This window comes from Glycine max, chromosome 7 (assembly GCF_000004515.6).
Source record: "Glycine max cultivar Williams 82 chromosome 7, Glycine_max_v4.0, whole genome shotgun sequence".
Lineage (NCBI taxonomy): Eukaryota > Viridiplantae > Streptophyta > Magnoliopsida > Fabales > Fabaceae > Glycine > Glycine max.
The window spans coordinates 15,140,750-15,209,817 of NC_038243.2; the positions used below are offsets into that span (position 1 = coordinate 15,140,750).

The window sequence follows — 69,068 nt, forward strand, 5'->3', positions numbered from 1 at the left end:
GCCTTGCTATCAAGTTTTTATTGTTGTTTGAAGGTCAGTTTTTGCTCCTCAGTGGCATTCTTGTTTGGTTCTATAAAACCAATTGTCACTACTTCTGCCACATCTTGGAAGCAAAAAATCGCCAACATTTTGATCCGCCAGCTATCAAATAACTTGTCATCAAAGACTGGAAGAGACCCTTGAACAATACTGTTGGAACTTGCCATGTCTCCTCTTGCTCCTTTCTTCAATTACAATGCTGGTACACAATTGATTATCCCTCAATTGTTCTTCTAATCAAGGACTCTCACTCAGCCGCAGCACCTCACGAAAAGAATGGTGAAGAAGGAGATTCAATGCATAGAACTTGCAAGAGAAACAAAAAGAATCTCTCAAGAAGAAGACACACTTTGTTGAAAGCAATCCAGACTCTTTAACTAACATTTCTCAAAGGTGTAGAATCTCATATACAATATTATGAATCTTACTTATATAATAGGTAACAAACATTGGTTAAGAGTAACTAACTCCCTTAATAGGTAACTAACTGAATATTGTTATTTATGTAACTTTTAATCTTTGAATTATTCCTAACATGATCATATCAATACCCATCCATTTGAATATACCGTACCAGATAAGTAAAGTTTCCGGACATACTAAAAAGAGGTGAAGGGCAATTTCCTATTGTGCTTGATATCTCGGCTTGTGAAGCTGTTCACATGTTGGGAGTCCATCCAAAATCAATCTCCACGAAAAAAACTCCTCAAAGTCTTTTGAAAATAATTTTATTTGACACATGATTAAACATTAAATATAAATGTTTTTTTTTATTTCTTTCACTATGCTCTACCAAGTAGATATGATCCTCTCTCCGGTGAGAAAACAAAACAAACAAGCGTTTTTAACAAGAAATTATATCGTAACTAATCACGATTTCTTTAAATCATGACGGTGTAAAGGAAATAAAAAATGAACAATTTTTTTATCATTCAGAAAAATAACAAAACTAAAAGCAAAGGAACAAAGTTCCGGCAGCATCAGGTGCTAAAGACGAAAAAAGAAAAGTTGGACCGTGGAACAAACATAACATGAGATCAAGAATCATGATTGGCTAAGGAGTCTGAAGCATTACCCTCTTGGTAAGTATGGTTGAATCTCAAACTCCAAGGCCTTGAGATGAAGATGCGAATCAAGGAGATGATCGGGAAAAAAAAAATTGACAATTGAGTTTCCTAATACTATTTTAGTGTAGTTTTTATTTGGTAGTGAAAGGAAACTTATTTAGCGTATTTTGATTAAATACTTAATAAATAAGCTTTTCTATGAAATTTATTTAAATAAACTAAAATTAATTAAAGATTATTAACTACTTTTGTACGTTTAAATAAGTTCTTAATGGTGAACGATTTTGTTTTGCTTTCAATTGAGTATTATTTTTTAGATAAAATTATAAATAAATGGTCCAATAAAAAATTAAACAAAATTAAAAGAGATAATTAAATCCCTTAAATACGTTCTTATGATTTAATTCTTAATTGTAATTCTACTCTTAGGTGTATATAAGGAAAAGACTTTTGCGTGAGAAGTTCACCTCAATATTGTCTATAGCTTTTCAGAAGAAATCAATATCTAACTGATTACTGAAACGAAAAAACTTACAAGAGATGGTATTTTTTTTTTCTTAATTATACTTTGAGATCCACAAAAAAAAAAACTATAATTTGAGACTCACAAGTTGCGTATCAGATTAGTTGGATGATATGATCAAACCTCGGCCAAGGTTGCCCTTGTCTTCCCTCACACACAGTAAAATAGTGTTACAAATTCTTTGAATCATTATTGCAAGTCACTGTCTCTCCAATTAAAAAACAGAACCAGTAACTAAAGATTAGCTAGAGACTCTGAAATATGGATGTCACATCCTTCAAGGTGTTGAAAGAAAGCTAAAAAAAAGTTCTCCCCCATAACCTTAAGGGGATATGTAATGTAATCATGTCAATAATTTTTTTAATGCATAATCATGCTAATCATAAAAATTTCGTTAGACTACATGTCATGTTAGGAAAATTGTAAAGCCTCATTCACTCCTTTCTGATTCACCTATCCCCTTCAGTCCACCACATTAATGAAACCAAAACTATAACAGCAATAACAGTATTATAATTTTATCATTCTATGAATTTTCACTTTTTTGAGAAATGATTCTGTCATTTCATCTAATAATAATAATGATTAGATGGTTGTCCAAAAGAAAGTATTGAGTTCTTTTGTGATATCATAAATTAAATGATAAGTTAAGAACATAGAAAATCAATAACAACAGTTTAACCATGTCCAACAGGATCATATATAATATCAGGTTTCCCAAATGAATGAAGAGAAGTTTGTAAATGGGGAAGGAGTAAGTAAGGATTACATAAGAGGGTTAGTTTCAGTTTGTTAGTGAGGAACGGAGAAGTCACCCAATTGGCTGAGCAAGATGGCCAAGTCCATGCCTCTTATCATCGTAGGTGCAGCTCTGCTGTAGGGACACTCCTTGGAAAATCCAACCTTACCAGATTTCAGTTCCCTGGTTAGGCAATTCTTTAATCTCTTATGGCATTTCACATGAGTCATTCCTGTACGTAAAACCAAATTTGGTTAGTCTAAATTAAGCAATCTTCTGAAGAGAAACAAAACAAGCTAATAGAAAAATGTAGAAATTAGTAATTATGACTGGATGGCCTTTTCAATCATAGATTTCTTGACATAATAATTAAAGTTTCGGAAGAATGAAATATACCCAACAAGCTTTCTTAAGCATTCTCAGTACACACCAAAAGTTGGTTTCCCAATAGAATCAATTTTACAGAATTGATTCAATTCATGATCAACACAAAATGAACCAAAGAGTAAAAGAAATTTAGAGAGGTCACCGTAGGATTGGTGTTCCTGATAATGCATTCATATGGTTTTAAATTGTCTGCATCAAGATATTTTGACACTCCGTAATCGCATTAGTTGCATTTTTTTCGAAATTGTCCGCAATATAAAGATTTTCTGACTCATCCTAACGCGACCGCAACCGTGACCAAATTTAAAACCATGCACTCATCAAAAGACTTAAGACATAAACACGAACAAGCACCAGAGAATTCAATAGATGACACCAGCAATTAGAAAATAGAAATAAATAAATTTGATGTGTAAAATGGGTTTGGACAAATAGGAAAGTGCGGGAAATACCGAATTTGTCAACGCAGTTGTCATGGGCCATGCAGCAAGCATCAAGATCATCACATGGTTTCTCGCCAGCACAACCCCAATACCCTACCCCGCAATACTTGCCGTATTTGATTCCGATCGCTGATTTTATCAAACATACCCAAATTAATTAAATCAATCTTTGCATCAACTCAACTAATTAAACTAATTGATAGATTAATCTTACTGTCGCATTGCTCCACAATGCATGTGGTGCTGCAGTTTCCCTGATCGGAGCAGTTGACGGCGGCGACGAGGAGCAGCAGACAAAGGAGGATTCCGAACGACGCGGCGGCGCGTGACATGTTTGTGGGAAGAATTAAAGAAAAAGAGTGGTCGATGGTTGACCTTCAAGTCTCCTCCCCGGCCTCTTCTCTTCTCTTCTCTTCTTATTTTAATTCCTAAAATAAGGTTGGTTGGTTGTTTTGTTATATTTATATTTGGTTGCAAGACATACCAAAATTACCAAATCACCCTCCAGACATTGTTATTGTTGTTACCAAAACAGTGCACATCCATTCCCCTTTTCCCTTCCTTATCTTCTTTTAAGATTACCAATTGCAGCTTCGTTATATTTAGTTTTTGCTTATTTAGATGGATGGTGGATGATTGGATGCTACATTAAAGATATTTTTGTCCTTTTTAATTCAAAAATGGTATTATCTTTACTTTTTCATTCCTTTCTAACTAAAGAACCAAACAAAGGAAGAGCTCATCTTTCTCTTCTTAATTTCCTTTATTTTCCTTCAATTTCTTCTATTTTCATTAATACTAAATAAAGACTTAAATGGAATTAATGAGTACATTCGTAATGTGTATCAAACCGCATTCTTAACATTAAAGTTGACTAATCTACTAGGGCCGAAATAATGTTGAAAATGAAACCATATACATGAAATCATAAGTTTAACTCTAAGTGTCACTAATAGAAAAAGTATTTTCTATGACGGCGAAATGATGATGGTTCTTCAAGAACCATCTTAGTATACAAGACTGTGACAATTTTATAAATACAGGATTCGAAAAACAAAGACAGTTTTACGAAAATCATTTTGAAAACTGATTTCAAGACGGTTTCTTGAAGACTATCATTCTAAGACAATTTTGTAAAAACCATCTTAGAAGTGAATGTATTTTTAATTTTTAAATGTCTCCACTACTGCTCTCTTGCGCTTCACTCTCCCTTTCACTTTCTTGTGCTAGGGTTTCCAATTTCTCTCCCCCTTCCCACAAAAAATGGAGCCCCTTAAGCCACTCGCACTCCTTCTGCAAAGTCGGAAGCTAGCCTAACTACCCTGTAGTAAGTGCAAAATCGAAGAAACAAAAAACCAAACCCAAATGAAACTGAACAAAAACTCACAAATTTCACTCTCTGCTTCATGTAGTTTCTGCGTTCCCAACTCGTTCTCCCGACTCAACCCTAACTCGCTCGAGTCCACACTCAAACCCACACTCATGGTGAATAACCCTTCCAACGCTCCCGCCGATGACTTCCTCGAACAAATCATCGGCCTCCCAAACTTCACTTCCACTGACTCTGACCTTTCCACCGTCGATGTCGGCCTCGTTGGTGCGACCACTCAAGCTCCGATCAAATCCTTCGTCGTGCCAACTGCTACAAAACCTATATATTTTTCTATTGTTTTGGATACTTTTCCGGTAACTCTTATGTTTCAAATCTTGTCAAGTGCATAACTAGAGGTTTGTTGCAAATCTCAAATCTATTAGTTAGAACTGTTTAAAGTTGTTATTTTTATTTTCCTTTTATTATTTACTGTTTGTTTATGGGAGGCATAAGTTTTGAGTAGTTGGTGATTTCAGGGATTATCTCTTTCAAGTTTTGAAGCAAACAATTGGTAGGAACTATAAAAATCATTTGATTTATGGAAAATTATTGAACCTGAATTCATTTTTTTATTACGCAGAAGTTGTTTATATGGAAACTTAGTTAGACCGAATTGGATTCACCTATGTTAATGAGCTTATAGTCGTTCTCATTGGTATATCTTGATTCTTACATATTAACTAATTGGTTCTTGTGCTTCATATTATAGACTTATTTGTATTTTATGATTTTTGAAGTTGATCTTAATTCTTAATTATTATAATCATATTAAATAACAATTATTTTCCTTGAATATTAAGTAACATCTTAAAATGGATGTATATTGCAGGTTTCCAACCATATAGTGAGAAGTGCATGCAACAATGTCAATTTTTTTGCCATTATTAACTTGATCCAGTGAGAACTTTATGTTGAATTGTCTGCATTTTGATGGCCTTAACTTTCGAGAATAGATAAAATTTTTCCCACGACATGTCTTGTGACATGCTTTGAGAAAATTATACATTTTGTCCTGTGCTTTTTAGGTAATTGACATTAGTTTTATACTTTCACTTTCACTTTCATTTTGTTTTCCATTATACAGTGGCAGAACTTTTTGATAATGTTTTCCTTTTGGAGGAATGCCCTCACGATTGGTTGTTTCCTAAATGTTTTGTTGTGGTGAGTTTTAATTTATGTTTTCTTGTGGGTTTATTTGTCCAGGAAAGAATTGCTTTGGAGTTTGTCAAAGTGTTTTACTCATTACTAGTTTAAGCCTTCTTTACTTTGATTCTCAATTTCACAATTCAAATTTTAGTTGTCAGAACTGAAAAGTTCTTCTAAGAGAAATTATGAGAAAGAGGGGCAAAGGGGTTGGTTTTGAATATCCACTCAGATCTAGGCATGAAATAACTGGAAGATATTTTTGGCACAAAATTGCAGGTGCATCATGGTGGAGTTGTGTGAATGTATGAATACATGATTTTGAAGATGCCAAAGAAGAATCAAACAAGGCTACTTCAAAGGATAAGAATTGCTTCAAGATTAATATAAGATTGCTTCAACAAACAAAGCCTTGCTTCAAGATTTCTTTAAGATCCAAGCCTTGCCTCAAAACAAAGTATTTCCAAGACATGCAAGGCTCTAGTAATTGATTACCAGGAAGTGTAATCAATTACCAGAAGACAAGTTTGAAAAATAGCTATTAAAAAGGGTTTTGAATTTGAATTTTGAACCTGTAATCGATTAACAGATGTTTGTAATCGATTACCAGAAACGAAACTCTTGAAATTCAAATTCAAAAGTCATGACCCTTTAAAATATAACTGTGTAATCGATTACTAGAAACCTGTAATCGATTACTAGTGAAAAAAAAATTCAAAAAATACTTTTTGAAAAGACACATCTCTTCAAACCATTTTGAAAAGGCACGAAGGGCTTATATATATGTATGTCTGATTTCAAAAAGCAAGAGGGAGATTTTCCAAGAGAACTTCATTGTCAAATGCTTTCTCAACAACTCTTGGGCAAACACTTGCAAATCTATTAAGAGTTCATGTAACTTCAATTGTAATATCCTTCTCTGAAATGGAAAATTCTTTTTCTTCTTCTTCTTAATCAAAGAGATTGATTAAGGGACCAAGGGTCTCTTAAGTTGTAAGGATTCCTGAACACAAGGGATGAGTTGTCCCTGTGTGGTTCAGACTTTGTAAAAGAATTTTACAAAGACAGTGGAAAATCTCAAGTGGGTTGTTTGAGGACTGGACGTAGGCACGATGAGTGATCGAACCAGTATAAATCGAGTTTGCATTTCTCTCTTCCCTTATCTCATTTATGTTATTGCAATCAATTTTGTCTTGCATGTTTAAAGAATATTATTAAATTGATTGCGGCTTCTTTTTCTGCATTCTGAGCCTATCATTTAGAAGGGGCTTAAAAGTCTGTTAGTGGGAAAATAATTCAGCCCTTCTTAAGATAACTGTGGTCATTTGTCCAACAAGCTAGAACAACAACTACAACATTAAAAAAATAAATTAGTTTATTTCTTTTTAATTTCATTTTATATTACTATGAATACCATAACTTGTAGTGTCTAACAACCATAGTTTCATTCTTTGGACATCAATTCCTTTGGGGAGATAGAATATATGAAAAAGAATTGGGACCAGCCCCAATCCCAATATCTCAGCTCGATTTCCATGCTCTGTTGTGTGGTCACCACTTCTTGTGATCTCATGGTTCATTCCTTGCATCGGTCACATTGGCATTTGCAAAGAGGATATGGTGATATTTGATTTTGTAGGGCCTAATTTTGTGTGTATGGATAGTTTTGCATTTGGAACTGCCACTCGCTATTGATAACTGTTATGTATAGGTATATTTTGGGATTAGATTTTATAGGAATTAATAATTTTTCTATCTTATTTCTTCTTTTTTGTGCAAATAAGTGGAATTTTAACATTAACATCATTTAAGTTTTTGTGCAGAAAATATTAAAAGTTGATGAATTTGTGATGCTTAATGAATAATTGGTGGAGAAAAATAAAGTAAAGCCCAAAAAGAAAATTGAAGATCTGAAGCTATTCGCTTAATGCGTTTTTCGGCGCTTAGCGCGTCTTCGGCACTTAGCGCGTCTTCGGCGCTTAGCGCGATGTACAAACTCAGCGGGCAACGCACGCTTAACGCAAGGATAACTCTGGAAAGTTAAAACGCGTTAAGTGCGAATACCGCTATACTCGTTATTGGAGTTCGTCGGCAAGTGTACCGATTCGCACAAGTAGTATATAAAACGGTAAGACCGAGTATCGTATCCACAGGAAATTTGTTTCACCTAGACTATGTATATTCAGTATGTAAACACCTTTTTAACTTTGAAATAAAGTAAAGATTGAATGGTAAAATAAGTTTTCTGCAATGTTAAACTACTTAGACAATAGTAAAGTACTCAAAGTTGTAAAATGTGACAAATATCAAGGTAAAAGCGTTGGGGAGTTTCCTACTTAAATTTCTCTTGTCGTATAAAAGGGTTTTTCTCTATTTATTGTTATCCTAGTGTTCTTACACTGAGAAAATACTTAGACCATGATTCCTCACATAAATGAGCCTAACTCTTTTAGCTTTTGTTCTTGATTCCTCAACAAACTCGTTCTAAAAGAGTTGCACTAAGCATACAGTGTAAAATATACTAGATCACTGCATTCTATTCCTAGACACACAGATTTCTAGCTTGCTCTATCAAGTTATAAGGTTTTAAAGCATTTTCCAACACTAAAAATCCTAACTAAACATACAAATGGGTGATCAAGCCACAAATATGTAAAATAAATGTAGATAGAAGCAAAGAACACCAGAAAATAACATTAAATAGATAGTTAAAATATTACATCAAGAGTTTTCAGTAGTTACTCCCCAACAAAGAAGTTCTAGCCTTCCATTACAAGCAAAGCTTCAACAAACAAAGAAAGAAATGTTTTTAGTGAAAGAAAATGGAAAAATATGAAGGAGAATGTCTTCTCCAGCCCCTCAGCCCTTCTTCTCTCTATTTTTCACTTGGTATATGGTTTCCTAGACTATGGTTGTGGTGGTGACCCCTGGTTTTCTGCCAATCTTAGTGTTTTAAAGGCTCTTGGACTTCTCAGCACACGAAGGCTCGCTCAGCGAGCATGTCTCACTGAGCGAGAGTAAGTGAAAATCTGCTAAGCGAGCTTCGGAGCGCTAAGTGCGAGAAAAGACAACGTCCTCGCTAGGCGGGCTGGCTACGCACTGAGCATTTAAATCTCTGACTTATCCTCTTCTAGGGTTTCCCATCCGCTAAGCGAGCTGGCTATCTCGCTAAGCGGATGATGCTCGCTTAGCCAAACTGTTTTGCTAAGTGAGTTCATTAGCAGCTCTTTGCACCTTCTCTTCTTTAGCCTACTAATTGAGTTGAATTCAACATTATGTCACAAAAGTGGAGTTTCTACTCTATAATTTCACACAAGAAAGAAAATATATACAATTTCCACAAAAAGAACTATAAATTGGAGGCACATTGCTATTTTCTTGCAAATTTTCAATACGCTAAAACTCATGAATAACAATTAACACTCGCTAAGTGCGTTTGCGTGCTTAGCGCGAAGGTTGCATGAAAACTAAGTTGATCTGCACATATAAAAGAAGGAAAGAGAAGAAGAAAAAAATACAGAAAATTCAAGAGAATACAATTCCTTATAAAAGGCACAAGCTAGAAGAAGGAGAAGCAAGCATTAAAGGTCATTCTTCCCTCCATTCCCTTTTCTCAATTTCCCCTTTACTAAATATTATCTTCTTACAATTGTAAAACCTCCTATGATAATGAGAGACTAAACCCCCCTTTGTTGAGAATTTGACAGTCAACTACTTTTGATGTAATTTTTCTTCCTATCTATTTAATATTATTACCTTTTGCATTATCTTTTCTTATGCTTAATGTTATTGTTTATGGCTTAATCACCCATTTGCATGGTAAGTTTTAAGGATAGTGTTAGGAAACATTATTTTCTAATAGAACTGGGAAATAATATCTAAATAAAGTCATCACTAGGGATATGTTGATTTTGCTTAGTTTGTTATACATATTTATTTTTAATGCAATTTACTGTTTTATCTCTACAAAGGAATTTATGAAGAAAATAGATAAATTAGCCTCTTTCACTTAGGGATCTTGATTAGAGTATATAAATAGATGCACGTGTAAATTGGAATAATTGCAAATAGAGAAAAATCATTAATATTAGATAAAAAAATAACTCTAATAACCTGAATTTCTAACATTCTCATCTTCTGAAATTAACTTCTACAATATTAGTTTTTCTCATCTTTTCTATTTTTTATTAATTAATTTAAATTCATGTTTAAATTCTTTCTTTGTTTAGTTTAATTTAATTTTTTGCCAATTTAATTTACTCGCAATCTTTTCAAATAAATTTATTTATTTCCTAAAAATTATTTATTCACCTATCTAAGTACAAATAAAATTGTTGTGAATTTGACACTTGAACTTCTATTTTAACTTCACTACTTATGACAATTTCACTACACTCGTTACAAAGGGTCTGAAGTTTGTTTTGGGATTTGGTATTTAGATTAGATAGGCTAAATTTTAGCTGATGATATAAGTTTGATACCTAATTAATGACTCAATATTATCCATGATATTTTTGTGCTTTTTAGTTCTCCAAGAATTTGATTTCCCATTGGATATGTGTGATGCAAGGACATGGTCAGTGAATAAAAAAAGAACTGTTTCAATGAAGAGAAATATTATGAAATAGGCTGATAACAAAATATGCTCCTTAAACAGGTGGTTATATCCATTTCTTGATTTTATCATACTTTTATGCTCCACTATGGTATGAATTTTATTTCTTCCCCGTTATATTATGTAAAACTGGTTCGTTTTTAAACACCAAAAACAAATACTTAAAAGGCAGTTTTTTATGTATCTTTTGTCTTCTTATCTAATCAGAATTAGAGTATAAAAACTTATGCTATTTTCAAGTATGCTATTATTTATATGACTCATGGACATTGTACGCTATTTTCAAGTATTCCATGTATGATGACTTGTTCTAGTAGTTGTTAAACAAAATGATCAAGTGAGCCAAAATCAATTTTAACTTCGAACTCTAGATTTTATATGTTGCTGAAATTTTTCTATAACAAATTCATATGGTTATCTGGGTATTGTCTCTAGCTATGTCGAATTGTTGTTAGAGTCATAATGAATCCTCCATTTGGTACTCGAAAAAAAGGTGGAGATTTGAATTTTCTCTGTGTTACTTTGAAGGTAAGCAATAACATCAAAGCTTATCTATAAATATATGATTGACGGGAATTCTAATATTACTTTTTGTCAGGTTGCTTCTCGATTGCATAAGACTTGAACAAGAGATGTCAGTCATTTTTATTTTAAATTCTAAGTTCCTTTCTATAATAAGTGTCATCTTATATTTTTTTACAAACTAATAAAAATTAATAAATAAATAAAAGAGAAAAATAATTTTATAAAGCTAACGTTATCCTTAATTAAGTTTGAGGATGACATAAAGGTATGAAATATGAAATTTTTATTTCTTGTTTTAAAAATATAAAGAAAACTATTTTTTTAATAATAATATTTTCATTATTTGATTTTTTTCTTAAAAAGATATTCTAAGATGATTTTTTGGAAAATCGTTTTAGAATTTATAATTTTTTTTTAATTTTTTATTTTAAAAAAATATTTTAAGATTATTCTTTGCAAAATCGTCTTAAAAATAATATTTTGAAAAATTATCTTAGAATTCTCATTTTTTAAATTAAATAATTCTAAAATGATTTTTAGAAGAATAATCTTAGAATTATTATTTTTTAAGAAAAAACATTCTAAAACAATTTCAGGACAAAATTATTTTAAAAATTACACTCTCCTAAAACAGTTTTTTCTGGTAGTGTACATTTAATCATTGTATACCAATTAAAATATTTCTACGGACAACAAATTAGAATAGAAATTAGCATTCACTTCAATATTGTAGCATTAGCATGGCGATCAAACTTTACATAATTTTTCTACGGACAACAATATTGTCTCTGCATTCACTTCTCACTTTTCTTGCATTAATCTTTTCGCTTTCATTTTGTTCTTAAGACAGTAATTAAAGAAAACAAGAGAATAAACATTGGAAACATCTCCCGGGTGTTTTCAGTTTTTGAGTTTTTAAAACGTTGTTTTAAAAGTAGTTTTCAAAACACATTTAATTTTATTTTTGAAATTTAGTGTTAAACACTGCAAAATTGTCTTTCAAAATAGTTTTTAAAATCAAAATATGAGAGAGAAACAAGCAGGCCCTAAGTGTTAGAAATGGAGGAGGTTTTGTATTGACCTTTGCACCTGTGTGAACGAGTAATAGGGAGTAGTTTTTTGTCTTAACAGTGCTGGTTGTTTACGGGGCCAAAAAATTTACTAAGCCCATGTAGAAAAAAAAAATAGAACACGTAAATATCAGAAATTATTTAACTATCTCATTATTTGCTTGCTGCACTCCAAATGTATTATAAATTGGACAATCTATGCACCAAGTAAATAATGAGAAGCGTTAAATAATTTCTATAAATATTCAATAAAATTCAATGAATCAAAAGTTATTAATGGATCAAAGGTTGGGCAGCTTTTCGAGTCTAAAAGTTATTAAATTATAAATAGAATAGTTAATATAAATAAATAATTTGAAACAAATATATTAAAAAGTATATATAATAATATTGATAATCTATACTATTGTACAAAGGAATACCTAAATCTTATAATAGAAATAGAAATTCCCATTTTGTAATGCATTTTGTTAATGGGCAATGGTAGTTTCTTGGGGTCAGCATCGTCTATGGGATCAATGCCCAGCAAAGACACAAGTGGATGCAGTGATGTTTGGAGGTGGTAGTTTTACCATTTATTTTCACCAATCATTTTTTTGTTTATAACTTCAGTTTCAGATAATATATCAAATAAAGGAATAATTTGTTTAATCTTACAAAAATAGTGAAAAAAACATTTTTTAAGAAGTAGATATGCTTCTTAAAAAAATATAAAACAACTATTTGAGTAAAAATAATTTAAATAAAGACACCCAAAAATATAAAATTGTTTTTTTTTTAAAACAACCATTTTTAACAAATAAGTTTAAACAAATGCACCCAAAATGTCTTCTCCTCTTATTGTTAATTAAGATTTTTCTATATGAATTTAGGTGAAGGTTATACTTAAGCAACAAGGGATCAACCTCTTGTAAATACTTCAATAAGCACACCATTGCAGATTCAAACTCCTTCAACCTCATTTCAACCAAATTCTTTACATCAACAAGCCCTTTCAACTATTTATTCTCCTCCACCCACCACTTCACCTCCTTCCCTTCCATCAACCATTTCATGTGCTTGTGTGCCTCATAAGCATTGGTCAAAAGCGACATTTCACATCATCCTTATCAGTGTCATTAGAGTTCAACATCGATGTGAAATCATTCTTCTCTACGAGTCGTGCCTGTTATAACCAAACAACAACGTCACATGCATGCTCCAGTAACTAAGTGTTATGGTGACATCGTTCATAGGGTTGATGTGGTGTTGGGTGGCGGTGTTTGGGAGTGGCATTGGTGTTGGATGGTTGGGTGAAGGTGGGGCACACTGGTTATAGAGGTTTGACAACTATGGTTTCCTCAAGAGAGGTAGGGGTGCCTAGTGATATGTTAGAATCATGGTTCAATTGGATCAAGATAAATAAAAATGTAATCAAATTGAATATTAGACTAAAAATTAAAAATTTTAAAAATTGAAGGACTAAATGATTATATTTTTAAATGAAGAAATTAAAATTACAAATTTGATAAAATAGAAAGAACAAAATATAGTTGTACTTTAATCTATTTTTTTATTAGTGTATAAACACTACTAGAAAAATGCGGATTGACGACAAAATCACATTAGTCACACTTGGTGACATATTTAGCGAATGATAACATCATGTGTCATGATCACATATCAGTGACCCTTTTAGCAAACAAAATATTCAAATGCAAAGAGAGTAGTAATTGATTTCATCGCCACATGGCTTAAACTTATAGTATGTTATTAAAACAATAGCAACTTTCACCTTAGTGACTGATTTCGTTTCAGTTGCTAATACATAATAGCAACAAATATGATGATTGATTTTTATTCTCCTTAACGACAGATTGAAATTTGGTCGCTAATCACTAGTAAAGAAAAGATTTTTGTTGCTTAGTAATTGGTGATTAACCAAGGCCTAAAAAGGCCTAGGAGTAATAGTGACCAAGACTTAATAAAGCTCAACTATAACACTAATGATTGATTACGATTCAATTGAGAGTAAATTACACTTGCACCCTTTGTGTTTTTTTAAATTGCACCCGATACCTTTTTTTTTTTTTGCATTCTACAAAAAACATCTTAATTGTTTAGCTCACATTTCATCTAGATTTCCTTCCTCCTAAACATCGTTTAATAATTTAACAAAAAGTAGACACATGCTAGTTACATGACTTTTAATGAAAATTTATGTCTAAAATATCATCATCTTCTTCCTCTTAACTCCATAAAAGATATGGTATCGTTTTCAACCTGAAAATATTTTAACACTATACCTTTTTTTTTCCTTTTTCTCCAATTGGATGTGAACTCACCTTGTTGATACGCATGTGTTAACACCCTTCCTCCTCCTCCTTTTTCTTCTAGTTCAATTTTTTTGTGCGTGTTGGGTCGTTTGGTTGCTGCATTTTTGTTGGACATGTTTCCAGCAATGCCTATTTGTGTTTTTAACTTCTTTCTTTGAAATATTTATTTTTAATGACTAGCTGTTTGATATAATGTCTCAATCAAAAACTACATCTTCTTTAAGTGTTAGGAACAATGAAGTAAGAGTCAAATATTAAAGGAAAAAATTGTCATTGCCTTAAGAAAGTTCCATTCACAGGGTCAATTGTTAATTTGTTATTGAGTATTTAACAAAGATGTTAGGATAATTTTGTCTGTTCACATATTTTAATTAACATTAGTTAACGATGTTAATAGAAGGGGGGTAAAAGTAATATAAAAAAGATAAATAGACACTTTTGTCCCTCAATATGTAATTCGCTGACAAATGTGTCCCCGAAAGATGAAAATATAAAATTTAGTCCCTGAAAGTGTAAAAAGTGTGACAAATATATCCTGAAATACTCGAATGTATAAGAAGTTAATACCTGAACGTATAAGAAGTTAATAATGAATTGTATATGAGAGAAGTTATGGAAAAACGGATTAAAAAATAGTAAAATACAGCTTAAGATTTGAACTCTTATACTTTGATTATCTATCTATTTATTCATCTATCAAATTGTTAATTAATTTTTAATTAATCAATATAACTATTTATTTTTCAAAATAAAATAAAATTCTTTAGTTTTATGATATAAAAAATCGAGTTACCATTTAAAAAAATGAAAGCCTTTTATTTCTTGAAATATTTTGTTTATTCAATTAATTATTAATCTTTATTAAATACTTTGTCACAGTATGTCAAATGAAATGTAAGATCGTTGTAACCCCTAAATCAGCGAGAGATAAACTATATGTCCCAAAGGCAAAGAATAAACCTTTGTATTATTTTCTTTTGTTTTATTTTAAAGTTAACCTATGTATTAGTTTGAGCATTATTGTATTTTTTATTTAAATTTATTTGGGTTATTTATTTGTTAGTAACTGTTTTCATTTCATTCATATTATGTATAATAAGTGTTGTCTCGAATGGAAGCACATAAGGTTTATCAAAAAGATTCTTTCATATTTGAGGTATATATATATATATATATATATATATATATATATATATATATATATATATATATATATATATATATATATATATATATATATTATTGATTAAGGAAAAAGACTTATAATTACACTTTAGCTAGTTTAAATTTTGTGAGATTTTTTTTATAAAAAAATAGTTGATTAAATTCTTTTTTTAAAATAAATAAATAAATAAATTTGGTCCCGTGACCGATTGTGTTTTTTCTACTCAAAACTCTCGACATATTATTTTCAATCTAAATATGAGGACACTTAAGTTGAAATTGTGATAAGAAATAATTTTAAAGATTAAAAGTGAGAAATTTAGTAAAAATTTGATAAAATTATAAGATATAAGATAAAGTTTTTTTTAACAGCAAAGATTAAGGTTTGACAAGGAAATCAAAATAATAAAAATATATATATTAAAAGGAAATTTAAAAAATATATTACATAAGTACTAAACGAATAGGAACATTAAATTATGAACACATAATAATAATAATAATAATAATAATAATAATAATAATAATAATAATAATAATAATAATTAATCACAATCTATTATTAACGACTGAATATATTTGTTGCACTTTTTATACTTTCAGACACTAAATTTTACATTTTCATCTTTCAAGGATGTATTTGTCAACGAAGTGGGAAGACAAAAAGTCAAAAAAATATTATGACAAATATGCTCATATGCTGGCAATCCACGTTGACAATCATTTCAGTGATAAATTTGTCCCTCTGTGCCACGTAAGTTATTTTATTAACGGTGGTGGACGGAAGTTAACGACATGATATATTTGTCGCACTTTTTACACTTTTAGGGACTAAATTTTGAATTTTCATCTTTCAGGGACGCATTTGTCAGCGAATTACACATTGAGAGACAATAGTGACTATTTACCCTATAAAAAATGGAGGGATATCAAGTGCAATTTGAGAAAAACATAGGAGTGCGAATGTAATAAAGATGTTAAGGCAATTTTGTATGCTCACATATTTCAATTGACATTAGTTAAGGATGTTAACAAATGAAGAGTAAAAGTAATGTACAAAAAGGGAGAGGCATCAAGTGTAATTTGAGAAAAAATCGAGGAGATTACTCTTCAATAAAACACAAGTCTAACACTAATGATTGGACAAGGCTCAATGAAATCCAAGTGTAACACTTATGATTGACCAATTTCCAATAAAGTTCAAGTGTAGTACTAACGATTCACCAAGGTCGAATAATACTCAAGTTTAATAGATAATTGATTATGACTCAATGAGATCTTAGTACAACATTATTGACCAAAATAAAATAAGACCCAAGTATAATACTAATGTTACAACAAAACCCAATAAGACATAAGCCTAACACTTATGATTGATCAAGGCTCAATGAGATTCATGTATAACCTTAATGATTGATTAAGGCTCAATAAAAGTCAAATGTAAAATTAATGTTCCATTAGGATCCAATAAAATTTAAATGTAATAATGTAACATTATATAATAATTAATTAAAACTCAAATATAACAGTAATAATTCAACAAGATGTAATAAAATCAAAGTGTAAACACATTAATATATAATGGAACCATCAGCTTTAAAGTCTCCATATAACCGGTGCAAGGCACCGGTTAAAAACAACTAGTGTATTAAACTATATATGAAACTTAGCGTGGGCTCTAAGTTTGGTGGTGAGGCTAAGGCTACATATTAATATAATGGAACCATCTTATTAGTCAATATCTGCCCGGGACGTAGTACGTGTGATCTCAATCAGAGGGAATATCACGTGGTGGACCATTCCCTGTTTAAGAACATTACAAACCCGACACTAAAAACTAGAAAGCAACGTATAATGTTATAACTAATTGTGTCTTAATCAAGTCAGATTAGCCACATGAGCATGACAAGACCATGATAACACGTATCGACTTTGAAACCAGAAGTTAAGTGAGGTTTTTTTTATATTTTATTGCTTAAATATTATTCCAACCTTGTCATGAAGCTAAAAACTAGCTAGAGGGTTTGGTCTTTTGCTAGCTGTAGCTGTTAAATATACGTACTTCAAAAACTCCCAACTCAGAGTCAATGAAGAGAAACTGGTAGTACTGAGTCAAAGGATTAATAATTTAATGACAAAGATTTGCTTCATTATTATTGGTAATTCACTTTAATAATCATACTGATACAAAAGGATATTCCTGAGGAAACTTGCTCAAGTAATTAAAGCAAGCAAACAAGGATTGGCACACTTCAGCTGAATCAGCTTTATACAGTAGTATATGCTTTCCTGGGATATGATCGAGTTTCGGGTTCGTTGTCATGCTTCACCCGAATAAAGAATTTATCAAAATGGCCAGTCCAAATAACCATTTGAAAAAAAACAAACGCGCTTTGTCCTGAGGGACTTTAGTTCAATTGATTCAGCAGTGCCTGAGTTGTTGTAAATTTTTTATATTTGTCTTCCACAGATTATAAAAAAAAAAAAAAAACTAAACGCTTTCTGTCCTTATTCGTTCCATGAAGTCACGTATTCTTTGCAATGCAATTTCCAGCGTTTGCTCACTCATATTTGCAAAGCAGACCCTGAACCAACCTGGTTCAGAACAATGGCAAGAAGAGCCTGGAGAGATATTTAGCTTCAGTTCATGCAGAATAGCATTCCAAAGCTCCAATTCACCACCTAGTTCCCTTGATCCTTTGGCCTTATAATTCCCCAAAAGTGGACTTAGATTCATCCAGCAAAACAACCCTGCATTCCCCTTCAAGCACTCGATCCCCGCACTTCTCAACCCTTCAATGATCATTTGGTACCTCTTCCTCAGCCTCTCCCTGTTGGTCCTGATATAGTTCTCGGTGAACTTCTTATCCGACAACATAGAAGCCAACAAGTGCTGTGTCTGAGAAGATATTAAGGTGAAACTCGACATTCTCCTCGCTGTGGTCACAACCTTGTCGTTGTATGAGTAAATGGTGCCAACTCTGAAGCCAGGAAGGCCAAGGTCTTTGGACAGGCTATAAACAATGTGAACTCTTTCCGCGTCTTTGTATTGGCGAGCCTCGAGGATTTCTGCCACGCTTGTGAACTCGGAGGAAGAGAAAACCGAGCCTGAGTAGATTTCGTCTGAGACCAGATGGATGTTCTTGCGAGTCACGAAGTCAAGAATCTCCTCAAGAACCGAACGTGGAATTGTTACACCTAATGGGTTTGAAGGGTTTGTGATTAGAACTCCCCTCACTTTGGAGTTCATGGCTTCTGCGTCTTTGTATGCGGCCTCTAAGGCTTCGGGAGTAATCTGGAAGTTGTTTGAGCTGTCACAGTGGATGGGAACTATGTTTACCCCAGTTCTCCACCTTAAATCTCTATCAAATCTGTAAAAATAAACACAATCCAAATTGTAAGTTTTTAGTATAACTTATCATCGTATACATACCAATGAATGTCATTTTATTTTTACTATAAAGTAAATGAAGATGACACTTTCTCTCTCACACTCTTTATGATTTATTAAAAATCAATTTTAATAGATTTCATTTCTCATTTAATATATATAAGAAGTGAGAATTATTAGATGAGAAACAACAAAATCTAAAAAAAATGGTGATTTCCGATAAATTACAATCAATATTGAAAGTGTCAGTTAGTATTTCTAATTAAATGAAAGAGCTTGTTGTTAATTACTTACCCAGGATAGTAAGGGGTTGGAACGAGTAAAGCATCTCCTGGGTTAGCGAGGATGAAGGTTAAGAGTTCGTTGGCTGCAGTTGCACCTGCAGTGAGGACAAGTCTTTGAGGGTCAAATTTTGCTCTCCCACCTCTCACTTGTTCCATGAAGCTTGCCATTGCTGTTCTGAAGGTTTTAAGCCCATGATAGTCTTGAAACAAAGCATTCTCTCTGAACCCAGGAGCTCCTTTTCCCCATGTGGAAGCCTCTGAATGCTCTTCCAAGTACTTTTCAAGCAAATCAAATGAAACCTGCGTCCACCACAAATTAAAGGATCAATCAATTAATCAGTTAATAATTCTAAAGTGTGGATATATGTTTTTCTTGTGTTGACTTCTAAGTTCTAATTCTATATGTATATGTACACAGTACACTTACTTGATTTTCTGCCAACCCCATTTGTATAACTCCTGAGGGATTGGTTAATTCATCATAGGGGTTCTCATCATAGGCTTTCCACCCAGCAAAATAAGGAGAATCTTCCCCATGAGTTTCAGAAACTGCAACTTTTGAAAGCTCCACACAAGGTTGCTCCATCTCAATACCCATAGCTAGCTAGCTTCCTTGCAAAAGAGTTAATTACTCAATTACAGAAAGCAGAAAGCTGCTGTGAGTATAAGAGAGAGAACTATGATGAGAGCGTTGAATGAAACGTTTGTGTAAACGCCCTCTATATATAGGCTTTGAACATTAAGACTGAAAAAAATAAATATCAAAAAATAAAAGGGTTCTATGTTCAAGTTGGCTGGCTATGAAAAAAATTATAAATTATTGATTCTCAAATGTAAGCAAATCGGAGCTTCACCTTTTAGACTTTTACAATATAGTTTATCTGTTGCGACTTGTGACAACTGTTACGGATCCACACAGAAAATATACGGTGGTTGTTTGGAGGGGGATTTTTTGCCATTATAGTTCTCCTTTGCTTAAAGATGTTGCCACATATATATCGATTTAATGGAGCAGATAGATTATAATACTTTGATTGGGTGGGTTATTTAATTAATATGGTTTCATTTTTGTTTATTAAATTAAAAAGTGGTTGAGTTTCTTGAAAACTAGCTTCTACTATTCTCAACCTATGACTAATCAAATCCCCCCCTTGCCAAACAAACTCCAAAAATTCCTTTCCAGAAACCAAATAATACATTAAGATCTGAATAGGTTTTAACACACTAGAACTTGGGGAAGTTTTGGGAGTAGTTATGTTTTGATGACCTGACAAAGATACCAAGTAACCCAAAAGGTCGATTAAGATTCTGATTTTGCAAGTAGCTGGGACAAAGGAGAAGCTCTTGGGGTGATCTTCTGACCCCACACTTGCATCAATAACAAACAACAGAATTTAATGACTTTTGTAAGTTTAAAGTAAACATGTTCCTATCTTTCCATTCAAAGGTTTGACATTTAAGTGCATATTAATTAGTAACCTAATTATGTAATCAACACCCTGCTTAAGAGTTATAGCATTATTTAAGTTGCAATGTTGCATTGACCATTTAGACAATTTTTTATTGATCAGGAAAACATTTTATTGTAATCATTTTTTTTTCTTTTTCATTTTCATTCCTATTATAAAATGTCATATGGCTGGAGAAAGATGAAAGACAGATAATAAAAAATAATTTACTCCTAATCCTAAAACAATTATCGTCATAAGTGTCCTAAGTTATTTTATACAGATAAAAAAATAAAAAAAATAATTTTATAAAATTAATCTTATATTATCATTAATTTATTTATAATTTTTTTATTGAATTTTATTGATTTTATTGTTCACCTTTAACATTATAACAAATATATAAGTGAAAATAATAATTAATATTATATTAAAAAGTTAAAATCATAATTATTATGGGATAATTTTTTTCTTATAAAATAATTATAATAAGATGGATGAAGTATATAATGAGTAAGAGTGTAAGAATAGATAGTGCGAAAGTATTACGATTATTCTTTATTTATAATTATAACAATAACTGATAGCATTGCACCTTATCTTGATAAATTAGTCATTCACTTGTTATTTCTCAATTAAATTTATATGCATGGATACCAGATTTAGTTAATGGATCGAGCGGAGAAATTGTATCTCGTGCAAGTGAATACGAACTATAATGAATAAACAACAAAAGAAAATAAAAAATCAGACTAAGGGTGAAGGATTTGAAAACTTGGTGTCTGAGTTGTGCGTGTGCGTCTAACTCCTCTAAATGTCTCGTACTTTTCTCTATTGATCGAATTATCCACATAAAATGATAATCTGGTGAAAAATTGTGAAATTAATTAGAACCTAAAACATAAATTATCTTTGTATCGTTTAATGATGAAATGGACTATTAGTTAAAAATTAAAATACTCTTCTAAGAAATGCTATTAGTTAAGTATCCATGTAAAATAAAATTTATATTGGTTTTGTATATAAATTAATATTTTTTAAAATACTTTAAGTATGCTAAAATTTATTTTTATTTTTCAACTTTTAAAATATTGAATTTAATTCAAATGCATTGACAATCATTTAACTATAAATTATCATTTATATATATATATAAAGGGTGTTGACTTTTATAACAATAATTTTAAAAATATATTTATTTATTTTAATTAGTTGGTAATATAAAAATATGTATAACGCATAAAAATTAAACCCTAAAATCTTAGCTATAGATGTTGGAAGTAGGCATGGCACCAACACGGGGCGGAGAGTAATCCCCCGCTTCCCGTCCCCGAACCTTACCCTGCTCTCTTTCCCTTCCGTGTTTTTTATGGTGGGGGTATTTTTTGTCCAAAGTCCCCGTTCCCCGGCTCTCCGCGGGGACTTGCAACCCCGTTTTACATTAAAAAATATAAAAAATTATAAAAAAAATACAATTTTTTTGTTTTATCTCAATTTTTTAACAATAATAAATTTAAGGTTTAATTCTAAGTTTAAAACATGACTAAAAATACCAAAATAAATAAATAAAACAGAGAAAGAACATACAACAGAGGAAGAACAATTCGAAGTTACGAAACCTAAAAATTCACGGTGCGACTCGAAGAAGAAAAAGGTGCAACGAAGGCTTCCACGAGTTTACGACTGAAACGAACAGTGAAGAAGGAACGGTGAAACGAATAGTGAAGGAACGAAGAAGTAAAGAGGGTGAAGACAGTGTGAAACGATGAAACGAATGGTGAAGAAGTGAAGAAGGAACAAAGGTGAAACAGTGAAGAAGAAACAAAAGTGAAGAAGGAAGTCAAGGAACGAAGTCTGAATGTTTGATGCAACGTTTTAGGATTTGAGTAATGTTTGTGTCTTTGTGACTTCTGAGATATTACTTATATATAATAATTTTATTTTATATTTTTTTTACTAGTAAAATACTATATTAACCCTTATATTTATGTTATACATATTATAAGTTATAAAAATATATAAGTAAAATTCTATATACCCGGGGATACGGGGACCCTGCGGGGCGGGGAGCAAAGTCTCCGTCCCCGAATTAGTTACAGGGTGTTTTTCATCCCCATCCCCGTTCCCGCGGTAAATTTTTCCCCGACCGCAGGCCTCCGAATGAGACAGTCCCCGCAAGGATCCCTGAGTTGCGGGGAGAATTGCCATGCCTAGTTGGAAGGATTCTTTGATCGGTACAAAATCAAAATGAAGACCAAAATTTTGGAAAACATGCCCACTTAATTATTTTTTCATGTATGTAATTCCTTCTGACTATAAGAAAAAAAATAATATATTTGATATATATTAAGAAAATTAGTTAATTTCATTAAATTGTGTCATTTTTAATTAAAAATATTTTTTGAACTATCTTTCATTGAAACTTGATATCAAATCTAAAAAAATATTTAATTTTATTAAATAAAGAATATTTTAATGATATATAATCTCATTAAATAAGACTTCATTAGTTTAAAGTTGTTTATAGTTGAGATCATAAAATAAGATAATTTTATTGTTTATATTTGAGACCCAAAAAATACATTATATGTAAGTTTTGATCAAATCCAATATGCTAATGATTGAAATACCAAATTAGAAAAACAGACTGCACATAATTGTAATTAATTTGAATCTAAGACTAGTTATTAGTCGACCGAAAAGCTTAATTAGGAACTTGGTATACGAACACCAACCCACGTATAGACCATACATATATATCTCGCTTGGATATGATTGTATCATATTTTTCATGAGATAATATTTATTTGGAGAAGTAATTTTGCGATGTATATATGCATGCGTAACAGCGTTAAGGAGTTTGGAATTTAAGATACTTGTCGGGGATTGTGTTGGTGTCGATTTCAACTAACTCGATCGATCACTTTGAATTGTTAAGCATGGATGGATATATGCATACATAACACATACATAGAAATTAAAAGAAGGATGATGTGGAAAATAATAAGAATAGCAATGATGAGGAGAATAATAATGTGGCAAAAAAATAAAAGCTAATTAGGAATTGTGTGTGTATAACAATAACAAGGACGTGGGGTTCCAAATGATGAATATCCATGTGCTAGAGAAGATCAGCTCTAGATCTGCAGTTAATATGGTGAATCTTAATGCATAATAGAGAACGTGACATATGACGACTGTGCGGCGACTTCGGCCTGTAGGGTTGAGACAAGTATCAAACAAAGGTCTCACCAGATATGGAACCCTTTTTTTATATATTAATTAATGGAGTCGTAGTTGTGGACTTCTTACTAGCTACACACCCTTTTTCTACCCTGATAAATTCCAACATGATTGGCTGGATAGCATCCAAATTGATCTCCTTGTTCAATAAAAATAATACTCATGCTCCATAAGTCTTCGGTTTGGAAAAATCTCCCTGCTGTATCTGCATCTGCAGATGACAAAATTAAAGCATTATCTCTAGCTACTAGAGCAGAAAGAATAAGGGCTACCTATATAGCTAAGCTCGTGTCTTTTACTCAATATAATTGCACTTTGAATATATATATATATAGAGAGAGAGAGAGAGGTTGATGGTTAAGAGAGAAAAAAATGCAGTAGGTTTCATCTTTTCTACTGATAAAATTAACATTTTGAATATATAAAAGTAAGATTTTAAATATAAACTATTGAATGAAAAAAATGTAATTAAAATGAAAGATTCTTGATAAAAAGATGGTCGATCAAACATATTTTTTTAAAAAAATCATCAATAAATTAAATCAATGAATATTTTATACCTATACATAAAAAAAATTAAGTAAATATCATAATATAGAAGTGTTAGAGTTGGTGTCCCGAATTCTTGATCTAGCATGAAAGTTCATTGTGCAACCCACTTGATAAAGAAATAATTTGAGAGAAAATTTGGGGTCAATTGTAGGGCGGGAGAGGTATCAACCTTTATTATCAACTCATGGACTAGGGTTACTTATATACATAAATATATTGTGTTTCGGGGAGTTTGCATCATTAGATGCATTTCTTATTTTCTCTTGCACCATTCTTTGATATGGTGAATTAATTCCCAGGTCCTTCCTCATAACTTTTTGTAATTTGATTTTTTTACATAAATCTTGGTGTATTCTTTTTTTAAATTATTATTAGCAATTATTTTCTAACAATAGGTAAGTTATTCCCTTCTTATGTGTACATAAAAATGTATCTATCTGATATTCACCAAATGTATCTAATGATAAAACTACTTTTATATAAGAATTTAACTCCTCTTATTGTCTCTTTCACGATATATGCAACAAAGAAAAAAGAAGTCTAACTCACATAAATGTTATAAGTTGCTGCTTTCTCTCTATACATATACTACATACTAGTATATATTTTAAAATGTACGTCTTACTTTCTTACTTTTATGTTACTTTCGTAGGACCCAAACTTGCGTTTCCATCGGGGCTAATTGACTATGAATTATATATTCAGTAAAATTAATGTGTGTTAGGTGGAGCAAAAAGGAGGCATATTTTTATAGAGTACGTAAATGTTGGGAATGAAGCTAGCTCTTAATTGCCTAGAAAGTGTTAGTAATAGTATGAATTGGAGTCCAACGGAGTCCCAGCATGAAAGGAAGCAGCCATGAAATAATCTGCAGGCGTTGTGAAAATGACTAATGGTCCATTGTCTACGAGGAAGTTTACAATGACACTGCTAATAAATTAGTTGATTTGGACCTCCCTCCGACACGAAATTTGTTTTCTAAACCAGGGAATCTAGTAATTAATCTACTAATACGTGAGATAGGGGATATGTGTATGCTCTTCAAATTGTTAACAGCTAGCTAAGTGTGTCCACTCAAAGTGATCGAAACTAGTGAAGGGCCAAGACAATTGTCACTTGATCACGACTTTGTAAAATAAATCACTTGAATAACAATATATAATCAAAACAAAATAAATCTAAAATATATAGAATCATGGATATTGGTTACTTCAGTTTGCATGTTATTTATTTTTCTGCATAGTTTTTTTATAAGTTGACTACTCCAGCTAATAACACTGTCCAAATAAAAAGGCAAAGATAATAAGGGTAAACAATCACAACTTACAGAATTTTTTAACACATTCTAAGGGATAATTACACCAATATATATGAAAAAAGTACGAGATATGCACTGTTTTTGCACAAAACCAAGACTGTGTTTTCACTAAATCCAAAAGGCATTTCAAAAACATAGGCGATTATTGTTTGTCGGTAAAATCATAAAAAAATAAAGAATATAGACGAATAATTTTAAATTCTATTGTAAGTCTTCTTAATATTTTATAAAAAAACAGTAAATGAAAACTAAATATATTTAATTAATGCATTCTTTTGGTACAGTTTTTAATTAATTAATAAATAAATCCTATTAACTATATATGTATGGTTTAAAATCATAAAATACTTTTAATACTTTCTACATTAAGAATTTTTATAGTAACATATATTGTAAGAAGATAGAATTATTCTATAACAATTACAAATTTAATTGTATTTGGTTAACCATTAAAACGTGGGTTGACCTTGATTATTTGTGTCCTTGAATACTGTAATTATCTTTGAATTAGGGCTAACCATCACATTATCCATTTGGAGAAAAAATTAGTCCAAAGCCCTTGAAAAACGTAAGGAGATCAGTTGACAATGTTAAATTAAAAGAGGATAACTCTTGCATAGGGGTTGGAAATAAACCAAGATAAAATGGAATTTGCAATAGTTTTGTATCCCAATTAGAGGGGCATGAATCTTCTCAGAAGATATATGACCAATGATGACATGCCACGTGGTAGTTTTGTTCTAGTCATGCTAGGATTATGTCAAGAGATGTATATAATATTAAGTAGGTCGGATTAGACTAGGCATATTAATATTTGAAGATTCTGTTTCCCCCTCATCCTTCTACTTTTCCAATTTCTTTCATTTTTATATCCTTGTAATATTCCAGAAATATATATATATATATATATATATATATATATATATATATATATATATTGGAAGTGTCGTAGTCTCACTTTTATATCCATTATATATGCTTAACTTACATGCATGACCGATTCCTACCGTGTTCGTACACACGTTTCTGTTAACAAATACAAATCGGAAATACCCTTCATCAGAAAGTCCAAGTTTCCAATCTGCACAAGCATGCCAGCCAATTGTCTCTGACTATGCATGCAATAATTTTGAATAGGTTTATCACAACACAAACACCCAAACACACTCACGCACACAAAGTGACAAAATTCGTTGTTAATGTCTTAATGCTTACTGTAATTGAAAAGCCAAAAAATGTACGTGGCCCAACAGTGTCCACATGCTATAACTCTTTGGTGCTTAATGATACATGTTCCAAGCTAGGTTTTTAAGATCACCACCTTAGTGCAATAAAATGATCAAAGTTTGTTTCTAGCTCCACTTGCCTTTGTATTCAGATCTTCGTAACTATGCGCTTGTCTATTTTCTTTTTTTTTTATATATGTCGCTATAGCCTACAAAAGTTGCCTTTTTGTGTGGAAATTTCTAGGTCTCAATCATGTGTTCCTCTTCTTCACCCCCTCTCTCGATCCCAGCAAATAATTGCACACAAATGGCGTAACTTTATCCCTACTATACTGATAACGGGATCTGTGACCAACGCACATGTACGATAGATTAAAAAATGGTTATTGCATTCCCTATGTTGCATGTGTGAACCTGAAAACTCCTCAAAGGCTATGAATATGATGGACATAATAAGTTGTTTTATCCACCAATATCAGAAAACACATATGATAAAATCTATCACGCCTTTAATATTCTCTATATATGTATTCTCGCAATTGTACTTAGAACTTTTAAATTTGTTTACTATTCTTTCTTTCAATTGGTTTGTTTTCATGTTATATATTCCTCTTCTTCCTTTAAAATAACATAAGTCCAGCTCCATGCCAACCAGGCAATCTCGATCACAAACTTAGCAATAAGCGTTCCACAGTCATAATTCTACATTGGAACTCATCAAAGAATTAGTTACTTCATTACCATCATGTTACAGTAGTATGGTGTGCATAGATTTTGCTTTTTAAAATTGAAGGTTGAAATCCACTTGCAGTTATTGAGATATGAATATTAAAGAAGTCAATTGATTATATATATATATATATATATATATATATATATATATATATATATATATATATAATCAATGATATATGACCCAAGGAGTATTTTTAATTGACAATATACATTGAATTTATGAAAGATGATTTGATTTCAATTTTCATAAAATATATTCTTAAAAAGAGATAAATTAAATAACTTTAATTATGACTAAATTCCGAATAATGATTAGTTTTATAATTAATATGAAGGATTGAAGTTTGTAAAAATACTCAGTAGAGAATCAATTACAATAATTACAAAAAAGATTTAAATATATCTTTGGTCTGTAAGTTCATTTTTTTTAATTTTTAGTCTACATAAGTTGATGTTTTTTTAACTTTAATTTCTATAAGTTTTATTGTAAATTTTTAGTGTGCATAAATTTGTGTTTTTTCAATTTTAATTTTTTTTATATTTTAATTTTTTTATAATCTTCGTAAATTTACACGCTTACACTTACGTGAATCAAAATTTTAAAAAATATAAATTTATAAGAACTAAAAATAAATAAAATATCATACAATGACAACAGTTGCAAAAGTGTCAACTTACAACTAAAATTAAAAAAAATAATTAAAAAAGATTAAAAATATATTTAAGATTATAAATAATAATAATAATAATAATAATAATATATGAATTGTTATGCAGTCAATACACCTAAATGACATTCTTCTTTTTTTTTATCTCATTTCTTTTTATCATATCATAATTACTCGTTATAAATACTCTTTTTTTGGTATTGTATGAAAATAAAACAGCCACTACAACCTAACAAAGGAAGTTCCTACTACATCACCATTAAAAGAAACTAAAAGAAAGCTTGGACACGAGTCCAAAATCACTAGACAGTCATTAGAGGAAGCTCCTCTCTTGGCCAGACCATCAGCACAATTATTCGCCTCCCTATAGGTATGCTAAAAGGTAAGCACCCACGGTAAGTACAATTACTCTTCTCTCTCTTTTTCTTTATAGACGTAAATTAACTTTTAGTGTTCATAAATCATTTTTGTCGATGATATGGGACATCACTAATGAAACATGCACCACGCCGCTGTATTATAAATTTATCAATTCCTTTCGTACCTTTTAAATAGGTTTATACAACAAGTAGAATTGTTAGTTCTATATTCCTGTTGTACGTACTCCCGATTTTGGAGAGTTTAATTAATTAGAGTAACTTTTAAATAATTTATTCGGATTAGAAATGAAATGGAGAGGAAAGAAATAGAAATGATCTCATGTTACATGTATAGTAATAATGAAGGTGTGTGTTTTGTAAATGAGGTTTGAACAAAATTTACTGTTATTTTTTTAAGCTCCTATTTTTTTCTCTTTCTTAAAAATTAATTAATCATTAATTCAATCAATTTTTTTTTTTGTTTTTGGTACAACTCATTTTTTATACAATTCAATCAAATAGTTCGTCTCTTAATATAAAAATTCTCATTAAATTTAATTAGTCCACAAAAATGTTGTTATTAGTTTTAAAAGGACTTCGTTTTACAATTGATTTTAAATCTAAAAATATGTCTGAATCCAACTAGAGAACAACCGTTGTTAAATGTCAGCAAATAAAGTTTGCATAACTTTTATACATTATGATATATTTTGTTGTTATTGTTTTTCATATATTTAACCTCGTCATCATATAACTAAACAGTTTTAGTTTAAGGGACTAAAACGAGTCTATTCTCAAAGGCTTTTCCTTTGGTGAGAGTTCTGTGTTCAGGGGGGCATTTGTGAGCATTGGGACGTGCACCAAACCATTGAAGTCACATGGACTTAGTCTCCGCATCATGCTTGAGCGTCATGAACTTTGAGTCTGTGAGTGACAACAATTGTTTTAGGAGGGGGGCAACATTGGAATTTTAAACATAAAATCATTATAGTATTGGGAGGGCATTATGGTAACTATATTATTTGGTAGAGTGTTGTGCTTGAGTTAGGGTTTTATCCGACACTACAATGATAGATGAAGCTCTATTGCATTTTCCGGCTTGTTTATCATCTGCGATCGCCGTAAGCGTAGAAGCTCCGTTCAGACGCGTTGAAGCGTAGAAGTAGTGTGCTTTCTCCAGGGGGCTTTTGCAGTCGCGTAAGTTGCTTTTTTCATTTATTGGTTTAGTTTGTTGAAGTATTTTGTACAATGAATTAGATGTTGGTATGGCATTATTCGAAGCGGATATCTTAGAGTTTCCTTTTTTTCGACTGAAATGTTACTCCTTCAGAATGATTGATGCACTTGGTAATAATATTTTGTTTTGGGTTTAGGGTTTGAACTAGTTTTGAAGGGTTTGTAGATGGAGTGATTTGTTCCTCAATTGGTTTAAGTTTTGTGTTGTTTTGTAATGTTAGAATTAAAACAAAATAAAGTAATGTAGAAACGTTTACAGGCTTTCCAGGAGGAAAAAAATGAATTGGTAATAAGAAAATGAGAATATGAATTTTTTTTTCAAAGCCTTATCCAATCGAATCCCTAATTTTAGTCATGACAAATTTTGGAGTACTAATATTTCCTTGCCTTTTTTATATTATTTAGCTGCAAATTTTACACTTTTTCTTGTATGTTGTTAATGCTAGCTGATGCACATAAACATTCACATCATGTGGTCATCTTCATATAAAATAACCAAGTATTTAAATTTAGTGGTGTTAAATGATATTTTTTTAAAAAAAATAGAAGCAGACACTCATACATTTTTGTATTCTTCTACTTACATTTGTACTGTACCAAATTTTGTTGATGATCTTTTCACATGGAGTTTCCAAGATATAACATCTAGTAAGGATTTATTATGGTTAGAATGAAGACAATCCATGGGTCCATTGATTTCATAATCAACATATTATATTTTAACCTGTCTATATTATGTGTATTATGTCAACTGACCTTACATGTAGGAGGAATTTGATGAATTTTTTGTATTCTAGTTTCACTTTATCTGTTTTAGTTTAGAGTCTAGGATCTATGACCAAAGTTGACTACTTGGGAAGTGTAAGCTCGGTCTCTTGTTTTCGAGTTGGTGTACAGAGCCTGTTGGGTGTATTAGTTCTTAGAAGGTTCTCCGCTTCTGTGGATTTTTATTGGATTTGATCTGTTTTGGATAGGCTTCTTGGTTTACTGTACATGTTTAGTTGTAAAATATGTTTTATTAAATAAATAAAAATTGCAATTGTATGTGTTTGTTTTTTATTTAATAGTGTTAAAACCTCAATGCAAAATTAAATGTGTTTTTTTACTGTATCATTCATTTAATCCTATTGTTACAGGTTACTAAATGAAGAATTCTAGCTCTTCCGAGTCTAGCAATGTGACAGTGTCAATGAAAATGAATCACATATTGTGTTTATGCATGTGGCGTTTCATGCAAGCTTCATACATCAAAGAACCTCGGAAGGAAGTTTCTTAGTTGTGACTGATATGATGGGAGCACTAAGTTCTGCCGGTATTTTGCGTGGTGTGAATTGGGTGATGATGTTGATGACAAGGACATATTGATAGCAATAGTTGGATCGCAATTGGCTTACATTATGGAATTACAAGATAGAAATGTGGAATTGAATGATGAATTAAATGAAGCAAGTAAGATGCTTGAAATGGTGAATGAATTGTTGGCGGTAGTGAGTAATCGAGTTGAAGATAATGTGTGGCTGAATGCAAGAAAATCAAGTTACTTGTGTTGTTCAAGGCGTGTATCTTGGTTGCAAAGAGTCCTTTATTTATTTTAAAGTTTTTATTATGGTGTTATGTTTTGTAATTCAGATTCGGGTTGATGTAGTTATTATGTTTGTGTATGAATGTTGTTATTTGTTGTTTTTGAGTTTGACTTGTTGTATATACATTTCTCTGTTGTTGTCAAAATTAAATTATACATTGTAGATTGGTAACAAGAAAAAAAGAAAATGCACGGAAAGAAAATTGTACAATGGTTTTTTATCGTATTGTTAGTCGTGAAATTTGTGTTTATTTTCGTTAACAAACATAATCCGATAAGTATATTTAAGAAATTAAACAATTCCTCCTTTAGAGACCTTTTATTCTCTTGATAGGCATTTCCCCATGGACCTATGTGTTAAACTTCTATTAGTATCAAAGATCAATCACGAGAATAAATTATAAACAAAAGAGTGATAAGTTTCAATAATATTGACTACAATGATAATTCTAATATTATTTTGATAATAGTTCTAATAGAAATTTCGATGATAATTTTGATAGTAATTTCAATAATAATAAGAAATAAGGATTGTAATAGTAAAAGTTTTGAGAAGAAATAAGATTGAAAAAAGTAAGGTTAGAAATTGAAAAAAGTAAAAGGATGTAGAGGAAAATAAAATCTAGAATTGAAATGTTGGTTGAAAATATTATCCTAACTTGTCAATCCGTAAATATCGTGTGAACTTATGAGCTTCGCGTGAACTTAAGAGGATATAAGGGTGTTACATGCTCCAACTCTTATTACAATGGTACAAACTAGTACTTAACGATAATTTCTAACTACTCATAACTTCCTAAATAACTTTCAGTCGTCATCTTCATCGTTGATGACTTTTTATCTTCGATCTTCATCCTAGATAACTTATATCTTCAATCTCCATCGTTGATATCTTTTAGTGTCTTGATGTTTTTTAAATCTTCATTTTTTCTATCACCGTACAATTAGCCAAAATACTATATTTTGGCACTTAGTTAAAATAGTCTATTAAAAGTTTATTTCTTAATACTTCATCGAAGATCATTTTTTGATAATAAAAAAATGTCGATGTTAACAAGTATGTTTGATCTAAAAGAGGGAATGAAAGGAAACAAAGGCTAAAATATATGATATTGAAGTGTAAAGAAAATTAATTAACTAATATTTTTTCTTTTGTTAACAAGACTATAAGTTCTTAATACTTTTCCAACTTCTACTAACATTAATTGTATAGTTATATTGTCATATAATGTATGACCAAAACTTTATAATTTAATAAATACATGTTAACAATTCATTACTGGTAATAGTTGGCTTAGGATTTTATGACTTAGGGAGTTAGCTTAGTGTAGTTTTTGTTATATCCTTATAAAAGAATGTAACTGAATTAGTTGGCAGATTAGATAAGTTGTTAAAGCTCTATAAAGCTTATATTTGTTCTAATTGAAATGCAAATGAGAAAGTTGTTACTCCTTACAAAACTCTTATTTCTTCCTTTGTTCTCTTATACTCTTTTTGGTTTCCATAACCATCTTTTGCTTTACAAAGATTTGTTTCTATAATAGATTGGTATTAGTAGCTAAGGTCAAGTGTCTAGGGAAATCATTCTTTCAACAAGAATGGGTTCTACAAAGTATGATATTGAAAAGTTCACGAGTAATAATGCTTTTGGCTTATAAATGTTAGTTTTCTTAAATATTTTATAAAAAAATATAAAAACATAAAGATTTTTTTTATAAGAAAAATCAATGTTAGATATAATTATTATAAATAAAAATGTTTTTTTAAGTATATAATATAATTAAATACTCAAAACTCAAATTCAAAATTATAACGTGAATTCATTCAATTTTGATATAATTTTTTTAATACATATTTCCTGAGTTCAACTATAGCTTTGGCCACGCATTTTTAAGGGATAGCTATTCTCACCTCTCAATTACTATTCTCGCCTCCTTGTTGTCATTGTATTTTATATTCTTAAAATATCCTTACACAACCAAATCATATTTTTATTTATTATATTTTTAGTCACCACTAATCACAATATAAATATGATTCTGTTTAATACTATACAATAAAATTATAATTATATTTCTATTGTGTAATATACAACTAAAAAATGATTGTCATACAACGTTAAATAAAATCAAATTTGCATTGTGATATTTTAAAATTATTTTATTTTTAGTATATTAGTTTAAATTTTTTGTTTTTAAAGTTATTTTTTAATGAAAATAATTGTTAAATGTTTTATATTTTAATAAATATAAACCGTTAATGCATATGAATCGATCCAATGCATTATTGATTATTTTTATAGCAAACCTGAACCGTTTCTTTTTCTTTTCCAACCAGGACAACTATTTTAATTATGACATGACGTGTTTACATATAAAAAATATTTTATGAACACAAACAATTAGAAATAAGATTATATAGATAAAAGTTAGATATATAAATACTATAATAATAATTTAATATCATAATTTACTCATAATTAATTAGTGTATTTATTAATTCTTTAATTAGTTATTAAAAAATATAAAAATATATGAAAAAACTAATTTTCATTTTCAACGGAAAAAAGTTATTAGATTTTTTTAATTAGTACATCACACTTTTCAATAAATAATAAATAAATATCTAACAGCATCATATCTTATCTGTGAACCACTTTTGCCTTCCAAATAAAATATCTTATCTCTAAACCATTAAGATGACCTAATTGTGAGAATTTGCAGTAAGATGCATGAAATCCTAAATTCAATTCTCAATGCAAACATATACATAAAAAAAAAACACATCTTATCTCTTTTTTTTTGTCAAAAAAAAATCTTATCTCTATTTACCCAAAAAAATAAAATAAAAAGTATAATATAATTAAATTTGTATAAATTTCACTTAATGATAAAAATATATCAGTATTTATGAAAGCATAATTGCTTAATATAAATAAAATCAACGACAAAAAGGTGGAAAGCAGTGACATTGCTAAACCTTAAACCCTAATTTTGCAATCAGAGAGTGAAGAGAAGAGAAGAGGTTGATGGGTCGGCGAAAGAACAACAGCAACAACAATCAGTGCTCCTCAAGCAAGGAAGACGCTGACATGAATAGCAACCACCTTCGGTTTGAAGAAGCTGACGAGGCTGTCGACGAGAGTTCCAACCTCGACCAATCCATGTGCGACATCGAAGAATCCGATGATAAAACCAGCGCCGACTATTACTTCGATTCCTACTCTCATTTTGGTATGTTCCCAATTACATAAAGTTTTTACTTTTTCATCCGGGTATCTTTCTGTCACACTTTGTGTTGCTGTTTTGTTCTTAAATAAACTCATTTACTTTTTCTGTTTGTGTTTGTGCCTGTAGGAATTCACGAAGTAAGTGTGCTCAGCTGAGATGCAGCATGGTGTTTCGTTTCAAGTTTTTTTTCCTTCGATTTGCTACTTGTCTAAGCAATTCTGTGAATAACAATAAAAAAACAAATTTCAAATATTCAATTTTTTTTCACACTTCATAGAAAGGTACTATGTCATAACTTGTTTCTATGTTGCAGGAAATGTTGAAGGACAGTGTGAGAACCAAGACATATCAAAATGTTATTTATCAGAACAAATTTTTATTCAAGAATAAAGTAGTTCTTGATGTTGGTGCTGGGACTGGGATTTTATCACTATTTTGTGCCAAAGCAGGGGCAGAACACGTCTATGCGGTAAGTATCTGACTTTCCTTTTAGCCTGTTATTGTTTTCAATCACAATAATATCTGGGGTTATAAATTGTTATTGAATTTTTTTAAAATTTGTGAACTCAGGTTGAGTGCTCCCATATGGCTGACATGGCGAAGGAGATTGTTGAAGCTAACGGTTACTCTAATGGTGATGCCATTTAATATGTTGCATCTAATTTATTATCAGTATATGTGGTTTAGTTGCAGAAGCTATTCATCATAATTAATGTAATGTTGTTTTTGTTTCTACAGTTGTAACAGTTTTGAAGGGGAAGATTGAAGAAATTGAACTTCCAGTTGCTAAAGTTGATATAATTATTTCAGAATGGATGGGATATTTCTTGTTGTTTGAGAATATGTTAAATTCTGTGCTCTATGCTCGTGACAAATGGCTTGTAAGTTGTGTGATCCTTGCTCTGGTAGATATTTAGTTTACTAGTTTATACTTGATTATACTAGATTGGTGTGCTCATTATTTTTGAAACTTTCTCCTTTTTGCCTAGGTGGATGGTGGAGTTGTGCTACCAGACAAAGCATCCCTACATCTCACTGCTATTGAAGATGCTGACTATAAAGAAGATAAAATTGAGTGTGAGCTATTGTCCTTCTTGTAAATGGGAGTATACGAGTCTATTATACATGCAATTAACTAGACATCCAAACTGGTGCTTATTTGCTACTCTAACCAGCATGCAACTTGATAATTTTTTTCCTTGTATTCTTTTTTGCATTTGAAAAAAATTAAAGAATTGATGCCAATTGCTGCTATGGGATGGTGTTGACTACGCTTGGAATTTCTAACTATATATGAAAAAAAGAAATGACATTCAGTTTATTGAGTGTATTTACTTATACTGCATTTTCATTTTCTATATCAGTTTGGAACAATGTATATGGATTTGACATGAGCTGCATCAAGAAGCAAGCCATAATGGAGCCTCTTGTTGACACAGTTGACCAGAATCAGATTGCTACAAACTGCCAGCTACTCAAGGTGGGTTGATAAATCTCTGATTTTTCGTATATATGTTGTACCATGCACTGGATATTTCTTATCTTAACAGTAAATTCTTCATTCTGATTTGGCCGAAGAATTTCTTGTTTTGCTTGGAAGATATGCACTGATTGGTTCATCTTTGTTTAGACAATGGATATCTCAAAGATGGCTCCTGGAGATGCTTCATTCGCAGCACCTTTTAAGCTTGTAGCTGAACGCGACGACTATATTCACGCTCTTGTTGCATATTTTGATGTATCATTTACAAAGTGTCATAAATTGATGGGATTCTCTACAGGTTAATTCCTTTCTACTTCCTAAGTTCTCTTTATTTGAGCCTTTGGTTTTGTGTATTACATGTTTTAGAGATGCAAGTAAAGTTCCTCTTGCTGTGAAGTTATCTGTTAAATTGGCAAAAATATATTTTATTCACTAAATGCTACTTCCTGATAAAATTAAATCTATTAACTTCTTGAAATAGAGAAAGGGGAGAATAAAATTAGAAAGGATGAAGAATAAGTTGGCTCAATGGTGTTTTAGAATTTGCATGTAGAAGTTTCATCAAACTTCAACATTTGTTCTGAACTAAACTGAATAGAATTGACGTTTGGCTTGAAACTATGCTGGATTTATTTTCTCCAAAAAATGGTTGCCAAAACTTGTGTGGAAGTGTTCTTCCACGAATTTTATTGTTTTTCATGACACGATGTCTTTGTTGTATACTTGTCAGGGAGGGAAATCCATTTGAGTGGGGTTGTGCCATGTTTGTTAAACCACTCACCTTTTGAACATTTTTGCAGGGCCAAGATCACGAGCTACACATTGGAAACAAACAGTCCTATACCTAGAAGATGTCTTGACCGTTTGTGAGGGGGAGGCAATTGTGGGGAGCATGACTGTTGCTCCAAATAAAAAAAATCCTCGGGATGTTGATATAATGCTCAAGTATTCATTGAATGGAAGGCGATGCAATGTTTCAAGGGTTCAGTACTACAAGATGCGTTGAACCTGGTTTTTATTGGCTCTTGTTTTCCTATTGTTTCTCCAATTTGTAAGATTGACATTTGCTGCTTCTATTTTAAGATAGAGGTTGCCTTTTGATGGATGTAACTTGTTTGCTATTTTATTTGAATTCTTTCTCATCATTGCTCAATTATGTTATCGATGTAATGATAAAATTTGAAATCTATTTATTGTTTACAATTTTTTTTGTTTCCCTCTTACCCCGAGGATGACATTGATATGTCACCAAGAAATACATGCATGCAGCCTTGCTTGGGAAGTATCTGAATCTGCTGTACTGATAAGTGTCCATTGTACTAAATGAAAACTGCAACACACTTTGGTGTAATCCTAATACCACGTGATTACTAGCAAATTGCAATCATTATACGAGCCGAGTCCCCTAGCCTTTTTAAAAAAGGCTTAGAAATATATTCTTCACTGCTAAGCATTACTATGTTTATGATAATTTGATAATATCAATGTCTCAATCATGACTATCAGGATGCATTTGCTTCTTAAATTATGAGATGGGTAATGCTGTGTGTTCATAATGTTATTCTGACATCCTTCAACATAAACTATTAAATGAAAATGTACTATTTAATCTCAGAAATAAGTAAAGCATTTTTAGAATAATTAAGTCGATTATTGGGATAGCATTAGATTTTGAGTAATATTTTAAAGATGAAATTGTTTATTCAAAATATGTTGCTATCCAATAATCAAATCTATTGTTTTAGTTTTTAAATCTTTTGAAGTTACTATTTTGATAAACAAATACAAGGACTTGCATAAAAAGTATTATTTGAATGAGTAAAATCAAGGCAAGCTTCCGGAATATATAGTTTGTTATTTACAAACCATTTTTATTAATTATTAATTTATTTGACTAATTTATAAACTTGTTTAGCTAAAATAAAAACGTATAAAAATTTATTTTACAAACTTATTTATTTAGACGCTGTTAAAATAGTCTTTTGAACATATCACTTCCAACTTATTTTCATTTTTACCCTTTGTAAATAATTGTCAATTATTGTATCCTTTAATACTGATTTATTTCAATTATTACATATAATTTTTAGTTTATAATAAAAAACTATGTTTGGACAAATATTAATAATTCAATAGTTAATTAAAAATACATTTTCTCCTACAAAATAAAAAATTACATAAAATAATATAAACATTAACATAAACATGTTTTTACGTTTATCATCAAATTTAATAGCTAATTTTTAAATACATTTAATTCAATAAACCAACTTAACAATTTTCAATTAAAAATACGCTTTTGAACTTTTACTTAGTTTTTTAGTTTTAAACTAATTTGTTATTTTTGCTAAATATTACCACCGAGGACATAATACATTTCCAAAACTTGTCTAAAAGATATCCATGATTAAATCTCAAAAAAGTGTAGCCTCTATCCACTGAAAAGGTTAGCGAGTATACATCCACCCTCACATCATCAGACATCAATTGACTCACCAAAATACATTAGATAGCAAATCCTGGACTGGGAAACGAATCATCCAAGTGGTGAATGTGAAGTTCTCATTTGATTCCCTTCTAAATTTCTGTCCATCTTTGGTGTAGTACCATGGCATACCAATAACCCAATGTGGTGGAAATGTTGTGCAATTGTTCAACTATCAAGAGATACATTATCAGCACTAAAGTTCTGTCTTCCCTCCTTTTTTTGAATTGGTTATCTTCTTTCCCCTCCACCACTGGCGTATATGATTAGAAACTTTGTTTGCATGTTTCTTCAGTGTCATGCTTGTGTCCTCAATTCCCTTTTTTATCACTTGTTTCCAATCTCTTTTTTCACTTTCTTTCGCTCTCAAAACTTTTCCCTACATTATCCAGTTTTCTCTAACCGTCAGTTTCCATCAAGACATTTCAATCAATATAAATGAAAGGGACAGTTAGTACCAATTTGGATGGGAAGCTCGCCTCCTCATTGTCATCCTCATCTTCATCATCGCCATCTTCATCACCAAAATTCTTCATGTTCATTAAATCATCCCTTGAGTACATTTTCATGCCGGGTGCTCCTGGCATGCCCTGAACCAGAATTAAATACAGTATGATCATCATGTATAACCAGAAGCATAAAAGTAAGTGTTTAAAAGACATGCACTGTCAGTATAGAAGTTTTTACACTGTCAACTAATAAAAAGTACTATAAAACAAGAAGGAAAGCAAAAAGTAAAATACCTCCATAGATTTAAGTAGCTTTTCCATTTCAGCCTCCTTGGAAGACTTTGCAACGAATGGTTCACCAGGAGCCCTGTCCTGCAACATACAAATAGATCCCCTCATGATGAAATTAACAAGATCTTTCAATAAGAACTCAAGTACATAATGGTAAGTGAATACAAAATTAGATACCATCATTGCAGAAACAACATTCTAGTTTCCAAACTACATAATCCAAAGAAGGGAAAAGTAAAATCAGTGAAGTACATTGAATTTGCATCCAGAAATACATGGTTGTGGTATTGATAGATCAATCAATGTTTAGAATTTTATAAAATAGAAGTACATGAATATTGTAAATAGTATTTTAATCCTAATGTGCTCGCAACACATGTATCAGGATCAGAATATAAGAGAAATAAATGATCAGAAATTAAAGGGAAGAGAAATGTAGAGAGACGCAACATTCCTGGTCAAAGACCGTTTTTGGACTATATACAAGTCTAATGTATACCTGTACTGAAAATAGGTAATTGGTAACAAGCACTGGCTCAGGAATCAACACTAACACTTGTTGATGCTAAAAAATATTTCATGATTGTATAAGTGCCTGTCGTGGTATTAGAAAAAATAAATTTCCAAATAAAAAAAAAGAAATTTATAAAAGTAAACTACGATTGTTTTTGTTACCTAGGCCACCATTGGTAACATTGCACATACTCAACTTTCTTGTTTTTCATTTTGTTTTCTTTTTCCATGATTGACAATAAATCCCACAAACTCAAGTTGAATACTTCACAAAATTCATGAATTATGAGACAAATCATGAGAACCATCACACCAACGATGATCACAAAACTTATTCCATAAACAACAAAAATCACAAACTTGATACCAAAGAAATAGAAGATTGATTATTTATGACAATCAATATCGATGCATTGATCATAGTTCACAAGAAAGCTGTATGCTAAACATATTAATTAAATAGAAGCATCAATTTCAAACTATAGTTACCTTAGGGACAGGAGGTGGCTTGGTACTGCATGCATTAGTAAGGTCTTTGCAGAGATAATTGCGCAATGAATCAATATCAGGCTTGGAACTATATAAATATTCAGCAACATCGGTATCAGAATATCCTATGACCTGCAAATTCCACATTACCAGTTTGGCAACAGCAAATATCCCAGCATAAAGATATATAATGTACCACCTTTAAATGTGGATATTTGAATTTGAAATATACAACAAATACATAACCAGCACAGAAAGCTCAATTCAGATGATGATCAGCGCAACAACATCAACATAGTGTTCTTAATTGATTGAGAATGGGCATTAAGTGAAACTTGTTCCTCTTTTCTACTCTCTCACATTAAGTAGTCATTGCAATTTTGTCAGCATTATGTTTCCCTGCTTTGCTTATTTAGTTCAGGAAGGCTCTAACAAGTTTTTCTTGCAGTTGCACTGGAACTTTCTTAAGCTGCTAAACTTTTTTGTATTATATTATGATAGCAAGGTGTGATATTGAGGCTGAAATTTCGAATGCACAGTTCACAAATTGGAAGTCAATAGGCTGAAATTTCTTGTTCACATTCCCTTTGCTTTTGCCCTTTGGTAATTTGGATATACAAGTAACTTCAAATGAATCTGCATAAGTGAAGAAGGCAATTTTGCATTCTATGAAAAAGATTTTTTTTTTAAATATTTTGTGAAAGGTTAAATTTTGTTGTTGTTGTGGTGCGGTAGGGAAGAAAAATTTATAGAATCTTGCAAACTAAATCATTAGCCATTAATCGATTTAGTGGCAGTAGGACTCCAACTCTTAACTGTTCCGGGCATAAAGATTTATAGGATCCCACCATGAAATGTGAATATTTGAAATATACAACAAATACATAACCAACCCAGAAAAGTACAATTCAGATGATGAACAGTGCAACAACATCAACATAGTGTTCTCAATCGATTTAGAATAGACATTAGATGAAACTTGTTCCATTTTTTTTCTACTCTCACATTATTTAGTCATTTTCAGAACCAAACGAGAAGATGTAACTAACTAATGACAAACAAAAGCACTGAGAGAAAATGTAATTTGAATTCAAAATATACACATACCTCCTGACAGGCTCGTTCAATTGTCTTGCATTCAGAATTGCATTGTCCTTCAGAGTCTTGTTCCACCAGCTGATAAGTAAGAAAGGAAGTTGGAAAAGCAACATCCAAGTATTACTACAAAGACAATATAACCAACATCCAAAGAAAGCACGTGCAAAGGTGCGAAAATAGCATAACAATGTGAAACTGAAAACAAAAATTCCACGAGCCATTCATCAAACAAGTTGAGTCCTCTAACCTCTAACCTATCTTCTTTCTCCACAATATCTATGCGCAATATCCAATCCGCTTCAGCCTTTTTTAGATTACAAACATTCTCCGCTATCTCAATGATTTGGTACTCCGAGATCTAACACACATAAAAATCATTCAATATAATATATACCACCAAAGCAGCACAAGGAAGCAATTAACAAAAAGAAAAGAAAATAACCTTTTTGGGAGCGATCTCAGCTTGCTTGTTTTGAACCTGCTGATACAATTCTTTAGCAAGTTTCTCACACACTTGACACTTGATGTATTGAATGTCCTCCTTTCTAGCCACCCCCACTGGTTTCTTTGAACAGTGTGAGAAGGGCATCCATGCTGCAACCACCATTGATACAACTACAACCCACAACACCCCCTTCATCTTCTCAACACACACACGCTGTTCCGCACGAAAGATCAATTTTTTCACACAATTTGGTGGGTACGTGAGGTTAGTAACGCCAAATAAATAAACCCTTGTTATATACCCTTAAAATAAAGCTAAATTCTTGGTTTTGTTACATTCTTAAAAAACACATTTTTACTTTTTTAGCTCATGTGATTGGTCCAGTAAGCAAAAAAATGCTAGGTCCCACATTCTCCACCAATAAGATCCAAGATAACACGTAGTACTCTCTTAATTTTAAGATTCAGATTTCATTTTTCCTGTAAAAAAAAATTCATTTTTCTCTATGGTACGTTTGATAAGAGAGAGCTTTTAGTTTAATGTGAATATTAAGTTCAGAATCTTATCGCGTCTCTATTTTTTAAAAATAACATATAAATGATGTTTTTTGAAATATTTTATGACTAATTTTTCACGAAATTCTTTTTATTAAAGGTGAGGATGTTACTTTTCTAGATTAATTTTCCTTTTAGTATAATAAAAAATATTATGTTACTTTTATTAATAAAAATATCATTTAAATTTTAATTCCAAAAAGAAATTTATTTAAATATTCTCATCCACACAAAACGTATTTTCTATAAAATGCCCCCCTATATTATAGTCCACGCTGGAGTCAATTCAAAGCAAAACTAGACCTAGAAACCGGTTCGAACCGGGCCCAAATCATACTAAAACCCTTCTCTCATAAACCCTAAAAATCAGACTTGGTTCCGTTGAACACCGATTAAGCATTTTCTATAATTCTGCTCTTAATGGAGATCACTGGTTTGTTCCCTCTCGTGGGTGAGAACTACTCCCTCAAGTTGAAACGTTCAATGCAAGACCTTTTGGCTGAGATCCCCAAAGAATCCCCAAATTTTACTCCTTTCGTCGATGCGTTTTACGAATTGATGCAAGCGAAGGTTGATCCACCCTTCGAGGTGACATGGGTCTACGCTGCAATTAACTTTCGTGGTCGTAACTCGGAGAAAAAAGGCGATGCCTTGGATAGAATATTGGCCGCAAAAGACTTGTTTCAGTTGCTATCTGCATGTTCAGCTTCTGTTCGTGCTTCAAAGAGCATCGCTTTGATGGCTCCTGTTGTTTTCGCGGTGAACGGAGTGATTCAGGAGCTGTTTGGGAGGGAATTGAGATTGAAGAGAGAGAAGAAAGCAATGAGGGAGGTGAAGTCTTTGGTGGATGTAGTTCTTGGGTATATAAGCATTTGCTGTGATAATAATAAGGTTTATGAGGAAGAACCTGATTCTGTGAATTTGATTTTTCCTTTTACTGATTTGGCTCGTGTTTGGGTGGACATGAATGATGATGAAGGGTTTAAATCTTTGTTGCCTCTTGTGAGCGGTGATGTCTGTGGCTGGATTCGTTCTAGAGATTTTCATGGGGGTTACTTGGGTGGTGCTGTCATCATGGAAGCGTTTTTCATGAAACTTTGCCTTTCTTTTCATTTGGCAACGTCAAAGGATGAATTGGAAATGAATCTCAAGAGTTGGGCTGTTGGCTCAATATCTAGCTTTCAAAACATATACTTTTTGGGTCAGTAAGGTTTTTGTTTTGGTTTTGATTTTGATTTTATATTTCAGTTTCCTACTACTTTCCTTATCCGTGTCAGTGTGACTTTAACTGTGCAAGTTTCTTGCCATTAGGCATAGACTTATAGTAGCTCATGAAATTGAGTGTGGCAATAAAGTTATAGCTCTGCACTATAATGTCCACTCTGAAATGCTTGAACTTCTATGGACCAAGTTTACTTATATCTCTGTGTGGTGCATTTTTGTACATAAATTTGTTTTTAACCTTTTCACTGTGGAACTTAGCTGGCTCATGGAAGAATTTCAATTAGAAGAATTTGATCATTTAATTTAACTTTTCTCTTACTTGGATTCCCATTTTTCTAGTTCCTAGTTTAATGTGGATTTGTCTTTTGTGCAACCAGAGATCCTTATGAGGACCATTTTAGAGACAGCTTTGCCTCTGATCTCAATACTGGTTAGTATTTCATCCTTGTACATATTTGCCATAAGTTTATCGTTTCTTTCATATCTGCAATAAGTAATCACAGCAGACACCTGTTCCCATTTTCATTGCACATAAGTCCAACACCATAATTTTATGAACTAGGGCTATCACTTGTACAATCCAATCCAGCTCTTTGTTTACTCTTGCCCTTGTTTATTTCCTGAGTCCATATATCTGAATGTTGAGATTCTAAGTAGTGCTTCCTTCTATTGCTGTCTGTGCAGAAACCTGAAGGTGAAATTCTATCAAGGAAAATTCTATTTGATGCTGTACTATTGGTGGACTACCCTTTTCTCTATCTAAATGCCAAGTACATAAAAAACCTTATCTTGACCAGATTGATTGTTACTCTCAAGGCTGTGGAGTATTTTAGGTATGATACTACAATGAATTAATTATTGTATTATGCATATATAGTTCTCTCATTGTGCTTGCATAGCATAATTTCTAATTCTGGCTTAATGTAGGGGGCTTGGTGATCAGAATAGAGCTATCTCTTATATTAAGGCATTTTCTGCTTCTCGATTGCCATTGCAAATCATTAAATGGGTTACAAGCCAGAATGGTTTGGAGGAAAAAACTGGCAGAGCAAATGGATCCTCCCCCAGAGCTCTTATAAGTAAGTTGATCTGGCTCTTATATTTTGGATTGGAGAATATTGTGCTCAATGCATTATACACCTGACATATTTGATCAATTCCTTGTGTTTAATATACTTAATAGATTGGCTGCTGAGCCTTGAGAATCGAGGGATCAGAGTTTTTGAAGATGATATTTTAAAAAGCCATGCTACATCAGGTCATGATATTTCCCAATCTGAGCACCCAGCTGGTAACTTGGAGGGCAAGGTAGCAGATGATGACCTTTTTTATGTGGATAATATCGGGGAAGAGGGAAATACAGGTGACAATGATAAGCAAAACAAATTGGTTAGTGATGCGTTTGTAGCTGCTGCCCAAACTATGAAGTTATCCGATGATGGAGCTCGAAAACGAAAAGGAAAACACAGTGAAAAGAAAATTAAATTTGTCAAATATGACCTCCATCAAAACTCTGAGCCAGTCAAAGCAAGGACTTCAGCCGCAGATGATAGTTCAAGTGGTGAGAGTGAAGTTGAGGATCCTGTTTCAGATACAGATGCATAAAGCGAGAATAACGAACTGTTTTCTGTGTAATGATGTTATTTAAACCTACTACAACTAGATGCCACAGTCCCATGTTATTATGTAGTGCATTGGAGGGATCCTTTACATGATGAAAGGTCTCAAGAGGTGGTGAGAAGTTGCTTGCTGCCTCATCAGTTTTGTAAGCATTATGTCCCCTGGTTTGCGAATTCAATTCAGCCTGGCTCCAACAAGTTTGTAGTGCAGTCACATTGCAGTTGCAACGGCACTTTCTTAAGATGTTGAGTATTTTATTTGTATTATATGATGTTAGTAAATTGTGATATACTAAAGGCTGAAATTTCTTATCCACAATCCACAAATTGGACGTGGACAGGTCTTTTCCTTTTCTTCCCTTCTCTCTGGTTCACTTTTTTTATGCTTTTGACTTTGGACAGTTTGGATATCAGGATATGCTAGTAACTCCGAATGAATCTGCATAAAGGAAGATAAATTTATAGAATCTTAGATTCTATTCAAATATTTAACCAACTCTTGATTGAACTGTTTTCAGCATAGTTAAATATGTAAGTGTCGCTTAATTTAATTTATTAGAAATTGCAACATTTTTATAACTAAACTGGTTTTTCTTTTTATTTGCCAATTAGATAGATGCACGGTAAATATGTAACTGTCTTATAATTTAATTTGTTAGAAAGGTTTGGAGAAGAATTTTCTTTCGATGAACTGAATTGTCATGCTTAATTTAGTAAGTTATCCTATGGTCTCCACCTTCTAACAATATTTGTACTAAAAATAAAAATAAAATCCTATTTTCTATCACAACCCAACACTTACTATTGCTTTGTTAGCCCATTGAAATGAATAGTCTTGACATTGAAGAGTTTAGTAACAGAAGATAAGTTGGTTAGGTCAGAACAAATGTTAGGCGTTGAAAATTCAAGAGATGAGAAGGAAATTGATGTGGTAACTCTTCATCCCGTGCTTTAAAAGCAATTTTGTCTAAAGCATATATAAAAAAAACTTCCATTATTAGAAGAATTCAAACCTTAATTTATCGTATTATGAAATATTATTCTATTTTTTTATCCATAAGAATCAAAGATAAATATAAAATACACACTTTACTAGCGCAAAGAACAAAAATAAAATAAGAGAGAAACAAAATGGAAGTTGCGTGTCTCAAAGTGAGAAATAGAAGAGATTTATAACTGGGAAGGATGTGTAAAAAATCAGGGAGTCTCTGGGTTATTAATTGCTCGTCACCATAAATAAAACTTGAAGTTCATATGGAAAGTACATATACAGCTCAGTGATTTCCTTCCTTCCTTTATGACTGACTACAAATGAATGAACACATACAAATATACCTATATTTATGTATTCCCACGGATTCTATCTACAACCCGCCATCTCCTCTCATACAACAAAAAACTAAGAAAAATCCATAGAAGACGAAAGGTTGCTTTAAGTTACATATGTAAATGGCCCTTCCCTTTATCAAACTCACAGCAAAACACGTGTCTTTATAGGCTTGAGCTTCAATCCCATGCTCTCTGGAGAAAGAAGCTCAGGAGAGATGCAAGATGGACTAAGCGGGCTTCTTGGGCTGTCACTGAAATGGCATGGCCTATACAAGCCATATCCCATTAAAAAGTACTCCATAGGGACCAGCATTGCATGTGGCTGTTCCTCTGTAACCATTGATCCGCAACCCTGGACTTCAACCAATGCAGTGTATCTCCTATCAAGTTTTGAAGTCATATGAAGAGCCTCCGAATGGAAAGGAGAACTGTCCCCGACAAAAATAAGCGTACGACATTTTAATCTCTTCAATCCTTCCGTTATGTCAGGTCTCCTACAAGTTCGCAAGTGCACGTAAATATGATAACTCAGATAAGTATAGGCGTGTGCGTGTTCTGATAAACTTTTCCACAAGCATTTATAGGAGAAGCAAATAAATATGGTGAAGCAAGTGACAACTATGTAGCAGCTCTTACTCATTGATAGCCTGAAGAAACCGAAAGACATTGATGCCCTTTCTCTCATCTAGTAGCTGGAAACAAAACAAGAGAAAGAACCAGCAAAGTGAGGTAAATGCAGAAGATATAAGAAGAAAGGGTAAGGAAATCAAATTCATATTTCAGCTATTAGACAGCAGCACAAGGGGAGGAAATAAATTAGCTTAGCACTGACTTTTCTGCAAGCTTGAACTATCTCTGATTCTGGAAATTCAGCATTACCACGAACTTCCTGTTACCAGGAAAACTCGTAAATACTAAGTAAACTAGGAAATACAAGAGAGGTAAGATCCTTGCATTACAATACCTTGCTGAAGTACCGCTGGAGCAAACACTCTTTCAACAAGCCACACACACCATAGAAGTATAGCAAATTTGACATCACCTAAAATTAGAAGCAGTCTTAGTTTAGTAAAGCTATCAAACTAGAGAACTCATGAATGCATATTGTCTGCAGGCATTTAAAAGGAACCTTGTTATAAAACCATTCAGTCCAAGAAGGAGATTTGCATAAGGGAGATACAAGTATTAAACCAAGAACACGCTCCCTATATTTCGTCTGCATCAAAATTACATAAAATAAGATTGATTTCATATCAAAATTTATTACCCATAACTAAGTTTTTAAATAAAAAAAAAAAAGACTACTAAGAATTGGTTAAACAGGCTCCTCCCCCCTCTCTTCAAAGTCAAATAAGGTACATACTGCAAATAGCGAAAGGATATAAGCACCAGACGATACTCCCATACACATCACTGCACCAAGCCTGAACAAGAAAATAGTTCATGCAATCAGTAAATATATCACATATATTAGATTTTCCCACATTATATGCAATATTCTCTTGGTCCCTTTTAATTTTAGGCATAACTATGAAAAGAACCACAAAAGATAGATCACTTTCTATGTTGGATCTGTTCTCAAATACATGGAACAATTTCAAAAAATGAAAGCTAACAATACAAAAAAAGAGAGAAATTGTATTGTAGTTACCGAAAATAATTGAGAACCTCAATTATTTGATCTGCTAAGTCTTCAGCAGAAGGGACTGGATCATCAGAACAAATTGCAGCAGCTCCCAACTACAAGAACTCTTGTGGAATTTCCAGATAAACTATGTAAATAAAAATATTCAGTTTTAAATGCAATAAAAAGTGCATTCAAGTAGATAAACTTACAAACCTCATGCCCAGGAGGACTGATATGATAGATGCAGAAGTTGTGAAGAAGCAAAGAAGTTGCCTCTGGACAGAAAAATAATCCTTGGAAACATGACATATCTGCCTCAATACATAGAAACAAAATAATGCCTCAGGTTTTCATATTAAGTTAAGAGGATAGAATCAAACATACACATACAATCATTAACATGTCCAGAAAAAACTAAGCAATAAATTTTAGAACAGCAGGGAAAAATTATGATTCTTAACATTTTAAACAGAAGTAATTGGCAGCAAGGAAAATGAAATGACTCCACTTACAATTTAGCGCTATATCTGGATAAGTGATCAGAGCTGGTTTTTCTTGATCCCCACAGACTATTACAGATACAGAACCACAGCCAGTTTGAATATGATGTTCCTGAAATAATATTCTTATATAAGCTTATGAGAAAAATAAAGGGGGGAAAAAAGAATGTGGGGGCAAAGAAGCACAAAAATTGAAGCAAACTTTTGGAGTGAAAAAAGAACATCCCTCTAAAGCAAGGATATCCTTTATTTTGTATGTACTCCATCCGAGTAACGAACAGAAAAAATGTCCAAATTATTTAATTCCTAGCATTGCTGCCCATGTGCCCTTACCCGTTTTTTGGATGACCCCAACTAACAAGCAATAGGCCAATAGCATATTAACAAGAGTTTGAAAAAAGATAGATGAAATAAGTACTGCCAGATTCCAATCATTGTATGTTCAATACAAAACAAGGTAAAGCTAGTGAAATGAGGACATTATCTTAAAATGTTTTATAAAAAAACGACTTTACCTAATCCAATAAATAACCGATACATATATAAATTATAAAGCATCAGCCAGAATTGGTTCAAGTACAATAATGATCAAAAGGCTAAAAAAGGCACAGCTATGATTCTTATAGACTGTAATGCACTTAGAAAGAACCGATAAGACAGAAAACCAAAGCAAAAAAGATCCAATTCATTCAAAGCGATGAACATCATACAGGAGGTTAAAGAAAAAAACCCTGACCCCACCTAAAAAAACAAAAAGAAGAATAAAATTAAAAGGAAAACAACAAACTGTGTGTAAGAAAATAATAACAAAGTTTCCCATATCATCTAAATCGCACCAAATACGGCAAATGCAGAGGTGAAATCCATTTCTTCCAAAAATCACTAAATTAATCCATATTTGCACACGTCTTAAAAGTACCGAGCTGTAAGATTAGACAATACTACTCAGTAGTATAGGAAGCCTGATATTAAAATAAAATATAAAAAAACTGAAATTAAAAACCAAGGACCAAATGAAAAAAATTCAAGAGGATCAAATATAGAAATAGCTCAATGTAATAAAAGGACAATCACAATTCACAAAACTATGAGGCATGTATAATATATGGAATGGGAAGATCAGCCACCACCTGACATATTAAAATCTCCATAATCCCAATGGATTGGCGTTGTAAAACATACACCTTTCAAAGGAAGAACACAACGAAATGAAAATAGGAGAAGAAAACAAAACATCCCCTTGATGAATTGATAAACTAAAATAACCCCAATTGTGTAAAAGTGCTAAGGGTGCTTCAGGAAAAAGTTTCCACAGCAAAAAGAACCCATTTGGAGAAAGTTTGGAACTTGAAAGAGAAAGGAAGAAAAGAAGAAACCTTTCCGCCGAGAAAGATCATCTCCATGTCCACTGAAACGGATTCAGCCATGGGTGGTGTTGGCTGCAGCTCTGCCCTGTATTCTTCTACTACTTTCCTCTCTTCTTCTTCTTCTTCTTTTTTGATATTGGTTTATGTCATCAATGGGTTATGTGATGCAAAACATATATAGAAAGAGAGAGAAAGAGAGCAAAGAAGCAAAGCGGTTGTTCGTTTGTTTCTCTCTCTATGTGGCTTTTGCGTTGAAACATAACATTAACCTACGGTTAACCACCACCGACGCATCTCTGTGACTCATGTCAATTTTTAACCGTCACTTCATACTTCGTCCTATATAAAAAATAAAAAATAAAGAAAAGTTATCCTTTCAACTAGCAACAACAATGTCCTCCTGTGAGAAAAAAACAACAGTAATGGCATAATTTAAACTATAAAAAAATAATGTCATAATTGAATTATGGGTATTTTTTTAGTCGGACATAACGATATCCTTTAACCCACCAGATCAAATCTTGTTTGTGTTTTTGATTATCATTGATCCAAATTTTTTTACACATAATAAAATTAAATATAATTTTTTTTCTAAATATATTATGTTAAAAATCAGGATGCAAACATATCTTTATGATTTTTTTAACAGTACTAACATTTTTCTACACAAGTTTTTTAGTTTATTTCTTAAATCAATGTCTTATAATCAGTTATTAATATTTTCTTTAATTATTAACCCCTTATTAAGCAATTTGTGTATATATTTAACAAAGTTTCACCTCAAAAGATCCTTGAAAAATCATTTTTCCTTTCAATCTTGATTGTAGCGTCATTAAGAGTATAATTGGGAATTAATAAATACTTTGCAACACACAAGATTTTATTTAAAAAAAAAAAAAAGATTTGTAGAGATCAAAACTTGAGGAATTAAGGATTAATCTAATCGAATTACTAATGGAGATTGTTTCATTTTCTTATCTTCTCTCTCCCTCGCTGGCTCCCTCTATTCTTGTACATGTATCACTAAATCCCTAAATTCTATATATGTTATTACATTACATTAAAATCTGATATAAGGAAATTTGCTCCTCTTAATGATTCTACTTTGGGGTGAATTAAATCCAAAAAGTAATTTAATTATTTATATATTTATTTTATTTTTTATCTTACTTTTAGAGCTTTTATCAAAATACAAAATTCGACCAAGTTATTGTTGAACCTTTTTTTATTATTATCAAAAGTTATGGTTGTACATAAATTATAGGTTTAAATAGATAAACATAAAATACTGCTGTGTAAAAAGTAGTTGCTTATTGCTGATCCAATCATGGCATGTTTTATCTTTTGTCGGTGCCATTTGTCTTCATTCAGGTAAATTCTTTGCTTTTTTTGTTTTTGTTTTTTGAAGGACAGGTAAATTCTTTGTTAACCTGCATACCATTCTACAAATGCTATAATAACTCACTTGAGTGCAATCCTGATTCTTGTCATTTTACTCAGCTGCTTTCTAATACTGAGACAATTCTTAAAGTCATATGAGATCAAGTTATAACTTTCACACTTTTACACATAATATAATACAAACTATCATTTATAAAAATGCATCCCGTATGTAACTTCACACTAACTTTTAATCGAATGATATAAAAGAACCTCTAATGCTGTTTGTTAGATACGGTACATTCAGCGACTAGTGCTTACGCAAATGTTTCAAGTTTTCAACATAGTTATAACGAACATCCAGATTAAAGAAATAAAAAAAAAATCTTATTAATAGAATATTTGCTATATTAAAAACATAAACATTATTTGATAGGAGCTCAATTTTCATGCATGGTTATTTTTAAAATGTTAACTAATCAGAATTTATCCTAAGTTTGACATTTAAAGTAAGAACCTTAATATAAAAACTCATATTTAAGGCAAATATTTTTAATACTATCCACACCTTATAATTAAATTCATTTAATAATTATTTTTGACATTTACTATTTCTTAACCTATTTGTAATAAAAGGTATGTTGTTAACTTTCCCCATTTTATAATAGAAGTGTAGAGCATGAGGAAAAGGGTGGGGAGACTTTTGGTCTGAGTTGGAGGCTAATGGTTGGATGTTCGAAACATACATAAACGACACTTGTTCAATTCCATTCAACAACCAAGTATTCACGCAATTCAAGAATTGAATTCGTTAATATTTTTTCTTCTCTTTTATCTGAATGGCGAAGCAGAGGCAAGAAGACGGGAAGAAGGGCGTGGTCGATCTCATGCCTCTTTTCGCCAAGGAACTCCTCGCCGGTGGCGTCGCCGGCGGCTTTGCCAAGACCGTCGTCGCTCCTCTCGAACGTGTCAAGATTCTCTTTCAGGTGCCTCAAGATTCTTACTTTACTTCATACTCCTTTTATTCCTTTTCCTCTTTTGGTGGTAGAGGATGAAGTGAGAGATAAGTTGTGAGTTCGAATCACCAGCTAACATTTGTCTATAAAAAAAAAATGAAATCTTATTTTCTTTCATCTTCAAAATTTTCTTTATTGCAGACGCGAAGGACGGAGTTTCAGAGCACAGGGTTGATTGGATCAGCTGTTAGAATTGCGAAAACGGAAGGCCTTTTGGGTTTCTACAGGTTTTTCTGACTTAAGTTGAAACTGTGATCATGATGACCATCATTATAAGTTGCAATTGAATTAACCATCTTTCTTGATGAGTTGCAGAGGAAATGGAGCAAGTGTTGCAAGGATTATTCCTTACGCAGCTATTCATTATATGTCCTATGAGGAATACCGCAGATGGATTATACAAACTTTTCCTCATGTTTGGAAAGGCCCTACCCTTGACCTTGTGGCAGGCTCACTCTCTGGAGGCACAGCTGTACTTTTCACTTATCCACTTGACTTGACTCGAACCAAGTTAGCTTATCAGGTAAGATGAACACCCAATATGCTTATGGACACCTAGTGAGAGAGATAAAAGTGAAAAAAAAAATGTTTTATAGGTAATGTGATTTGAGAAATGAAAGGTGTTTGTTAAGTGTATACAAAACATGAGTGTCCATGTATGATCACTCATCAAGTAAAGTGTCTTATCATCACTTTACTGGGGTCTGGGGGGTGTTAGGAACTGGAAGGAAAGGTTTTACCTTGCGCATTCATTTATACCAATTATTTGCATTTGAAACTACAGATTGTTAGTCCAAAAAAGTTGAATGCTTCGGGGATGGTTAATAATGAACAAGTTTACAGAGGGATCCTTGATTGTCTTGCAAAGACTTATAAAGAGGGTGGCATCAGGGGTCTCTATCGTGGAGTGGGTATGACTTCAAACCACCTTATATCGTTTGTATCATACTATATCACTCTTGCATTGGTAATGCAAAACTCTTCATTTTGTTCATGGCAACAGCTCCAACTCTTGTTGGAATATTCCCATATGCGGGTTTGAAATTCTACTTCTATGAGGAAATGAAGCGCCATGTCCCTGAGGAGTACAATAAAAGCATCATGGCCAAACTCACGTGCGGATCTGTGGCAGGGTTATTGGGTCAGACCATTACATATCCTCTTGAAGTGGTTAGGAGGCAAATGCAGGTAAATTTACTTCATCCGATCATCCAGATAATGATTGGTAGATATCAAATTAACTACCATTGTACAAAGTTGACAACCGTCTGGCCAGGTTCAAAAACTCCTGCCATCGGATAATGCGGAATTGAAGGGGACTCTTAAATCTGTTGTTTTTATTGCCCAAAAGCAAGGCTGGAAGCAACTGTTTTCAGGGCTGAGCATCAATTACATAAAGGTGAGAAAAAATCATAGCTTATTAATGTAACCAACACTAAAATCATTCTGTGTAGCTAAGTGTTGATTTTTGTAATTCAGGTTGTTCCATCTGTTGCCATCGGCTTTACAGTTTATGATAGTATGAAATCATACCTGAGAGTTCCATCAAGAGATGAAGCTGCAGTTGAAAATTGAAATGGTAACCAACAAAGGAATAAGATGGACATCCTCACCGGAATAATATAAAATGATCCCCTTCCCATTTCAGCCTGCTAACACCCTAGGGACTTCAAACTGGCTTCTTAGTCTCTGTCGATTTGACTGTTATTTATACATAATGGTAGTGCATTCTTTCAAGTTGTACAGCGAGATGGAGCTTATATTCCATCTTCAAATAGGATACTACATATACTTCTGTACACCTTACCAAGGAATGACCCCTTTAGATTCGGGTCTCATTCATTTCATCATTTGAGGAAACATCATGTCTGTTGTTTAGATAGGACAAACCATGTACTTATAAATAAAAGATAAATTGACCATTTTGAATGTGCAAGTAGAGAATCATTTAGAAATGTTGATATTAAATATCCCTTCACTGCATTTGGTTTATTCTAAGCACTCGCCAGATTTCTATTACCTTGCAGTTTTCGTGGGCTATTGTTGTTCTCAATTTAATACGCAATGATAAATAAGACATCTACAAATTACTTAGGGCACAAAATGTCTTGTATATACTTCAGGATTCAACATCACAATATACTCGTGTTTGTGTGGGAAGGAAAGGTTGATCTTGCAAGTGTTACTATTTAAATAATGGGGACAAAAAAGAAAACTCACCATATTCCATCTATAGGATGTAGATGGTATCTAAATTGTAGGCTACCAGAAGCACATTCGTAAGAATGCATTATAGTATATTCCAGGAGCCAACATAAAAAAATATGCAGCATCCCAATTATTGTTAGATGGAAATTTAGCACACTATCAGTCGCACAACCTTTACTAACAAACATGTACAACAGAGAGAAAGACACTACACAGGTCAATTCATAGATGGAACAAAAATTTCTTTGATCTGCCCGACTATGGATTTGAACTTTACATTTTTGGCAGCAAATAAGAAACAATCTAGCAGTACAGCATCAATCAATAGTATGTACAGTTGAGTACTTTTACCAACACTACCAATAATCTCCACAGGAGCATTTTCCATCTTTGAAATGATGGAATCGCTTGTTATCCCTAACAATTAGCTCCCTTCCAACAATCTTTGACATAATTTTGATTGCATTGTGGCAGTCCCCACAGATACGTAGGTTCTTGATGATTCTAAGTGTAGTCCTTGGTGGTGTACTGATGAGACCATAAGCAATTGCCAAACGTTCGCTATGATATTGCAAGGCCTTCTCTTTTTCCTCCTCATCAATGTCATGGAGGACATATCTTGTATCCGGCACATAACCTGCTTCCCTCATCTGCCCACTCAAACCTCCCAATTTCTCATTATCCTCTTCTTTATATGGTATAGAATACCGATACTCAGTGGCCCTATTCTTCTCCTCTAGCATGTTAACATCAGACTGCTTCTTTCTTGGAGGTGTTGGAAGTTTATCAGCAATGGCTTTTGAAGGATCAAAACGCGTTAACAACTCCTCCGCACAATCTTCAAGATCTAAATCTCCATGAATTCGTGCAAATTTTCGAAGAGACTCCCAAGCCTCAACTCCAAGCTCAATTGGTACATTCTCAATGAACTCCTCAGCTTCCTTCAATTGACCAGCATTCCCCATAATGTTAATAACCTCCAAGTAATGCTCCATGCTAGGAACAATTCCATACTCCTTCATGGACTCAAAGTGTAAAAACCCTTCTTCCACAGCTTCTGCCTGTGAACATGCAGCCAAAACCAATTCAAAAGTTTCCCCATCAGGTGGCAGCTCTGCTTGCTTCATCTGCTGGAAAACCAATAAACCATCACACCCTAAACCATTACTCGTGTACCCACCAATCATCAAATGCCATGTAGCCATGTTTCTGTCCAGCATTTGATCAAACACTCGGCGTGCATTCTTCACACTGCCACATTTGCAGTACATCCCAATCAATCTGTTGCTCAATTCAACGTCCCCACGAAAGGCCGATCTTCTCAGAATTTCATGGACCCTTTTCCCCGATTCAAGCGACCTCGTATGCTCACACAAATTCAAGAGCGCGAGATAAACGCGATAATCAGCCACAGCACCTTGACCCATGAGTTCCAATACTTGATCGAGGTTACCCTCTTCACAGAGGGCCACCAAGTCCACATTCAAGGGGTTTTGGTTTTGATGGTCGAGCTTCAATTTCTGTTCATTGGGATGTTTCTCCTTACGCAAAGGAGTGATTTTGTGAGTGGAACGACTGCCGGTGTTGCCGTTTCGACGCCTGCTAGCGTCGGGAACCGTGTAGGTACAGAAAGGAACGAAGGAAGAGGAATTGGTGAAGACTGCGCGTGGAATGGAAGCCATTGATGCGCGGAGTTTGAGCTCCATGCTTTCTGCTCTGCTAGTGTTCCAGCAGGTATCGCTAACAAAATATCTGGTTTATGGCTTCCGACACCATCAATCGTGAAAAAAATTATCAAAATTACTTCATTTTTTTTTTTGGACAAAATTCAAGATAAACTTGTCATGTTCTTTTAATTCAAATTACGTTTTTAACCATTTCATATTACAAGTGATCAAAACTTTAAACGATTGTGTATATATGTATACGTATTATACTTAGAATGTTTATAAAATGAATTATATATATAGTTCTCCAAAAATTGTCACGATTCAGTTTTTTTAATTTTAAAGATTTATATGATTTTTTTAAGAAAACTAATGTCATTTGTACTTTTAAATCTTAACCATTAATAATAAAATTTAATCATTAATATTTATTTCATATAAAATTTTATATTATATTTCGATTAGTGGTAAATAATGAATTGAAAGACATTCTTTATTTTTTCATTCCATTTTTTTTAATTGAATATTCAATTCACAATTCCAGATGAAACAGAAGAAGGATTTTATTTTTTAATTCCTATCAAAATTTATGTAATAGCAAAACAATTTTAGATATAAAATATTAGTTATTTTATATAATATATATGGATATTTTATATATATATATATATATATATATATATATATATATATATATAACTAATTTACATAAAACATTTGATCACATATAGGTGGGTTTCTTCTATCTGTAAACCAATTATTTTTGTGTTTTAGATTCAATTGAATTGAAAAATCAGGTAACAAAATGAAAAGAAATAAAAATGTGAATTCATTAATTAGATATTTTATAATGAATGAAACATAGACTCCAATCAATTGTTTGGAAAAAAATGAAACAAAATATTATCAAATCTCAATTCTTATATCATTCTTATTTTAAAAACATTTTATATATTATTTATTTAATTTTCTTAGTTTATACCTACAAAGGTAAGTTTGACACAATTATACGCTTCTCTCGTTTATATATTTCCACGTCAATGGTGGATGATGAGAAATTCAGGTGAAGTGTGAAGCACACATTCGATTGATGGCTTAAATGTTTGAATATTTATATTTTTTTTAGAACTAATTGAGTTAATTGGGCCGTTTAAATAAAAATGAAAAGAAGGTAATTTTAATTAAAAAGAATTTTTGAAATTGAAATAGAGCAAAAATGTGAAATACTAAAAAAAAAAACACAACAAATGTACACATTCTCTTACCATAACAACCTATGGAATCGGTACTCGTTATGATGATAAACAATCATTGTTCATTACTTGTACAGTACAGATAAAACAACTACCAGATTTAATGGGTACAACAACAATATAGGAAGAGAAATTCCCTCAATACAAACAAACATATTTCATTTCATCCTCCAGCATTTTTTTTATTACCTACAACTGTTTGGTTGCCTTTTGCATAGAGTTCAGCTGTTAAGTTATGCTACTCTAATTGTAATGCAAGAGCTTGCCTTGCCACCCTCATCCCTTTATGCTGCTACTCGCACCATAACCCATCATCTAGCAGGTCATCAGGGCACTCGATATGCAGAATTTGTGTAGTGCCAGTTATTTTTTATTTGCTATATGAAAAGATGCACGAATTCTCCTCCCTTTGTGCTCATGGCACCTTTTTCTTCCTTTAACTGGATGTCTTGTACAAGTGGAGCCATCATTTAATATGATTCCACATATATTGGTGTTTGTGATACTCTCATCAACAAGTGTTTGTGGAGGGTCTTCCACATCATTGCTGACATTATTTTGGTATTTGTATCCATTGTCCTTTGTTTGAATAGATGCTGCACGAATTCTCCTCCCTTTGTGCTCATGGCACCTTTTCCTTCCTTTAACTGGTTGTCTTGTACAGGTGGAGCCATCACTTAAGAGGATTCCACATATATAATCTGTGTTTGTGAGACTTTCATCAACCACTGTTTGAGGAGGGTCTTCTAAATCATGGCTCTCTGACATGGGTGCCCCTATTATTGCTTTGGCAGTGGACACATTTGTTCTCATTCCTTTGTGTTCAGGACACCTCATTCGTTTTTCAGCTGGTGGCCTTGTACAAATTGAACCATCACCCAGCGCCACTCCACAAATTTTACCATTCTCTTGTTCCTGAATGGCACCAGTGATATCTTGAACTAACCTAGGACGAGATCTGTTAAAGCTGAATAGTCGAGATAGGAGATTGTTATAGCTGCTGCCATTGTCTGCTTCATCTAACTTGATTGATTTAATTTGGATGCCCACTTGCTTCTGAGTGAAAGGCAGAAGAGCTCTGGCAATATCTGAAAGTGTTCTAGTGCCTGAAGCAATTTGATGGAGCTTTTGAAGAATATCATCAGGCCTCCGGACACAATTACTTCTTGTGTTCCATGCATAATCAAATGTACTGAGCAGCTCAGTTTCTGTTCGCAGGGCATCTTCCTTGTTTTGCATCTGTTGAACAAAAAAGTATTGTTTGCTCATGAAAAATTTGCATTTCTTATTCAGTAAGATGCATATGTGCATTCCTTCAATCTTGTGAGCAAAATTTCACAAAATGCAACAATCCACATCAAGTGTATCATTTTGTTAACAGTATTTTCCAGAGGTTAAATTAATTTTTTAGTATTTTAATTTGTTTTTTAGATTTAATTTCATCTTCTAATTTTTAAAATCAATTCAATTTGATTTTACTGTCTAAATAACAAGATCAAATTGAACTGATTTTAAAAATTAGAGGATTAAATTAAACCTAAAAAAAATCAAAGTAAACCTAAATAATAAGTTAAAGGAGAAAAAAAAACAAATTTAACATTTTTTCAAATAATAATTCTCATCACTTCATTCACCAGAGGTACCGAGCATAGACATAACTAGGATTTCTCAAATAGATCCTATTTTACCAATTTAGCTTTGGCCCATTCATGCAGATAAAATTATGCCAGTAGACAAAAAAATTACAAATGATGAGCACTATACATGTGTAATTTGAAAAGACTTACAGGAGCCCATCTATAAAGGATTGAGAATCCTTGTGAAAAGACTTGCTGAAACAAGTGGAGAGAAGAATCCTCCAAGTGGTCCCCATTTCCGCCATAACGCCGGAGTCGTTCTCTCACATTTTCAGTTTGTCCGAGGTAAACAACCACTATGCGGTGACGGTGAGGGACAAGCTTGTAAATTTTACGCTCTGACACTGATGCCGCAGCAGCTATTCCAAGCTCATAGACTCCTGGACCCGATTGTTGTGGGAGGTTATGAATCCTGTACCTTGAACACCCTTCCTTTCCTTTCGAATGGTCTTCCCAATCACGAGGGCCAATCAGAATCTGAAACCAAAACCAGTTTTTTCAAAGCTCCATTCACATAATTAATTAACTAAGACACATACAATACCTTCCAATGGGAGAAGCTAGAATCATGTTTTGTGCGGTTGCATTGCTCCCTCTTGAACCTGCTCATGCCCAACGCCATGTTGAACAGATGCCCGTTGATAACAATAACATAACGCTCTCTGTGTTGAGAACCATTTAAAGCTTCCAAGTCCAATATTCACACCATCGTCATTTACCAAAATGCCCTTCTTCCCATTCCAACTTTATTTCAAACCCATTAATTATTATTATCATGACAAATGTTAACTAATGTTTTCAAGATATTAGTTAATAAACTAAAAATAAATTTTTTTATTGGAATGAATAAAATTATTTTATTTTTTTTATGTTTTCTTATGATTTTCATACTAGATATTTTTTTTTATTTCAGTTTCTTTGTTATTATTTTCATCATGATGAGAATATTAAATAGTTTAAAAGAAAATTTGACTAATAATTAATTTTTCACTGTTATAATATATTAAAAGTATTAGAATAAATGAATTAAAATTTCACAATACTAATTAACAAATTGACTTTTTTATTAGAATAAATTTTAAATATATGTGATTATGAAAACTATAATTCATTCTTTTCAAAATTCTACCTTTTTATCATAAGATCATTTTTATGTATAAAATAAAATAATTACCGTTTATTTAAAGAAATAAAACTATACATGTTTATTAGTAATGGAGGGTGTGCTTCAGCAACAAACAAAAAATAGTAATGGAGGGTGTAACGGACCTTTTGACTTGAATTCTATTTTTACTTCAAATAATTAGATTTAACCTTAAGGAGTACTTAAAAGGAATTGTTTTTTGGGTTCACTAAAAAGAGAAATTTAATTTTAAGAAACATCAAAGGTTTTAAGAAAGATAATATAAGATTTAGTTGAAAAGGATCATTAGATTATTTTAGTGCATGAAAATACTCTTTAATCTTTTGGAAAATAATATTGCTGTTTTTTTAGTGGCACGGAATATAGGATTCTAAAAATATTAGAACTATCATTAATATTAAATATTTAGACCTCGCAATCGGACTTAATTTTTTTTTTTCAGAGTTGTAAAAATAAATTGAATAATTTTCATTCTTTCAAGCTTCCGGAGCTTATCTTTATTTTGATCAAAGGACAAATGTTTTCTTTAATTTTTTTCATTATATCCCATTGTTCCCGTCGACTAATTAATAAATTAAACCCAATTTTTAATGTAAAGATCATGAATAAATGTTCATTTTGAATGTAGTGAAATCGGAAACAAAATGTTTGTTTTAATTTTATTTTGTTATTATGATATTAGTATGAAGTAATACTTTTGAAAGTTATAATTAATTTTCATTTGTTGAGAATTATAAACAATAGATATCTTTATTCTAATATGATTTATTACATATTTTAAATCAGAATTCAAATTCTCAAACACTTAGTTAGGAAAGATAAACAACTATCACTCATCTTAATAATTTTTGGCCATTTTAATCCTTGATATTATATATGTACTAACATTTTTAACCGTTCTCTTTATTAAAATTTTACTTTAGTCCTCAATTTAAAAATAAAAAGTAAAACTCACAGCCTAAATTGCATTTTCTAAAGTATGATACTTTAGTCCTCAATTTAAATAGAAATAGCACTAATTTAAAAATTAAAACTTTTATTTTTATAGTCATTTGATCTTTTTCACTTTCTTACGTTTAATTTTTAAAATAATAATTAATATTTAAAATATACTGTAAAATTTTATTTACTTTTATTATGATTGATTTTTTTTTACCTTTTTTAGAAATTTAAATTCAATTTAGAATTTTAAAACAAGACTCAAGTCTAGTCGATTTATATGGATGTTTACAAGCTAAATCTACTGAAAAAAAGCTCATATTTAATTTGTGATAAAAATTTAAAATTAAAATCCTATGTTTCACTGTGAGTTTAGGTTGGGTGAGTTGACCCACTCATTTTGCGATACATAACGAAATTTGATTGAGATTTGGAGAAGGTTGAGTGAGAGGTGGAGAAAGATGAACGAAGATATAGAAATAGATACAATATTTTCTAAAAACTTAAAGAAAGAAGTATATATTTTTGGGTAAATAGTCATTTTGGTCCCTAAAGTGTAACTCGCTGTCAATTTGGTCCCTGAATCAAGATAAATTGCAAAATAGTCCCTGAAAGTGCAATCTGTTAGTCACGTTAGTCCCTGCCGTGAATGGAGTAGTTAACATCGTCAGTTTTCACTGATGTGGCACGTTTAGTGCCACACAGACATGCCACGTAATGAGGGACCAAAGTGACATTAAACATTTATTTATTTAAATAATGTTTTTTTAATTAAAAAACAATCAAAAGTCACGTTTTAGGTTTTTTTATCAAAAACTTTTCAACTCTCTCAGTAAACAACAAAAACACTCCCACTCTCTCACCTTTTCAACTGTCAGGGACCACAACCCATTTCAACTCTCTGGAGAAGACAAAACCACCATCAACCCTCAACCATCAACCTTCTTCTTCCTCGACTATCATCATCCATCGTCGTTGATCACTTCTCGTCATCGTTTGTCCTCGGCTTCCATCGTTGATCGTTCGAAAACGAGGTTTAAGGTATGTTTCGCCTTCTCTGTTTCTGAAAATTTCCATAATCTTCATTGTTTTTTCTTCTCCATTTTCATCGTTGAGCTTCATTGTTGATTATTTTTTCTTCCATTCTGATTTTTCTTCTACAGTTTCATAGTTCTAGGGTTTACAAAAATACCCATTTCAAATATAGATGCAAGTTAATCTTTTAGCACTTCATTGTTGTTAGTTTCGTATTGCATTGATATTGGAACTTTATTAGTTAGTTTGATTCTATTTATGTTTCAGATAGGTTTTTAGGGTTACAAATTAGGAAAAATTTGGGGCTTTTATCATTTGGAGCCTTTCATTGTTGTTATTTATGTTTCACTGATATGTTCATTAGAAATATGAATAGTTGCATGCATTGCCTTGAAGAAAAGTGTTGTTCTCTGTTTCAGTTAAGCTTGTATTACTTGGTTTAATTTTCTTCTTCTACTGAGACAGTGGGTTATATGAAGCTGAATATTAGATTTAAAAGTTATTATGGAATTGTTAATGCTTGTGATTTTGACTTATAGTTACTGCATATATGTGTTTATGTTATTGTAGAATGGTTGATATTGAAGTTCAAACTCAATCACAAGTGATACAAGCTGATAGTGAGGGTGAGGCTGATCCTACTTATTCACCTTCATATTTAAGTGGGGATGATGATATATACTTGGATGATGAGACTCTAGCATCGTTTATGTCTAAAAAAAAGCAAAGGCAAGTGTGCAACCTCCAAGTGATGAAGGTAATGAGCAGTCAGACAAAGATTCGTGGCACTCAGAGGAGTTGAAGAGCCCAATTAGTACAGATGATGAGGATGATGAGAAGGCCGTTTTCCCAATTTTTAATCCAAATTCAACCTTTGGTCAAGTTCACCTAGAGTTGGGGATGGAATTTGAAAACCTTGACTTGTTTAAGGATGCGCTTAGAGACTACACAATTCACCTAGGAAGGGAATTTGTTTGGAAGAAGAATGATCGTGAAAGGGTTAGAGCGAAGTGTAAGGAACAAGAGTGTAAGTGGGAGATTTTTTGTTCTTGGAACAAAGGTGAAAAATGTTTCCAAGTCAAAACTTTCAATAGTGAACACTCATGCGCTAGAGTTTTCAAAAACAAAACAGCAAAGAAAAAGTGGATCTCTAAGAAGCTTGAGGCAAAGATTAGGCAGCAGCCAACAATCACATATATACAAGACTTTGATTACTTAAAGGAGGAATTTGGAGTGCAAATTAACGACACCAAGCTATTTAGGTCATTAAAAGAAGCAAGACAGTTGGTGGAAGGTGATGTTAACCAACAATACGCAAAGATTTGGGACTATGCTCATGAGTTACTTAGGAGTAACCCGGGGTCAACAACTAAGATTGATTGTATTCCTATTCCCAATGCTCCACCTCAGTTTCAACGTTTCTATGTATGTCTAGAAGCTTGTAAGTTAGGTTTCAAGGCTGGGTGTAGACCATTCATTGGTCTAGATGGTTGTTTTTTAAAGGGTTATTATGGGGGACAACTACTAGCTGCAGTTGGACAAGATGCAAACAACCATAACTACTGTATTGCTTATGCAATTGTGGATGCTGAGAATAAAGACAACTGGAGATGATTTCTCACACTACTGAGGCAAGATTTGGGAGATTGTAGGCAGCATGGGTGGAATTTTATGAGTGACATGCAGAAGGTACGTGTTTTAGTTTATTGTACTATTATGATTTTTTATATGTTCTTTGAAGGACCAAACTGACAGTAAGTGAAATCTTTCAGGGACTAATTGTTGTTGTTCATGAAGTATTCCCAAATGCACCTCATAGGTACTGTGCTATGCATTTGTGGAGGAATTTCATTAAGCAATACAAAGACTTGGAATTGAGGGGTGTAGTGTGGAAATGTGCAAGGGCAACCACACCTGCTCAATTCAATGTTGTGATGGAGAGGTTAAAGGTGAAAAATGAGAAGGCTTGGCGTTATTTAGGTAAGTGGCCTAAGGAGGCTTGGACCAAAGCATATTTCAGCACTGAGTGCAAGACCGATAACATTACCAACAATGTGTGTGAAGGATTTAATGCAAGCATCTTGAAGCATAGGGTGAAGCCCATTTTGTCATTGGCGGAGGAGATTATATGTTACATCATGAGGACAATGTCTAGTAACAAATTGAAGTTATTGAATAGACAAGGTCCACTATGCCCAATCCAACACTCTAGGTTGGACAAGTTGAAGATTGAAAGTAACAAATGGACACCACACTAAACGGGAGATGGGAAATATGAAGTACATTGCAACTGGAGGTCGCATGTAAAGGTTGACGTGGAGGCACAAACATGCACCTGTAGATTCTGGGAGCTTACATGTTAATATTATGCTAATATTCTTACTTTGGATGAATTAGGAATATTATATCACTTGTGTCTACTATCTTGGAATTATTCTATATACAATAATTATTTTTTGCCTACTGTCTTAGGAATATTATATCACTATATACAATAATTATATCACAATAATTTTATATACATAAACAATAATTATTTTGAAGCTCCAAATACTTAGTTTTCATAATCTCAATTATTTTGCTCCAAATAATTATTTTGCCTACTGGAGAACAACGAAAACAATGCATTGAGTGTTAAGTCTGCACAACTACCCTTAATGGTAGCCTTTCATTTTGTATACAGGAACTTGCCTACCCTTAATGCATTGCTTATTTTTACCTGTTCAGAGAATAGAACTTGTTTAATATTCTGTTTTTGACACATAAAAGATTCTGCCCTTCCCTTGTTTTTGACATTAGGTATGCCATGTGAACATGCCATTGCATGCATTGCACATCAGGTAAGAAAACCTGAGGATTTTTGTCATGGGTAGATGACAATAGGATCATACAATGCCACATATGAGCATTTCATCAAACCAACACAAGGTGAGGAATATTGGGAACCAACTTCATATGATAGACCAACACCTGCACCAATTAAGAGGCGCCCAGGGAGACCTAAGAAACAGAGAAGGAAGGACACTACTGAGAACCCTTCACAAACTACAAAGTTAAAGAGATCATACCCAATCATAACTTGCTAGAGATGTGGTCATCAAGGTCACAACACAAATGGATGTTGCTATCCAGGTGTTTCACGCAGACCACCCAATTGGATTCCACCACCACCCGATGAGGATGTTACACCACTTATGGTTTCGTGTCCCATGCCAAGTAGTCAGCTTGTGATGATGACATTCATGCCAACTCCTAGACTTCCCCCAAGCGGACATGGTCAGAATCAAGGTTGAAGAAATTTGAAGACTAGTTATGAAGTTGTAATAGAGTAATTAGGATATGTTTTGAACCACTTATGCAATTATGCATATCTTTTGAAGACTAGTTATGAAGTTGTAATAGAGTAATTATGATATGTTTTGAACCACTTATGCAATTATGCATATCTTTTGAACAAATTATGAAGTTGTAATAGAGTAATTAGGATATGTTTTGAACCACTTATGCAATTATCCATATGTTTTGAACAATTTATGTATTGAAATATTCTGGTTAAATTTCTGGTAAAATTTTGGTTAAACTGCAGGGACTATATTTCCTGGTTAAGTTTCTGGTGAGGTTGGTAAAATTCTGGTTAAATTGCAGGAACTATTTTGATTTCACGTGTAACTTTCAGGGACTAAGTTGACAGTAAGTGACAACTTACAGGGACTAAAACAATATAAACGTATATCTTTCAGGGACTAAAATGACAGTTACGCATTGATTTTCTGGAACCAATTATACAGTTATGCAGCATTGTTTTTTGACAGATTATGCCCTTATGCAGAACTGAATCTTATGCAATTTTGCAACAAAATGAACATACTAAGACAACAAAATAACATTCCTTAGATTAGCATTACATCAAATTGATTAAAAGCATTCAAGTAGATAACAACATGAACACACTAAGACTCAAATTACATCATTACACTTAATATATATATTCCTAGTACTTGTGAATACATACAAACACCACCATTGACAACAATTGGATTAAGAATATTCCATAGACAATTGTTCTAAACATCTTCATTTCAATCCCCATACAATCAAGCTTTGAGTTAACTTGAGCCTTCCACATTGTCTTATCTTCCTCTCTTCCAAATTGTCTTCTTTGTTCCATGGAAAATGTCCCAAGTGAATCATCAACTCCAAGTGCTTCAATCAATTGATCAACCCAAATAAAGTACCCACAATATCCAACTTCATCCTGAAAAGCCCCAAATAGAAACCCTAAATCAAAACCCCCAATGTGAAATCAAAACCCTAAATCAATAAATGTGAAATAGACATACCTTATTAATTGAACAAGTGAAAAACGCCCTTTCTCTGTTAATATTTGTTCCAGCAACACGCCTAACAGCCATTCTACCACAACCACAAAAAAGAACAACTTGTGATGAAACTCTTGTTCGAGATGATGATGCATTGCTCCTCTACGACATTGTTGATAGTAAGAGAGAACGAAATGGTGCGATTTTTGAGGTCTATTGAGATGATTAGAAGTGCAAATATGGAGGAGGAGGAGAAGAGGGCATAAGTTCTATTTAAGGGTTATGTTAAGGAAGAAGAAGAAGAGGAGGAGGATATATGAGGGTTTTTTACTTTCGTTTTGATCCCTCATTTCATTAAAATAAACGAAATTAGAAATTAAAAATCCATATAATCATGTCTGTGTGGCACTTAACGAGCCACATCAGCGATAACTGACGGCGTTAACTACTCCATTCACGGCAGGGACTAACGTGACTAATAGATTACACTTTCAAGGACTATTTTGCAATTTATCTCGATTCAGGGACCAAATTGACAGCGAGTTATACTTTCAGGGACCAAAACGACTATTTACCCTATATTTTTTTCTTCTATTTTGAAAGATGAGTTAAAATAATTTTAAAGTTGATTTAAGAATCATTTTAACCCTTTGTATCAAAATAGATTTTGTATTCAAATTTAAGTTTGAAAATTTTAAGAAATATTGTTAGAATAATTTTAAAATAATAATAATAATAATAATAATAATAATAATAGCTTAATGTTCAGTATAATTTTTAAGATATTTAATTTAAAAAAACAATAAAGTTTTCCATATATTTTCTCAAATAAATATAGAATTTGGGCTATGTCTGATGGTGAAAAGCAAAGCAAAAATGTGGTGTCTCAGGAAAGTAGGAACTCGCAGCCACTTCTCCCTTTCTTCTGCGCTCCATCAGTCTCAGCCACGCTCCTTCTCTTGTATATTCAAATATCTCGCTACTTGTATCAAATGCTAAAAATCTCTCTCTTAATCTTTTATTTGTTTATATATTTTTGGGTTTATGCTTTGACTGTGATGGCAGATGTTGCAGACGGGGAGAGGTTTGACAGTTGCATCCACCCCACTGCCGTTGTTCATCCCAATGCCGTCATTGGCCAGGTAAGGTTTACTCTTTCTCTTGCTTGAACCAAAGTTTGATCCTTTTGCTCTTAATTGTTATTCCTTTCGAATTGGGTATCTCGGTTAGTTTTTATGTGAGAAAGTGAAAACATAGGTATCCATGTTGTGCCCTATTATTTGTTAGCCCCCGACTTTGTCCCTCGTTGTGGTAATGGTCCTATGCCTAAGTTTAGAGGTTCATTGACCAGTAATATTTGCGTTGACCAATGGTCTGCATATATATTTGTCAATTTCTTGCAATTTCAAGGATTGCAACAATCATGGGCACAATTTAAAACTTTGGTGTTGACCAAAAGAAAGTAAAGTAGCTTCTGTTTTGAAGCATGTAGAGCTTGGTGTCTGTTCTCTACACTTAATGTGTATTTCTAGTATGTATTACTCTAAGATGCAGTCTTCAGCTAAATATCAATTCAAATTGTCAAGTGGAGCTAATAATGTTCTACATTCATCAACCATATTTTCACTACTTAATGTCTCCTGCTTTTATGATTAGGGTGTTTCGATTGGTCCTTTTTGTTCTGTTAGCTCCTCTGCAAAGCTGGGGAATGGTTGTCAACTACATCCTGGAAGCCATGTTTTTGGAAGTACAGAGTTAGGGGACAATTGCATGTTGATGACGTGAGTTCTGAGTTCAGACTTAAGATCACTGTTTTCTCATAAGGTTCTGCTCTGCTGAATTGTATTTGTTTTGAAAAGTGGTGCTGTTGTTGGTGATGATTATCCTGGATGTACTGTCATTGGAAGCAATAACACGATAGGATATCATGCTGTGATTGGTGTCAAATGTCAAGACATGAAATACAAGGTATGCTTCACATTAACTGGTTGAGGTTTTTAATATTTTTAATATCATGGTTTTTGCATTGGCATTGCTAACTCTGTTGTCAACGTCAGTGTCATTAAATGGCAGCGTTATGGCCGCCATGGCGGAATGATGTGGCGGTTTTTTTGCTAGTTGCCGTAGGCAATTTGTGAAGGGAGGCTCGCTATGGTCCACGTACACAGTTGTTCCATAGACTGATTAATGAATTAGGAATCATGCTGTCATTGTTTATTGTATTATAGGTATAAGTATTAACATTTCCTTTAGTCAGGAAGAAAAAATATTGGGGCAAAGAGAGGGTGTGTGTGTGTGTTAAAGTTAATTGATCAATCAACTT

The 69,068-nt window shown here is 32.4% G+C and overlaps 12 protein-coding genes across 16 annotated transcripts in view; 5 read left to right on the forward strand and 7 right to left on the reverse strand.

The window, feature by feature from the left end:
- Positions 1 to 2,225: 2,225 nt before the first annotated feature.
- Positions 2,226 to 3,742, reverse strand: LOC100781229 (probable phospholipase A2 homolog 1-like). Its single transcript, NM_001254251.1, is given in 3 exon segments — positions 2,226 to 2,600; positions 3,208 to 3,327; positions 3,413 to 3,742. Coding segments are annotated over 3 exon segments (417 nt in total). The 5' UTR covers positions 3,531 to 3,742; the 3' UTR covers positions 2,226 to 2,421.
- A 13,787-nt stretch (positions 3,743 to 17,529) lies between these two features.
- LOC100797692 (1-aminocyclopropane-1-carboxylate synthase 7) lies at positions 17,530 to 19,774 on the reverse strand. The gene is made up of 3 exons (XM_003530144.3): positions 19,505 to 19,774; positions 19,088 to 19,377; positions 17,530 to 18,773 (listed from the first exon to the last, which is right to left on the reverse strand). Exons 1-3 carry the CDS (start codon positions 19,673 to 19,675, stop codon positions 17,894 to 17,896), a joined length of 1,341 nt encoding a protein of 446 aa, XP_003530192.1. The 5' UTR covers positions 19,676 to 19,774; the 3' UTR covers positions 17,530 to 17,893.
- Positions 19,775 to 34,116: 14,342 nt separating this feature from the next.
- On the forward strand, positions 34,117 to 37,360 carry LOC100781777 (probable protein arginine N-methyltransferase 1). Its single transcript, XM_003529027.5, has 9 exons — positions 34,117 to 34,677; positions 34,801 to 34,811; positions 34,988 to 35,143; positions 35,245 to 35,308; positions 35,413 to 35,555; positions 35,664 to 35,751; positions 36,039 to 36,154; positions 36,305 to 36,455; positions 36,958 to 37,360. The coding sequence occupies exons 1-9, from the start codon at positions 34,473 to 34,475 to the stop codon at positions 37,161 to 37,163; spliced, it is 1,140 nt and encodes a 379-aa protein (XP_003529075.1). The 5' UTR covers positions 34,117 to 34,472; the 3' UTR covers positions 37,164 to 37,360.
- A 1,183-nt stretch (positions 37,361 to 38,543) lies between these two features.
- On the reverse strand, positions 38,544 to 42,225 carry LOC100782313 (uncharacterized). Its single transcript, XM_003529028.4, has 7 exons — positions 41,925 to 42,225; positions 41,730 to 41,840; positions 41,492 to 41,560; positions 40,385 to 40,516; positions 39,386 to 39,463; positions 39,101 to 39,232; positions 38,544 to 39,021 (listed from the first exon to the last, which is right to left on the reverse strand). Exons 1-7 carry the CDS (start codon positions 42,120 to 42,122, stop codon positions 38,839 to 38,841), a joined length of 903 nt encoding a protein of 300 aa, XP_003529076.1. The 5' UTR covers positions 42,123 to 42,225; the 3' UTR covers positions 38,544 to 38,838.
- A 572-nt stretch (positions 42,226 to 42,797) lies between these two features.
- LOC100798223 (uncharacterized) lies at positions 42,798 to 45,669 on the forward strand. Its single transcript, XM_003530145.4, has 5 exons — positions 42,798 to 43,682; positions 44,083 to 44,135; positions 44,390 to 44,538; positions 44,633 to 44,784; positions 44,889 to 45,669. Exons 1-5 carry the CDS (start codon positions 42,902 to 42,904, stop codon positions 45,308 to 45,310), a joined length of 1,557 nt encoding a protein of 518 aa, XP_003530193.1. The 5' UTR covers positions 42,798 to 42,901; the 3' UTR covers positions 45,311 to 45,669.
- An 868-nt stretch (positions 45,670 to 46,537) lies between these two features.
- On the reverse strand, positions 46,538 to 50,429 carry LOC100782850 (protein NDL1). Of its 2 annotated transcripts, XM_003529029.3 has the most exons (10): positions 50,157 to 50,429; positions 48,793 to 48,892; positions 48,494 to 48,591; positions 48,305 to 48,393; positions 48,017 to 48,077; positions 47,783 to 47,869; positions 47,618 to 47,695; positions 47,486 to 47,542; positions 47,290 to 47,345; positions 46,538 to 47,147 (listed from the first exon to the last, which is right to left on the reverse strand). In XM_003529029.3, the coding sequence occupies exons 1-10, from the start codon at positions 50,205 to 50,207 to the stop codon at positions 46,796 to 46,798; spliced, it is 1,029 nt and encodes a 342-aa protein (XP_003529077.1). In that variant the 5' UTR covers positions 50,208 to 50,429; the 3' UTR covers positions 46,538 to 46,795. The 2 variants fall into 2 exon arrangements, with proteins under 2 accessions (XP_003529077.1, XP_006583571.1); XM_006583508.3 differs by lacking the exon at positions 50,157 to 50,429 and having other exon boundaries at positions 48,494 to 48,595; positions 48,793 to 48,872.
- Positions 50,430 to 52,193: 1,764 nt separating this feature from the next.
- On the forward strand, positions 52,194 to 54,465 carry LOC100783383 (mitochondrial carrier protein CoAc2). Its single transcript, XM_003529030.4, has 7 exons — positions 52,194 to 52,513; positions 52,685 to 52,770; positions 52,859 to 53,066; positions 53,328 to 53,454; positions 53,547 to 53,731; positions 53,820 to 53,942; positions 54,023 to 54,465. The coding sequence occupies exons 1-7, from the start codon at positions 52,367 to 52,369 to the stop codon at positions 54,116 to 54,118; spliced, it is 972 nt and encodes a 323-aa protein (XP_003529078.1). The 5' UTR covers positions 52,194 to 52,366; the 3' UTR covers positions 54,119 to 54,465.
- A 507-nt stretch (positions 54,466 to 54,972) lies between these two features.
- LOC100783921 (pentatricopeptide repeat-containing protein) lies at positions 54,973 to 56,483 on the reverse strand. The gene has a single exon (NM_001252962.3). The coding sequence runs from the start codon at positions 56,455 to 56,457 to the stop codon at positions 55,108 to 55,110; it is 1,350 nt and encodes a 449-aa protein (NP_001239891.1). The 5' UTR covers positions 56,458 to 56,483; the 3' UTR covers positions 54,973 to 55,107.
- A 1,230-nt stretch (positions 56,484 to 57,713) lies between these two features.
- On the reverse strand, positions 57,714 to 60,007 carry LOC100784450 (protein EFFECTOR OF TRANSCRIPTION 2). The gene is made up of 3 exons (XM_003529032.4): positions 59,853 to 60,007; positions 59,459 to 59,785; positions 57,714 to 58,910 (listed from the first exon to the last, which is right to left on the reverse strand). Exons 1-3 carry the CDS (start codon positions 59,928 to 59,930, stop codon positions 58,035 to 58,037), a joined length of 1,281 nt encoding a protein of 426 aa, XP_003529080.1. The 5' UTR covers positions 59,931 to 60,007; the 3' UTR covers positions 57,714 to 58,034.
- A 2,990-nt stretch (positions 60,008 to 62,997) lies between these two features.
- On the forward strand, positions 62,998 to 64,040 carry LOC102667057 (uncharacterized). Its single transcript, XM_006584182.1, has 2 exons — positions 62,998 to 63,052; positions 63,151 to 64,040. The coding sequence occupies exons 1-2, from the start codon at positions 62,998 to 63,000 to the stop codon at positions 64,038 to 64,040; spliced, it is 945 nt and encodes a 314-aa protein (XP_006584245.1).
- Positions 64,041 to 66,417: 2,377 nt separating this feature from the next.
- LOC121175187 (uncharacterized) lies at positions 66,418 to 67,134 on the reverse strand. The gene is made up of 2 exons (XM_041017492.1): positions 66,767 to 67,134; positions 66,418 to 66,681 (listed from the first exon to the last, which is right to left on the reverse strand). Exons 1-2 carry the CDS (start codon positions 66,836 to 66,838, stop codon positions 66,418 to 66,420), a joined length of 336 nt encoding a protein of 111 aa, XP_040873426.1. The 5' UTR covers positions 66,839 to 67,134.
- A 434-nt stretch (positions 67,135 to 67,568) lies between these two features.
- LOC100798746 (probable acyl-[acyl-carrier-protein]--UDP-N-acetylglucosamine O-acyltransferase, mitochondrial) overlaps positions 67,569 to 69,068 on the forward strand; it is a 3,612-nt gene continuing 2,112 nt past the window's right edge. For 2 of the 4 annotated variants that reach the window (XM_006583509.3, XM_014777963.2), the window contains exons 1-4: positions 67,569 to 67,706; positions 67,811 to 67,887; positions 68,402 to 68,526; positions 68,605 to 68,713. In XM_006583509.3, the coding sequence (XP_006583572.2) occupies positions 67,601 to 67,706; positions 67,811 to 67,887; positions 68,402 to 68,526; positions 68,605 to 68,713 (417 nt within the window). In that variant the 5' untranslated portion in view covers positions 67,569 to 67,600. Of the gene's footprint in view, positions 67,731 to 67,810; positions 67,888 to 68,401; positions 68,527 to 68,604; positions 68,714 to 69,068 lie in introns of all 4 variants that reach the window. The other 2 variants (XM_041017025.1, XM_041017026.1) reach the window with 2 other exon arrangements.

Coding starts and splice junctions, on each gene's coding strand:
- LOC100797692 (XM_003530144.3), bottom strand. CDS start 19,675: ATGGGTATTGAGATGGAGCAACCTTGTGTGGAGCTTTCAAAAGTTGCA. Junction 19,378..19,504: donor TGGGGTTGGCAGAAAATCAA/GTAAGTGTACTG, acceptor TGGTGGACGCAG/GTTTCATTTGATTTGCTTGA. Junction 18,774..19,087: donor CCAACCCCTTACTATCCTGG/GTAAGTAATTAA, acceptor TTATTTTTACAG/ATTTGATAGAGATTTAAGGT.
- LOC100784450 (XM_003529032.4), bottom strand. CDS start 59,930: ATGGCGTTGGGCATGAGCAGGTTCAAGAGGGAGCAATGCAACCGCACA. Junction 59,786..59,852: donor CTAGCTTCTCCCATTGGAAG/GTATTGTATGTG, acceptor TTTTGGTTTCAG/ATTCTGATTGGCCCTCGTGA. Junction 58,911..59,458: donor TCCTTTATAGATGGGCTCCT/GTAAGTCTTTTC, acceptor TTTGTTCAACAG/ATGCAAAACAAGGAAGATGC.
- LOC100783383 (XM_003529030.4), top strand. CDS start 52,367: ATGGCGAAGCAGAGGCAAGAAGACGGGAAGAAGGGCGTGGTCGATCTC. Junction 52,771..52,858: donor GGCCTTTTGGGTTTCTACAG/GTTTTTCTGACT, acceptor GATGAGTTGCAG/AGGAAATGGAGCAAGTGTTG. Junction 53,455..53,546: donor GGGTCTCTATCGTGGAGTGG/GTATGACTTCAA, acceptor TCATGGCAACAG/CTCCAACTCTTGTTGGAATA.
- LOC121175187 (XM_041017492.1), bottom strand. CDS start 66,838: ATGGCTGTTAGGCGTGTTGCTGGAACAAATATTAACAGAGAAAGGGCG. Junction 66,682..66,766: donor TCACTTGTTCAATTAATAAG/GTATGTCTATTT, acceptor GGGGCTTTTCAG/GATGAAGTTGGATATTGTGG.
- LOC100782313 (XM_003529028.4), bottom strand. CDS start 42,122: ATGAAGGGGGTGTTGTGGGTTGTAGTTGTATCAATGGTGGTTGCAGCA. Junction 41,841..41,924: donor CTGAGATCGCTCCCAAAAAG/GTTATTTTCTTT, acceptor TATGTGTGTTAG/ATCTCGGAGTACCAAATCAT. Junction 39,464..40,384: donor AGCCACCTCCTGTCCCTAAG/GTAACTATAGTT, acceptor TGTATGTTGCAG/GACAGGGCTCCTGGTGAACC.
- LOC102667057 (XM_006584182.1), top strand. CDS start 62,998: ATGGTTGATATTGAAGTTCAAACTCAATCACAAGTGATACAAGCTGAT. Junction 63,053..63,150: donor GATACAAGCTGATAGTGAGG/GTGAGGCTGATC, acceptor TCTAAAAAAAAG/CAAAGGCAAGTGTGCAACCT.
- LOC100781777 (XM_003529027.5), top strand. CDS start 34,473: ATGGGTCGGCGAAAGAACAACAGCAACAACAATCAGTGCTCCTCAAGC. Junction 35,144..35,244: donor GGGCAGAACACGTCTATGCG/GTAAGTATCTGA, acceptor TTGTGAACTCAG/GTTGAGTGCTCCCATATGGC. Junction 36,456..36,957: donor ATTGATGGGATTCTCTACAG/GTTAATTCCTTT, acceptor ACATTTTTGCAG/GGCCAAGATCACGAGCTACA.
- LOC100783921 (NM_001252962.3), bottom strand. CDS start 56,457: ATGGAGCTCAAACTCCGCGCATCAATGGCTTCCATTCCACGCGCAGTC.
- LOC100782850 (XM_003529029.3), bottom strand. CDS start 50,207: ATGGCTGAATCCGTTTCAGTGGACATGGAGATGATCTTTCTCGGCGGA. Junction 48,592..48,792: donor TCCAGATATAGCGCTAAATT/GTAAGTGGAGTC, acceptor GTATTGAGGCAG/ATATGTCATGTTTCCAAGGA. Junction 47,346..47,485: donor TAGTTCAAGCTTGCAGAAAA/GTCAGTGCTAAG, acceptor TTTTGTTTCCAG/CTACTAGATGAGAGAAAGGG.
- LOC100798223 (XM_003530145.4), top strand. CDS start 42,902: ATGGAGATCACTGGTTTGTTCCCTCTCGTGGGTGAGAACTACTCCCTC. Junction 44,539..44,632: donor AAGGCTGTGGAGTATTTTAG/GTATGATACTAC, acceptor GGCTTAATGTAG/GGGGCTTGGTGATCAGAATA. Junction 44,785..44,888: donor CTCCCCCAGAGCTCTTATAA/GTAAGTTGATCT, acceptor TATACTTAATAG/ATTGGCTGCTGAGCCTTGAG.